This window comes from Bufo bufo, chromosome 3, assembly GCF_905171765.1.
Source record: "Bufo bufo chromosome 3, aBufBuf1.1, whole genome shotgun sequence".
Lineage (NCBI taxonomy): Eukaryota > Metazoa > Chordata > Amphibia > Anura > Bufonidae > Bufo > Bufo bufo.
In genome coordinates this window covers 569038099-569110187 of record NC_053391.1, presented here as the reverse complement: position 1 = coordinate 569110187, position 72089 = coordinate 569038099, and the positions used below count along the sequence as shown (strand labels likewise).

The 72089-nt window shown below is 43.9% G+C and overlaps 1 protein-coding gene across 1 annotated transcript; it reads left to right on the top strand.

Moving 5' to 3' along the window:
* Positions 1–17954: 17954 nt before the first annotated feature.
* Positions 17955–68507, top strand: LOC120996028 (retinol dehydrogenase 16-like). The gene is made up of 5 exons (XM_040425683.1): positions 17955–18055; positions 50015–50351; positions 58494–58752; positions 65491–65654; positions 68155–68507. The coding sequence occupies exons 2-5, from the start codon at positions 50039–50041 to the stop codon at positions 68370–68372; spliced, it is 954 nt and encodes a 317-aa protein (XP_040281617.1). The 5' UTR covers positions 17955–18055; positions 50015–50038; the 3' UTR covers positions 68373–68507.
* The last annotated feature ends 3582 nt before the right edge of the window (positions 68508–72089 follow it).

The window sequence follows — 72089 nt, the reverse complement described above, 5'->3', positions numbered from 1 at the left end:
GCCCTGACGTCACTCTGGAGCGCCCGGGGAGCCGCACGGACGGTAAGTACACTGCTCCCCCGCTCCCCACTACACTTACCATGGCTGTCAGGACTTTAGCGTCCCGGCAGCCATGGTAACCACTCAGAAAAAGCTAAATGTCGGCTCCGGCAATGCGCCGAAACGACGTTTAGCTTAAGGCCGGATCCGGATCAATGCCTTCCAATGGGCATTAATTCCGGATCCGGCCTTGCGGCAAGTGTTCCGGATTTTTGGCCGGAGCAAAAAGCGCAGCATGCTGCGGTATTTTCTCCGGCCAACAAACGTTCCGTACCGGAACTGAAGACATCCTGATGCATCCTGAACGGATTACTCTCCATTCAGAATGCATTAGGATAATCCTGATCAGGATTCTTCCGGCATAGAGCCCCGACGACGGAACTCTATGCCGGAAGAAAAGAACGCAGGTGTGAAAGAGCCCTAATAAAACTGGGGAACTGGAATTAGTGATGTGTGAGGAGGACTATGACATAGTGGGAATACCTGAGACATGGCTGGATGATAGCTATGACTGGGCGGTTAATGTACAAGGTTACAGTCTGTTTAGAAAGGATCGTCAAAACCGGAGAGAGGGAGGGGTCTGCCTTTATGTAAAGTCCTGGCTATAGCCCACAGTCCAAGAAGATATAAGTGAGGGACATGAACATGTGGAGTCACTGTGGGTAGAAATACATGGAGGCAAAAACAATAATACATTTCTAATAGGAGTTGATTATAAACCACCTAATATACCAGAGTCCACAGAAAATCTACTAATATACGAGATAGACAAGGCGGCAAATCATAATGAGGTGGTTATTATGGGGGACTTCAACTACCCAGCTATAGACAGGGAAACAGAAAGCTGTACATCTCATAAAGGAAACAGGTTCTTGGCAATAACCAAAGACAATTACCTTTCCCAATTGGTTCATAAACTGACTAGAGGGACGGCCATACTGGACTTAGTATTAACCAATAGACCTGACAGAACAACAGATGTGCAGGTTGGGGGACACCTGGGAAATAGTGACCATAAAGTAATAACCTTCCAATTATCCTTCAAACAAGCGTTTCTATAGGTATGAACAAAAATACCAAACTTTAAAAAAGCAAAATTTAGCCAACTAAGAGTGGCCATAGGCGTAACTAACGGGGATAAAGTCCTCAGAAATAAAAATACCGCCACAAAATAGGATTTTTTTAAAAGCATCCTAAAATCTATCGTAATTGTGAGAGGTACATACCTTGTGGGAATAAAAGGTTAGGGAACAAGAAGAATCCAATGTGGATAAATAGAACTGTAAAGAAGGCAAGAAAAGACAAAAAGAAAGCATTTGAATCACAAAATAAACTACAAGGAAAAAAATAGAATATGTAAAAAACAAATAAAAGCTGCCAAACTAAAGATCGAGAGATTAATTGCCAAAGAGAGCAAAACTAACCCTAAAATGTTCTTCAATTATATAAATGGTAAAAAGTATAAATCTGAAGGTTTTGGCCCTCTACAGAGCAATGAGGGGGAAGTTGCAGAGAGTGACGAGGAGAAAGCAAAGCTATTAAATATTTTTTTCTCCACTGTATTCACTGAGGAAAATAAACTGTCAGATGAAATGCAGAATGTGAAAGTAAATTCCCCATTAAAAGTGCCCTGTCTGACCAAGGAAAAAGTACAAAAGTGATTTAAAAAGAATAAAATACTCAAATCGCCAGGACCAGATGGCATACACCCCCGTATCCTAAGAGAAATAAGTAATGTCATAGCCAGACCCTTATTTCTGATATTTACAGACTCTATACTGGCAGGGAGTGTTCCACAGGATTGGCGAAATTGCAAATGTGGTGCCAATATTCAAAAAGGGTGCAAAAACAGACCATGGAAACTATAGGCCGGTAAGTTGAACATCTGTTGTGGGTAAACTGTTTGAAAGTTTTCTAAGAGATGCTATCTTGGAGGATCTCAATTAAAACAAGCAAATAATATCATATCAGCATGGCTTCATGAGGAATAGGTCATGTCAAACTAATTTAATCAGTTTCTATGAGGAGGTAAGTTCTAGACTTGACAGCGGTGAATCAATGGATGTCGTATATCTGGACTTCTTCAAAGCATTTGACACTGTACCACATAAAAGGTTAGTATATAAAATGAGAATGCTCGGACTGGGAGAAAATGTCTGTATGTGGGTAAGTAATTGGCTCAATGATAGAAAACAGAGGGCGGTTATTAATGGTACACACTCAGATTGGGTCACTGTCACTTGCGGAGTACCTCAGGGGTCAATATTGGGCCCTATTCTCTTCAATATATTTATTAATGATCTTTTAGAAGGCTTGCACAGTAAAATCGAAATTTTTGCAGATGACACTAAATTGTGTAAAGTAATTAATACAGCTACAGATGGATCTGGATTGATTAGAGGCTTGGGCAGAGAAGTGGCAGATGAGGTTTAACACTGACAAATGTAAGGGTATGTACATGGGAAGGAATAATGCAAATGACCTGTACATACTAAATGGTAAAACACTGGGTAACACGGACATGGAAAAGGACCTAGAAATTTTAATAAACAGCAAATTAAGCAGTAAAACCAGTGTCAGGCAGCTGCTGCCAAGGCCAAAAAGATAATGGGTTGCATCAAAAGGGGCATAGATGCCCGTGATGAGAACATAGTCCTACCACTTTACAAATCACTAGTCAGACCACACATGGAGTACTATGTACAGTTCTGGGCTCGTGTGAACAAGGCAGACATAGCAGAGCTGGAGAGGGTTCAGAGGAGGGCAACTAAAGTAATAACTGGAATGGGGCAACTACAGTACCCTGAAAGATTATCAACATTGGGGTTATTCACTTTAGAAAAAAGACGACTGAGGGGAGATCTAATTACTAAGTATAAATATATTAGGGGACAGTACAGAGATCTCGCCCATCATCTATTTATCCCTAGGACCGTGACTGTGATGAGGGGACACCCTCTGCGTCTGGAAAGAAGATTTGTACAGAAACATAGAAAAGGATTCTTTACGGTAAGAGCAGTGAGACTATGGAACTCTCTGCCTGAGGAGGTGGTGATGGTGAGTACAATAAAGGAATTGAAGAGGGGCCTGGATGTATTTCTGGAGTGCAATAATATTACAGGCTATAGCTACTAGAGAGGGGTCGTTCAGGGAGTTATTCTGATTGCTTGATAGGAGTCAGGAAGGAATTTTTCCCCCTTAAGCGGGGAAAATTGGCTTGTACTTCACAGTTTTTTTTTTTTTTTGCCTTCCTCTGGATCAACTTGCAGGATAACAGGCCGAATTGGATGATGAAATGTCTTTTTTCGGCATTATATACTATGTTACTATAATGTTTGGAGCTTTCATGATGGAGCAGTCTGTGAGTAAGCTGCAAACCAGTCTGTGAACATCCTCCCCCAGTTTATCACCAGGTGTTTCCTGGCAAGCCACAGAGCTATACCACAGGCTTCCACCAAAAGGCAATCTCTATCGTACGAGTTTCTCCTGTGGATTACAAAGTTGCGCCACACATAGTGAAGTTCAACCAATCTTTATCTCTCAAATACTTTATATTATACTCACAAGAGTCGTTAAAATTCAGGCATTTAAACAATAAAATCTGTAGCACCACCCCGGGCAGTGCTCGCCCCTTTAACAGTAACCTCTACAGTGGCCGTCCCTTTAACATTGACCTCCACAGTGGCCACCCCTTTAACAGTGACCTCCACAGTGCCCGCCCCTTAACAAGAGACCTCCACAGTGACCACCCCTTTAACAGTGACCTCCACAGTGCCGCCGTTTGATAGTGGCCCCTTCCTCCATGCATGTAGCAGTGTAGTTGTGACATCATACGTCATATGACTGAATATTTAAGGAGCTACGAACTGCTAAAACCTGTAATCACTTGTTATGGCAACCTGGAGTAGGACCTGCAAGCTTCTATTGGCTAATAAGGGACATGTAAATGTCAGTTCGGATTTAAGTGAAAGGCTTGTTGGCTTCTATTGGCTAATGCAGGTAATTTTTGGGAATATCTCAGGAACGGTAAGTCCTAGAGAGCTGAGACCCGGTCTAAAACCTTCCCGGACACCCGATGTACATGTGTGAAAATTTGGTGAAGATCTGTCCAGTCGTTTGGTCGCGCATAAAGAACGTCCAGACAGACAAACGTCTAGACAGACATAAACTCATTTTTATATATATAAAATACTAGCAGAAGGATCTATTTAATTTTATATTTACGTGTGTCGTAAAAAGATATCAACAGTTTTCCCCATAACAGTGACCTCTACAGTTACCGCCCCTTTATCATTGACCTCCACAGTGCCTGCCCCTTTAACACTGACCTCCACAGTGCCGACCCCTTTAACAGTGACCACATCTGTAACAGTGACCTGCACAGTGCCTGCCCCTTTAACAGTGACCTCCACAGTGCTCATCCCTTTAACAGTGCCTGACCCTTTAACAGTGACCTCCACAGTGCCTGCCCCTTTAACTCCCTAAGGACTAAGGACCAGGCCATTTTTTGAAAATATGACCAGTGTCAGTTTATGTGGTGATAACTTTAAAACGCTTTGACTTATCCAAGGCATTCTGAGATAGTTTTTTCGTCACATATTGTACTTCATGACACTGGTAAAATGGAGTAAAAAAAAAATCATTTTTATTTATTAAAAAAATACCAAATTTTCCAAAAATTTGGAAAAATTAGCAAATTTCCAAGTTTCAATATCTCTACTTCTATAATACATAGTAATACCTACGGAACTAGTTATTAATTTACATTCCCCATATGTCTACTTCATGTTTGGATCATTTTGGGAATGAAATTAAATTTTTTGGGGATGTTACAATGCTTAGAAGTTTAGAAGCAAATCTTGAAATATTTCTGAAATTTTCAAAAAAATGTTTTTGTAAAGGACCAGTTCAGATATGAAGTCACTTTGTGAAGCTTACATAATAGAAACCACCCAAAAATGACCCCATTCTAGAAACTACACCCCTCAAGGTATTCAAAACTGATTTTACAAACTTTGTTAACCCTTTAGGTGTTCAACAAGAATTAATGGAAAATACAGATAAAATTTCAAAATTTCACTTTTTTGGCAGATAAAATATGTTCAAATAACTAACACAATAACAATACTGACAATAAAATGGCAATAAAATATCACTCTGGAAGATGGTGCAAGGAAATGTTCCTGCCGGAATGAATGTATATTCCAAATTGTGTCCTTGTTAACGCATCTAATATTACCGCTGATTTTGTAACAGCCTGTATATAGCAGCTCATGCACACTGTGATCTAGCGTTGTAGCTTGTCTGCGGGTTATGTCGGAACCGCGAGCTGGGAAAATTTGTAACCGCAGTAAAGTGTCAAAGTGCGGATAGTAAAATCTTGCTCACTGAGCACTCACCCCACCTGGCATAGGATCTTCGCACTGGCTGGTTTGCGCTCATGTGTGCGCACTTGGAGCGGATCGATAACTTGTGGTGGGGTCCGACTTTCATGCAGTTGTTCGAACTGCTCTGTGTATGGCTCCGTGTGTACAGAAGTTCTCGTGGGAACTTGAGTACGAAGTCATGGGCCGGGTTTCTTCTCGCGTTGTATTCTAATGTGGCTGAAAGATCGTCTCACAGATCGCTGGATTCGTTCGTAGAGTTTTTAAATCGCATGGCCATGCTTAATTGAATCTTTCAAAGCATCAGTTTACAGCACCAGATGCGTTTTGAGGTCTTGCTGACCTCTTCCTCAGTGGTTATACTCCATATGCTAAGACTCCATTATTTATACTCTACTCAGTGAAAGGCAAAACCTGGAGGAACGAATCTCAAAGCAGACACAAAGGCAAAAAGTAAATCCTGGAACAGCGGATTTCAAAAAAACAAATTAGATCTAATGCGATATTGATGTGTTTTTTTAATGCGATTTTTTTCAGCAGATGCGTTTTTAAAACTCAATATTTATGGCTCTGACTCTGTAGTTTACAGAAACACCTCATATGTGGTCGTAAACTGCTGTGCGGGCACACGACAGGGCGCAGAAGGTAAGGAATGCCATACGGTTTTTGGAAGGCAGATTTTGCTGGACTGGTTTTTTGACACCATGTCCCATTTGAAGCCCCCCTGATGCACCTCTAGAGTAGAAACTCCAAAAAAGTGACCCAATTTTAGAAACTACACCCCTCAAGGTATTCAAAACTGATTTTACAAACTTTGTTAACACTTTAGGTGTTCCACAAGAATTAATCGAAAATACAGATAAAATATCAAAATTTCACTTTTTTGGCAGATTTTCCATTTTAATAATTCTTTTCCGGTTACAAAGCAAGGGTTAACAGCCAAACAAAACTCAATATTTATGGCTCTGATTCTGTAGTTTACAGAAACACCCCATATGTGGTCGTAAACTGCTGTACGGGCACATGGCAGGGGGCAGAGGGAAAGAAATGCCATCCGGTAAACTGCTGTATGGGCACAAGGCAGGGCACAGAAGAAAGGAAATGCCATATGGTTTTTGGAAGGCAGATTTAGCTGGACAGTTTTTTTGATACCATGTCCCATTTGAGACCCCCTGATGCACCCCTAGAGTAGAAACTCCAAAAAAGTAACCCCATTTTAGAAACTACGGGATAGGGTGTCAGTTTTGTTGGTACTATTATAGGGTACATATGATTTTTAGTTGCTCTATATTAGACTTTTTGTGAGGCAAGGTAACAAGAAATAGCTGTTTTGGCACGGTTTTTATTTTTTGTTATTTACAACATTCATCTGACAGGTTAGATCATGTGTTTTTTTTATAGAGCAGGTTGTCACGGATGCGACAATACCAAATATGACTACTTTTTTGGGTTGTTTGTTTCAGTTTTACATAACAAAGCATTTTTTTTTTTTATGATTCTTTAGTGTCTCCACATTCTGAAAGTCAAAGTTTTATTTATTTTTTAGGCGACTGTCTTATGTAGGGGCTCATTTTTTTCGGGATGAGATGACGGTTTGATTGGCCTTATTTTGGGGTGCGTATGACTTTTTGATCGCTTGCTATTACACTTTTTGTGATGTAAGGTTACAAAAAATTGCTTTTTTTACACTTTTTTTTTTTTTTTACGGTATTCACCGGAGGGGTTAGGTCATGTGATATTTTTATAGAGAAGGGCATTACGGATGCGTCAATACCTAATATGTTTACTTTTTTTTTATTTATGTAAGTTTTACACAATGATTTCATTTTTGAAACAAAATAAATCATGTTTTAGTGTCTCCATAGTCTGAGAGCAATAGTTTTTTCAGTTTTTGGGCGATTATCTTGGGTAGGGTATGTTTTTTTGCGGGATGAGACGACGGTTTGATTGGCACTATTTTGGGTTGCGTATGACTTTTTGATCGCTTGCTACTACACTTTTTGTGATGTAAGGTGACAAAAAATGCCTTTTTTTACACCGTTTTTATTTTTATTTTTTACGGTATTCACCTGAGGGGTTAGGTCATGTGATATTTTTATAGAGCAGGTTATTACGGATGCGGCGATACCTAATATGTATACTTTTTTTAATTTACTTAAGTTTTACACAATAACAGCAGTCTCTATATTCTGAGCCATAGTTTGTGTCCTTGTTAACGCATCTAATATTACCGCTGATTTTGTAACAGCCTGTATATAGCAGCTCATGCACGCTCTGATCTAGCATTGTAGCTTGTCTGCGGGTTATGTCGGAACTGCGAGCTGGGAAAATTTGTAACCGCAGTAAAGTGTCAAAGTGCGGATAGTAAAATCTTGCTCACTGAGCACTCACCCCACCTGGCATAGGATCTTCACACTGGCTGGTGTGCGCTCATGTGTGCGCACTTGGAGCGGATCGATAACTTGTGGTGGGGTCCGACTTTCATGCAGTTGTTTGAACTGCTCTGTGTATGGCTCCGTGTGTACAGTAGTTCTCGTGGGAACTTGAGTACGAAGTCACGGGCCGGGTTTCTTCTCGCGTTGTATTCTAATGTGGCTGAAAGATCGTCTCACAGATCGCTGGATTCGTTCGTAGAGTTTTTAAATCGCATGGCCATGCTTAATTGAATCTTTCAAAGCATCAGTTTACAGCACATATGACTGAATATTTAACCACCCCAGGACCGCCTAATGCAGGATTGCGTCCTGGCGGCGGAGGTGTTATTCCTCCTAGACGCGCCGACGCGTCATCTCGTGAGAGGCGAGATTTCCTGTGAACGCGCGCACACAGGAGCGCGGGTTCACAGGAACTGGAGGTAAACGAGTGGATCTACAGCCTGCCAGCAGCGATCATTCGCTGGTAGGCTGTAGATGCGATTTTTTTAACCCCAAAAAGGTATATTAGACGCTGTTTTGATAACAGCGTCTAATATACCTGCTACCTGGTCCTCTGGTGGTCCCTTTTGCTTGGATCGACCACCAGAGGACACAGGCAGCTCTGTAATTAGCACCAAACACCACTACACTACACCCCCTCCTGTCACTTATTAACCCCTGATCACCCCATATAGACTCCCTGATCACCCCCCTGTCATTGATCACCCCCCTGTAAGGCTCCATTCAGACGTCCGTATGTGTTTTGCGGATCCGCGAATCCACGGATCCGCGGATCCGCAAAACACATACGGACGTCTGAATGGAGCCTTACAGGGGGGTGATCAATGACAGGGGGGTGATCACCCCATATAGACTCCCTGATCACCCCCCTGTCATTGATAACCCCCCTGTAAGTCTCCATTCAGACGTCCGTATGTGTTTTACAGATCCACGGATCCGCAAAACACATACGGACATCTGAATGGAGCCTTAAAGGGTGGTGATCACCCCATATAGACTCCCTGATCACCCCCCTGTCATTGATCACCCCCCTGTAAGGCTCCATTCAGACGTCCGTATGTGTTTTGCGGATCCGAGGATCCACAAAACACGGACACCGCAGATCCGCAAAACACGGACACCGGCAATGTGCTTTCCGCATTTTGTGGATCCGCACATTGCCAGAACTATATAGAAAATGCCTTTTCTTGTCCGCAATTGCGGACATGAATAGGACATGTTCTATAGGCTCTACAAAAAACGCAGTGTTCGCCCGATCAGGCCTGATCTTGTGTGCACACTTGCGTTCAGTCCGCCCCACCGCAGTGACAGAATTTTTTTTTTATGATCACTGCCAAAACACCGTAGAATCGCTGCGGCGCTATAAAAAGATCACTTTTGAGGGGCATGGCGAGTTCATAGAAGATTTATTTTTTTGGCACAAGTTAGCGGAAATTGCTTCTTTTTTTTTTTTCTTACAAAGTCTCATAGTCCACTAACTTGTGACAAAAAATAAAATCTCACATGAACTCACCATACCCCTCACGGAATCCAAATGCGTAAATTTTTTTAGACATTTATATTCCAGACTTCTTCTCACGCTTTAGGGCCCCTAAAATGCCAGGGCAGTATAAATACCCCACATGTGACCCCATTTTGGAAAGTAGACACCCCAAGTTATTCCCTGAGGGGCATATTGAGTCTATGAAAGATTGAACTTTTTGTCACAAGTTAGCGGAAAGGGAGACTTTGAGAAAAAAAATAAATAAATCAATTTCCGCTAACTTGTGCCAAAAAAAAAAACTTCTATGAACTCGCCATGCCCCTCATGGAATACCTTGTGGTGTCTTCTTTCCAAAATGGGGTCACATGTGGGGTATTTATACTGCCCTGGCATTTTAGGGGCCCTAAAGCGTGAGAAGAAGTCTGGAATCCAAATGTCAAAAAATGCCCTCCTAAAAGGAATTTGGGCCCCTTTGCGCACCTAGGCTGCAAAAATGTGTCACACATGTGGTATCGCCGTACTCAGGAGAAGTAGGGCAATGTGTTTTGGGGTGTCTTTTTACATATACCCATGCTGGGTGAGAGAAATATCTCTCTAAAATGACAACTTTGTATAAAAAAAAATGGGAAAAGTTGACTTTTACAGAGATATTTCTCTCACCCAGCATGGGTATATGTAAAAATACACCCCAAATACACCCCAAAACACATTGAGTACGGCGATACCACATGTGTGACACTTTTTTGCAGCCTAGGTGTGCAAAGGGGCCCAAATTCCAAAGAGTATCTTTACGATTTCACAGGGCATTTTTTACGCATTTGGATTCCAGACTTCTTCTCACGCTTTAGGGCCCCTAAAATGCCAGGGCAGTATAAATACCCCACAAGTGACCCCATTTTGGAAATAAGACACCCCAAGGTATTCCCTGAGGGGTATGGTGAGTTCATGTAAAATTTTATTTTTTGTCACAAGTTAGTGGAATATGAGACTTTGTAAGAAAAAAATAAATAAATCATTTTCCGCTAACTTGTGACAAAAAAAAAAAAACTTACATGAACTCACTATGCCCATCAGCGAATAACTTATGGTGTCTACTTTCCGAAATGGGGTCATTTGTGGGGTGTTTCTACTGTCTGGGCATTGTAGAACCTCAGGAAACATGACAGGTGCTCAGAAAGTCAGAGCTGCTTCAAAATGCGGAAATTCACATTTTTGTACCATAGTTTGTAAACGCTATAAATTTTACCCAAACCAACAAATATACACTTATTGCATTTTTTTTATTATCAAAGACATGTAGAACAATAAATTTAGAGAAAAATCTAGAAATGTAGTTTTATTTGAAAAATTTTATAACCGAAAGTGAAAAATTTCATTTTTTTGCAAAAATTTCTGTAAATTTCGATTAATATCAAAAAAAGTAAAAATGTCAGCAGCAATGAAATACCACCAAATGAAAGCTCTATTAGTGAGAAGAAAAGGAGGTAAAATTCATTTGGGTGGTAAATTGTATGACCGAGCAATAAACCGTGAAAATAGTGTAGTGCAGAATTGTAAAAAGTGGTCTGGTCATTAAGGGGGTTTAAGCTAGGGGGGCTGAAGTGGTTAAGGACCTGCAAACTGCTAAAACCTGTGATCAGTTGTTATAGCAACCTGGAATAGGACTTGCGAGTTCTATTGGCTAATAAGGGACATGTGACCGTGTAAATGGCAGTTTGGATTTAAGTGAAAGGCTTGCTGGCTTCTATTGGCTAATGCAGGTAATTTTTTGGGAATATCTCAGGAACGATACGTCCTAGAGAGCTGAGACCCGGTTTAAAACCTTCCCGGACACCTGATGTACCTGTGTGCCAAATTTTGTGAAGATCTGTCTAGTCGTTTGGTCGTGCATAAAGAAAGTCCAGACAGACAGATGTCTAGACAGACAGAAACTCATTTTTATATATATATAAGATACTAGCAGAAGGACCCGGCTTCGCACGGGTATATTTCATCTATTTCATTTTATGTTTCCATGTGTCTTAAAAAGATATCAACAGTTTATCCCATAACAGTGACCTCTACAGTACACGCCCCTTTAACAATGACCTCCACAGTGCACGCCCTTTTAACAGTGACCTCCATAGTGGCCACCCCTTTAACATTGACCTTCACAGTAGCCGCCCCTTTAAGATTGACCTCCACACTGCCTGCCTCTTTAACAGTGACCTCCACAGTGCCCGCCCCTTTATTAGTGACCTCTACAGTACCTGCCCCTTTAACAGTGACCTCCAAAGTTCCCGCCCATTTTACATTAACCACCTCTTTAATAGTGACCTCCACAGTGCCCACCCCTTTAACATTGACCACCCCTTTAACAGTGACTTTCATAATGGCTGCCCCTTTAACAGTGACCTTCACAGTGCCCACCACTTTAACAGTGACTTCCACAGTGCCTGCCCCTTTAACATTGACCACCCCTTTAACAGTGACCTTCATAGTGGCTGCCCTTTTAACAGTGACCTCAACAGTACCCACCCCTTTAACAGTGACTTACACAGTGCCTGCCCCTTTACCAGTGACCTCCACAATGCCCGCCCCTTTAACAGTGAACTCCACAGCGCCTGTCCATTTAATACTGCCCCCTTCCCCCCATACATGTAGCAGTGTAGTTGTGCCGTCATACATCATATGAATATTTAAGGACCTGCGAATTGCTAAAACCTGTAATCAGTTGTTATGGCAACCTGGAGTAGGACCTGCGAGCTTCTATTGGCTAATAAGGGACATGTGACTGTGTAAATGGCAGTTCGGATTTAAGTGAAAGGCTTGCTGGCTTCCATTGGCTAATGTAGGTCATTTTTTGGGAATATCTCAGGAATGGTAAGTCCTAGAGAGCTTAGACCCAGTATAAAACCTTCCCGGACACCTGATGTACCTGTGTGCCAAATTTGGTTAAGATTTGTCTAGTCGTTTGGTCGCACATAAAGAACGTCCAGACAGACAGACGTCTAGACAGACAGAAACTCATTTTTATATATATAAGATATATATATATATATACACTGCTCAAAAAAATAAAGGGAACACAAAAATAACACATCCTAGATCTGAATTAATTCAATATTCTACTGAAATACTTTGTTCTTTACATAGTTGAATGTGCTGACAACAAAATCACACAACAAAAAAAAATGGAAATCAAATTTTTTAACCCATGGAGGTCTGGATTTGGAGTCACCCTCAAAATTAAAGTGGAAAAACACACTACAGGCTGATCCAACTTTGATGTAATGTCCTTAAAACAAGTCAAAATGAGGCTCAGTAGTGTGTGTGGCCTCCACGTGCCTGTATGACCTCCCTACAACGCCTGTGCATGCTCCTGATGAGGTGGCGGACGGTCTCCTGAGGGATTTCCTCCCAGACCTGGACTAAAGCATCTGCCAACTCCTGGACAGTCTGTGGTGCAACGTGACGTTGGTGGATAGAGCGAGACGTGATGTCCCAGATGTGCTCAATTGGATTCAGGTCTGGGGAACGGTCCATAGCATCAATGCATCAATGCCTTCGTCTTGCCTTCGTCTTGCAGGAACTGCTGAACTGCTGACACACTCCAGCCACATGAGGTCTAGCATTGTCTTGCATTAGGAGGAACCCAGGGCCAACCGCACCAGCCTATGGTCTCACAAGGGGTCTGAGGATCTCATCTCGGTACCTAATGGCAGTCAGGCTACCTCTGGCGAGCACATGGAGGGCTGTGCGGCCCTCCAAAGAAATGCCACCCCACACCATTACTGACCTAATGCCAAACCGGTCATGCTGGAGGATGTTGCAGGCAGCAGAACGTTCTCCACGGCGTCTCCAGACTCTGTCACGTCTGTCACATGTGCTCAGTGTGAACCTGCTTTCATCTGTGAAGAGCACAGGGCGCCAGTGGCGAATTTGCCAATCTTGGTGTTTTCTGGCAAATGCCAAACGTCCTGCATGGTGTTGGGCTGTATCACCCTCATGGAGTCTGTTTCTGACCGTTTGAGCAGACACATGCACATTTTTGGTCTGCTGGAGGTCATTTTGCAGGGCTCTGGCAGTGCTCCTCCTGTTCCTCCTTGCACAAAGGCAGAGGTAGCGGTCCTGCTGCTGGGTTGTTGCCCTCCTACGGCCTCCTCCACGTCTCCTGATGTACTGGCCTGTCTCCTGGTAGTGCCTCCATGCTCTGGACACTACGCTGACAGACACAGCAAACCTTCTTGCCACAACTCGCATTGATGTGCCATCCTGGATAAGCTGCACTACCTGGGCCACTTGTGTGGGTTGTAGACTCCGTCTCATGCTACCACTAGAGTGAAAGCACCGGCAGCATTCAAAAGTGACCAAAACATCAGCCAGGAAGCATAGGAACTGAGAAGTGGTCAGGTCACCACCTGCAGAACCACTCCTTTATTGGGGGTGTCTTGCTAATTGCCTATAATTTCCACCTGTTGTCTATCCCATTTGCACAACAGCATGTGTAATTGATTGTCACTCAGTGTTGCTTCCTAAGTGGACAGTTTGATTTCACAGAAGTGTGATTGACTTGGAGTTACATTGTGTTGTTTAAGTGTTCCCTTTATTTTTTTGAGCAGTGTATACAGTAAGGTCCATAAATATTGGGACAGCGACACAATTCTAACATTTTTGGCTCTATACACCACCACAATTGATTTGAAATGAACCAAACAAAATGTCCTTTAACTGCAGACTGTCAGCTTTAATTTGAGGGTATTTACATCCAAATCAGGTGAACGGTGCAGGAATTACAACAGTTTGCATATGTGCCTCCCACTTGTTAAGGAACCAGAAGTAATGGGACAATTGGCTTCTCAGCTGTTCCATGGCCAGGTGTCTGTTATTCCCTCATTATTGCAAGATATAAAACAACATGGGTTTACTTCAGGGAGATCATGTCAAACAAATCTTATAGATTTTTTTGACTGGGTGAATAAAATAATAGACGGTGGAGGTGCAGTAGACATCGCATATCTAGATTTTAGTAAGGCTTTTGACACTGTCCCACATAGAAGACTTATCAATAAACTGCAGTCATTGAGCATGGACTCCCATATTGTTGAGTGGATTAGGCAGTGGCTGAGTGACAGACAACAGAGGGTGGTAGTCAATGGAGAACATTCAAAACAAGGTCATGTTACCAGTGGGGTTCCACAGGGATCTGTACTTGGACCGATTTTGTTTAATATCTTCATAAGTGATATTGCAAAAGGCCTCGATGGTAAGGTTTGTCTTTTTGCTGATGACACAAAGATAGGTAACAGGGTTGATGTTCCTGGAGGGAAACGCCAAATGGAAAAGGATTTAGGAAAACTAGAAGAATGGTCAGAACTCTGGAAACTGAAATTTAATGTGGATAAGTGCAAGATAATGCACCTGGGGCGTAAAAACCCAAGGGCAGAATATAGAATATTTGACACAGTCCTGACCTCAGTATCTGAGGAAAGGGATTTAGGAGTAATTATTTCAGAAGACTTAAAGGTGGGAAGACAATGTAATAGAGCAGCACGAAATGCCAGCAGAATGCTTGGATGTATAGGGAGAGGTATAAGCAGTAGAAAGAGTGAAGTGCTTATGCCGCTGTACAGAACACTGGTGAGACTTCACTTGGAGTATTGTACGCAGTACTGGAGGCCATATCTCCAGAAGGATATAGATACTCTAGAGAGAGTTCAGAGAAGAGCTACTAAACTAGTACATGGATTGCAGGATAAAACTTACCAGGAAAGGTTAAAGGACCTTAATATGTATAGCTTGGAAGAAAGAAGAGACAGAGGGGATATGATAGAAACTTTTAAATACATAAAGGGAATCAACTCGGTAAAGGAAGAGAGCATATTTAAAAGAAGAAAAACTACCACAAGAGGACACAGTTTTAAATTAGAGGGGCAAAGGTTTAAAAGTAATATAAGGAAGTATTACTTTACTGAGAGAGTAGTGGATGCATGGAATAGCCTTCCTGCAGAAGTGGTAGCTGCAAATACAGTGAAGGGGTTTAAGCATGCATGGGATAGGCATAAGGCCATCCTTCATATAAGATAGGGCCGGGGGCTATCCATAGTATTCAGTATATTGGGCAGACTAGATGGGCCAAATGGTTCTTATCTGCCGACACATTCTATGTTTCTATGTTTCTATGTTTCTATCCCAATTACAATGAGCAGATAAAAGGTCCAGAGTTCATTTCAAGTGTGCTATTTGCATTTGGAATCTATTGCTGTCAACACTCAAGATGAGATCCAAAGAGCTGTCACTATCAGTGAAGCAAGTCATCATTAGGCTGAAAAAACAAAACAAACCCATCAGAGAGATAGCAAAAACATTAGGCGTGGCCAAAACAACTGTTTGGAACATTCTTAAAAAGAAGGAACGCACCGGTGAGCTCAGCAACACCAAAAGACCCAGAAGACCACGGAAAACAACTGTGGTGGATGACCGAATAATTATTTCCATGGTGAAGAAAACACCCTTCAAAACAGTTGGCCAGATCAGGAACACTCTCCAGGAGGTAGGTGTATGTGTGTCAAAATCAACAATCAAGAGAAGACTTCACCAGAGTGAATACAGAGGGTTCACCACAAGATGTAAACCATTGGTGAGCCTCAAAAACAGGAAGGCCAGATTAGAGTTTGCCAAACGACATCTAAAAAAGCCTTCACAGTTCTGGAACAACATCCTATGGACAGATGAGACCAAGATCAACTTGTACCAGAGTGATGGGAAGAAAAGGGTATGGAGAAGGAAAGGAACTGCTCATTATCCTAAGCATACCACCTCATCAGTAAAGCATGGTGGTGGTAGTTTCCTGGCGTGGGCATGTATGGCTGCCAATGGAACTGGTTCTCTTGTATTTATTGATGATGTGACTGCTGACAAAAGCAGCAGGATGAATTATGAGGTGTTTCGGGCAATATTATCTGCTCATATTCAGTCAAATGCTTCAAAACTCATTGGAAGGCGCTTCACAGTGCAGATGGACAATGACCGAAAGCATACTGCAAAAGCAACCAAAGAGTTTTTTAAGGGAAAGAAGTGGAATGTTATGCAGTGGCCAAGTCAATCACCTGACCTGAATCCGATTGAGCATGCATTTCACTTGCTGAAGACAAAACTGAAGGGAAAATGCCCCAAGAACAAGCAGGAACTGAAGACAGTTGCAGTAGAGGCCTGGCAGAGCATCACCAGGGATGAAACACAGCGTCTGGTGATGTCTATGCGGTCCAGACTTCAGGCTGTAATTGACTGCAAAGGATTTGCAACCAAGTATTAAAAAGTGAAAGTTTGATTTATGATTATTATTCTGTCCCATTACTTTTGGTCCCTTAACAAGTGGGAGGCACATATGCAAACTGTTGTAATTCCTACACCGTTCACCTGATTTGGATGTAAATACCCTCAAATTAAAGATGACAGTCTGCAGTTAAAGCACATCTTGTTCGTTTCATTTCAAATCCATTGTGGTGGTGTATACAGCCAAAAATGTTACAATTGTGTCGATGTCCCAATATTAATGGACCTGACTGTATATGTATATATATATATATATATATATATATATATATATATATATATAAATCTTTTTATATATATCCAAAAACATCCAAGAATGGCATTGGAGTCTGGCATTGGAGTCTGGAGCATCTGGAGAAGGCAACCTTCAAACCTGAAACATCTGGAGCCAGGAGCATACATAGAGGACTGGGCCCCATAGCACCATAGCAAGAATGCTATAAGGTAAGATAGATGCAGCGTGTACAGACATATGTAGCCAGTTATATATTATGGTCACTGTGTGAGGTACATGAGGTAATAGTGATTGTAACTGTATGCAGTACTATATGTATGTATAGATTATGCGTACAAATAGGGAATGGGGTGCAAATAAAGATAAAGGTGGAGGACTTTCTCTTACCACTCTATTCTAGTCTGAGTGGAGAGCTCATCCTGCAGTTCTTCTCTATGCTGTTGGGGGTTGAAGGACCTGTGATGATGCTCTGCTGTGAAGTTCCTTTACTAGATGTACAGGACCTGTGATGATGATGTCATCACATGTCCTGGAAGATGCTTCTATCTAACCAGTGAACTACACCATGTTCTTTGCAGTTCCCTTACTAGATGTTCAAGACATCATCACAGGTCCTAGAGCTTTCTCAACTAGTGATAGGGATACTATACTGGAGTTAGACATAATGAGTGTAATTAGGGGGCAGGGCCTATCCTCCACTGTGGGCCCTTTTTCCCCACGGGCGCCATAGTAGCTGCATGGTCTGCAGTATTGGAGTATGCCAGTGAGCAGTTTGCTCATGAGGAGTGGGCCAAAATACCTGTGGACAGGAGCAGAAGTCTCATTGAGAGTTACAGAAATTACTTGATTGCAGTGATTGCCTCAAAAGGCTATTATACATTATACTGCATTATACATATAGTATACTACCAGTGCCTATGAATTCAGCTTGAAAAAAGTCATGTTCCTGGATTCACTGGTCATTAGACAACACCGCTTATACAAATTCCTCAGGGAGGTTGTATCCTGAGTGCAGCAAGTAACCATGAGACCAGAATCCTTGAAAAGAAGGGGGCGGAGGATTTGTTATCTCATGTTACTTCTAGGCAGTAAGCATAGTTTTCAAAGCGACAGCAGTTAAAGTCTTGGATTGCAGAGGCTTCGGGTGAAGAGGGAAGCTTGTAAGGTAAGCTGTAATCATTTTTTAGGGTTTGAGGAATTTAATGCAACAAAACCCATAGGTGCGGATTTGACAAAGTTGTGGTTTTTATTGCAGTTTATGCTGCAGATTTTGTTGCAGATTTTTCTGAAGCAGATAAGGATAGGAATTTAGTTTGTGAGTTTTGTTGCAATGTTCTGTGCGGATTGCATCTCCATTAAAAAAAAAATGGAGACATTCATCTACAGGAAATTCGCAACCAAAAACCACTGCGGAATTAATATTCTGCAACAGAAGAGAATGCAAGTATTGACACTGGATGTAGTGTCAATGGTCAGTATTTGTAAGGCAAAACCAGAGTAGAACCTACAGAGAAAAAGTATGCTAGAAATATTTGTGCCTCTTCTGTGTTTTGGATCCACTCCTGGTTGGCTTGCAAATACTCATGCAAAACTACTGACCAAACACTGATGGCGTGAAAGAGGCCTTTGGCAGTATGTAGTCTGTCATAGGAATTGGCCTATTCTAACAGTGATTCATACATGCCAAGTATTAAAAGATTAAACATACTGCATTTACTTAACTTTTCAAAAATCTTGTTGTGTCATTTATCCCTGCAATGTGTGTAACTCCTGTACTTCCTGCTGCTTGGGCCCAGAAACCCTCTCTTACCAAATAGCAGGATTCTACTAAAGGACAAAAAACAAAACAAAGAAATACCTCATACCAGCATATACCTCACAGGTTATAATGGGAGACAAAGCAAACAACCAGTATCCTAGGAATGTCACTGAACTCGTCCTAATGGGTTCATTTATTAAGACCAGCATTTTAGACGTCGGTCTTAATAACCCTGCGCCGTCCTCTACATAACTGCCGGCACCTAACAGCCTTAAAAAGCAGAGTTAATAGCCAAGGAAATACTCTCTACTCTGAAACTATCAATCAAGCTATCTGGAGCACTGTTAAGAGTCGGGCCACACATCGACATGTGTAAAGCGGCAAAAAAGGCTAAAGCAATGTCTCGCGATACTTTGTGTAATGATAGTCAACGGTGTATGACATGCTGCGACTGCCACACAAAAATATCTGACTTGGATGCGTAGCAGTTGCAGCATGTCACATGTGATGTCACAGGCAATGTCATTATCATTACACAAAGTGTCACGCAACACTGTCCTAACATAAATGTCGCGTGACACGTGATCTTGTAGCCGGACCCTAGAGGGGTTGTGTCACTTCAGGAAATGGTATTTATCACGTAGACAAAGTTAACACAAGGCACTTACTAATGTATTGTGATTGTCCATATTGCCTCCTTTACTGGCTTGATGCATTTTTCCAGCACATTATACCCTGTTTGTATCCAGGGGTTATGACCACCCTGCAATCCAGCAGTGGAGGCCGTGCTTGCACACTATAGGAAAAGGCGCCAGCCTCTCTGGTGGCCAGGACCATGCATAAGTACACATGTACAGCAGCTCCCGTCCTGGCCACCTTGTATCTGCGAGGAAAAGAGCAGTGTATAATGTGATGGAAAAATGAAGCAAGCCAGCAAAAGAGGCAATAGGGATAAACTCAATACTTTAGTGCCTTACTGTCACGGCTGAGGATGGGGGAAATCCTCAGCCGTGTGAAGCCCGGTGATGTTACGGCTGCTTGGCCATGAAGACAGGATTAGGGAGCAGGTCACCTCCTAAACGCATCCCTAACCTGACCCTGGCTCCTAGCTACATGAGCCAACCTTGATGGTAGGAGGGCCCATGCTCCGGAACCTAAAAGTCCCTGCTAGCCCTCAAGATGACCCTCACCTAGGAGCTGAGTAAGACAAGCCCACTCCTCCTAGACACGGAGGAGCAGGAGTCTCAACGGCCAAGCTGCAGGAAAAGGGGAGACATAAACAGCTCTATGGATATGGCAGGTGAACAAAGAGTTCCACCTACCTGCCACAGCCTTGCTGACTGGATCCCTGTGTTAGCAGGGTGTAGATCACAAACGCATCCCCACACAGGGACCCAGATCCATAGCTGCACAAAATCACATATAAAACATCACACGGACATCACACATAACTAGAAATAACTTAATGAGACATTATGGTTATGACCACAGGGGTGGCTCTTACTGGCAGGTAATAAAGACATGAGGCTGCTCTCAGCTAAGCATGGCTGAAGCAACCTGCAGGCCTGCAAAAGCAGTGAGGCTTTATAGGCCAAGAAGCCACACCCCACAGTCGGACACACCCCACAGTCGGACACACACACTAGGAAGGAGATTAACCCTTCCAACACCAGGGAAGGGAAAACACCACTTAAAGGAGACGTGCACACAATAACATAAAAAGGAAGTGCACACATACACACATAACTCAAAACCGCATGCACAACGTAGCGAGCTGCAATGGCACAGCTCAGCCTGCTACGCTGCCACATACACACTGTTGCCAGCGGCAACCACAGGTGAGGCAAATACCACAGCCCTCACCTGTGATTGAACACCAAAGAAAACCGCTGACAACCGCATGCGGTTCAGGAGTCACGGTCATAGCCATGGCCGTGACACTCCCACCCCTCAAAGCCCCCCCACCAAAAAAAAGACACGTGAGGGACTCACACAAGGGGATGAGAGAAGGGGACGTCCACTCTCAGGACATGGTTCCCAGAAAGTCGCTGTCAGCTGCATCCTCTCCCAGCACACAACACAGCCAGTCCGACGAGGCCTGCAGCCCGCACCAGCGACACGGAAATGGAACCACTGAGAGTGGACGAGGGGACTCTCCACTCACGTCCCCACTCCAGTCGCTGCCAGCAGACACTCCTAACCAGCACGCAGCCGGACCACTTACGGAGTGCTGCCAGCAGACGACCAGAGATAAGAACATGGAGAGGGACGAGGGATCCCCAACACGGACACGGAAGGTAAGGTGGCGGGGAATAAGCCACCAACCGTGCCGTTAACGGAGAACCCCCAGGAACGCTCTCCCTCCGGAGAACGCGCATGCAGGCCACAAGGATATGGCACTGCATGCTGCACCCTCTTTCGAAGGTATGCATACCGCATACCAGACACACACCACGTGTAGTAAAATCAGGGGGACGCCACACGAGGCAACGGTGAAGGGATGGCGGGGAAACGCCACTCACCGCGCTATCAGAGGCGAAACCCCCAGAACGCTCTCCCTCCGAAGAGCGCGCATGTACCCCTTCACAGACGGCGGTACATGCTACACCCTCTTTCGAGGGATGCATACTCCCACCCCTCAAAGCCCCTCCCAACAACAAAAGGGGAAAGTTGGTGAGGCATAAGAAACAATGGGAGGGGGGGAGGGGAAAGACAAACAAAAAGGGGACACCAACACGGACAACGGTGAGCTGGGAATGCCACTCACCGCAAATGGTGAAAGCCCCATAACGCTCTCCCTCCGGAGAACGCGCATGCACCCCATCCGTAGACAGCAGTGCATGCTTTACCCTCTTTCGAGGGAGCGCCACGTAAGAAGCGACTGTGGTCATACTGTCACGGCTGAGGATGGGGGAAATCCTCAGCCGTGTGAAGCCCGGTGATGTTACGGCTGCTTGGCCATGAAGACAGGATTAGGGAGCAGGTCACCTCCTAAACGCATCCCTAACCTGACCCTGGCTCCTAGCTACATGAGCCAACCTTGATGGTAGGAGGGCCCATGCTCCGGAACCTAAAAGTCCCTGCTAGCCCTCAAGATGACCCTCACCTAGGAGCTGAGTAAGACAAGCCCACTCCTCCTAGACACGGAGGAGCAGGAGTCTCAACGGCCAAGCTGCAGGAAAAGGGGAGACATAAACAGCTCTATGGATATGGCAGGTGAACAAAGAGTTCCACCTACCTGCCACAGCCTTGCTGACTGGATCCCTGTGTTAGCAGGGTGTAGATCACAAACGCATCCCCACACAGGGACCCAGATCCATAGCTGCACAAAATCACATATAAAACATCACACGGACATCACACATAACTAGAAATAACTTAAAGCGACATTATGGTTATGACCACAGGGGTGGCTCTTACTGGCAGGTAATAAAGACATGAGGCTGCTCTCAGCTAAGCATGGCTGAAGCAACCTGCAGGCCTGCAAAAGCAGTGAGGCTTTATAGGCCAAGAAGCCACACCCCACAGTCGGACACACCCCACAGTCGGACACACACACTAGGAAGGAGATTAACCCTTCCAACACCAGGGAAGGGAAAACACCACTTAAAGGAGACGTGCACACAATAACATAAAAAGGAAGTGCACACATACACACATAACTCAAAACCGCATGCACAACGTAGCGAGCTGCAATGGCACAGCTCAGCCTGCTACGCTGCCACATACACACTGTTGCCAGCGGCAACCACAGGTGAGGCAAATACCACAGCCCTCACCTGTGATTGAACACCAAAGAAAACCGCTGACAACCGCATGCGGTTCAGGAGTCACGGTCATAGCCATGGCCGTGACACTTACATTAACTGTCTGCATGATAAATGCCATTTAACGATGGAAGATGGACTGGAGGACTTGCACATCAAATGTAGGGACTTGTGAGAGAGAATGAAAAGCCTACAGAGAAACTATGTGACTTGAAAAAATAAAGAAATAAAATACATTTACTTGGAATACTAAATCTGTACAGCTCCATTTAATTCACAATTATGTTCTTGAAAAGGTGCCTACAAAATTGGGTCTTCCAGGTCCACTGGCTAGGCCCACAAAAAAATTCAAGGGGAAAAAAATACCCACTGATGGTAATCAAAAGAATTCTTGATTACAATAACAAAATATTTTTTGTTCCATATAATTTATGAATTTTCCTAGAAAAAAATAACCAATAAAAATGCCAGGTGCTGAAACACGCTTCATAGGCAAATGAGCTCTTAACAAGCTCTACCTCTGATGCCATCAGATATAAGGTACATAAAGATCCTATAAGTCAATGTTCAACTTTTTAATTAGGCCTTGAGACATGACTTGGATAATAATTAAGCCAGCATCTCATCTGCAGACAGCTGTTTCAGGGTGATTGCCCCTCATCAGTACAGAGCAGAGAGTACTGGCTTAACCAGGTGAGAGGCCTAGGTCAGGATTTGGGTGGGGGTACTATATCACATTATGGAGAGTGCTTTAATCGGCTTGTGGAATCTTATAGGCCATGCATGCTTCTCTGAAATTCTGGGAAGAAGATATGCAAATGAGTTCTTAACAAGCTCTGACTCTGATGCCACCAGATGTAAGACAGCTTTCCAATAAGTCATAGAAACATAGAAACATAGAATGTGTCGGCAGATAAGAACCATTTGGCCCATCTAGTCTGCCCAATATACTAAATACTATGGATAGCCCCTGGCTTTATCTTATATGAAGGATGGCCTTATGCCTATCCCATGCATGCTTAAACTCCTCCACCTTATTTGCAGCTGCCACTTCTGCAGGAAGGCTATTCCATGCATCCACTACGCTCTCAGTAAAGTAATACTTCCTGATATTACTTTTAAACCTTCGCCCCTCTAATTTAACACTATGTCCTCTTGTAGCAGTTTTTCTTCTTTTAAATATTCTTTCCTCTTTTATCTTGTTGATTCCCTTTATGTATTTAAAAGTTTCTATCATATCCCCTCGTCTTTCTTCCAAGCTATACATGTTAAGGTCCTTTATTCTTTCCTGGTAAGTTTTATCCTGCAATCCATGTACCAGTTTAGTAGCTCTTCTCTGAACTCTCTCCAAGGTATCAATATCCTTCTGGAGATATGGTCTCCAGTACTGAGCACAATACTCCAAATGAGGTCTCACTAGTGCTCTGTAGAGCGGCATGAGCACCTCCCTCTTTCTACTGGTAATTCCTCTTGCTATACACCCAAGCATTCTGCTAGCATTTCCTGCTGCTCTGTGACATTGTCTGCCTACCTTTAAGTCTTCTGAAATAATGATCCCTAAATCCCTTTCCTCAGATACTGAGGTTAGGACTGTATCACTGATTTTATATTCTGCTCTTGGGTTTTTACGTCCCAGGTGCATTATCTTGCACTTATCAACATTAAATTTTAGTTGCCAGATTTTTGACCATTCCTCTAGTTTTCCTAAGTCCTTTTCCATTTGATGTATTCCTCCAGGAACATCAACCCTGTTACAAATCTTTGTGTCATCAGCAAAAAGACACACCTTACCATTGAGGCCTTCTGCAATTTCGCTGACAAAGATATTAAACAATATGGGTCCCAGAACAGATCCCTGAGGTACCCCACTGGTAACAAGACCTTGGTCTGAATATACTCCATTGACTACAACCCTCTGTTGCCTGTCCCTCAGCCACTGCCTAATCCATTCAACAATATGGGAGTCCAAGCCCAATGACTGCACTTTATTGATAAGCCTTCTATGTGGGACAGTATCAAAAGCCTTACTAAAGTCTAGATAAGCGATGTCTACTGCACCTCCTCCATCTATTATTTTAGTCACCCAATCAAAAAAATCAATAAGATTAGTTTGACATGATCTCCCTGAAGTAAACCCATGCTGTTTTTCATCTTTCAATCCATGGGATTTTAGATGTTCCACAATCCTCTCCTTAAGTATGGTTTCCATTAATTTCCCCACTATTGATGTCAGGCTTACTGGCCTATAGTTGCCCGATTCCTCCCTACTACCTTTCTTGTGAATGGGCACAACATTTGCTAATTTCCAATCTTCTGGGACGACTCCTGTTGCCAGTGATTGGTTAAATAAATCTGTTAATGGTTTTGCTAGTTCACCGCTGAGCTCTTTTAATAGCTTTGGGTGTATCCGATCAGGCCCCTGTGACTTATTTGTATTAATTTTAGACAGCTGACTTAGAACCTCTTCCTCTGTAAAGAGACATGCGTCAGAAGATTCATTAGTCTTCTTTCCCAACTGAGGTCCTTCTCCTTCATTTTCCTTTGTAAAAACTGAACAGAAGTAGTCATTGAGGCAGTCAGCTAGTTCTTTATCTTCTTCCATATACCTTCCTTCTTTAGTTTTTAATTTGGTAATTCCTTGTTTTAGTTTCCTTTTTTCATTTATGTATCTGAAGAATACCTTATCGCCTTTTTTCCCTGACTGAGCTAATTTCTCTTCTGCCTGTGCTTTAGAAGCTCTTATAACTTGTTTGGCCTCTCTCTGCCTAATCTTATAAATTTGTCTGTCATCCTCGTTTTGATTTTTTTTATAATTCCTAAATGCTATCTTTTTGTTTTTAATGATTTTGGCCACTTCTGCTGAGTACCACAGTGGTCTCTTCCTTTTTTTGCTTTTACTGACAAGCCTAATGCAATCTTCTGTTGCCTTCAATAGTGCCACTTTTAAGTAGTCCCATTTCTCCTGGACTCCAATGAAACTGTGACAGTCTGATAGGGACTCGTATACCACTAATCTAATTTTAGAAAAGTCAGTTTTTCTAAAATCTAAAACTTTTGTTTTTGTGTGGTGTAACTCAGTCACTGTGCTTATAGTAAACCACACTGACTGGTGATCAGTAGATCCCAAGCTTTCCCCTATAGTAATATCAGATACCAAATTCCCATTTGTGAATACTAAATCTAAAATGGCCTCCTTCCGAGTTGGCTCATCCACTACTTGCTGTAGAGATAATCCCAGTAGGGAATTTAGAATATCTGTACTCTTGGCAGAACTAGCTATTTTGGTTTTCCAGTTTACATCTGGAAGATTGAAGTCTCCCATAATGATAACTTCCCCCTTCAATGTCATTTTAGCTATTTCCTCAACTAGTAGATCATCTAATTCTTTGACTTGGGTAGGTGGTCTATATATAACACCTACACGAGTTACTTTATGATTATCAAGCTGCAAGGTAACCCAAACTGACTCTAAATTGTTCTCGCTAACTAGTATCAAATTCGATTTTATGCTATCTTTCACATACAGGGCCACCCCTCCCCCCTTCTTGCCTTCTCTGTCTTTCCTGTATAGAGAGAACCCTGGTATTGATATATCCCAGTCATTACTCCCCTTGAACCACGTCTCAGTAACAGCCACTACATCTATATTCTCAGATGCCATTATAGCCTCAAGCTCATTGATCTTATTCCCTAGACTGCGAGCATTTGTAGACAAGACTCTGAGCTTGTCATTTCTTAACCTTTGTGCTACTGGCCTCTTCTGGCATTGTTCCGGGGGGCAGTCGGACTGCTGGACTCTTTTGCCCCCCTTTCCTAGTTTAAATGCGTCTTAGCAAATACTTGGAACTGTTCACCGAGGACATTCGTTCCCTTGAGAGAAAGATGCAAAACATCTTTCTTGTACAGTTCTTTTCCATTCCAACAAGAGCTATCATGAGACACAAAGCCAAACCCTTGGTTCAGACACCATTCACCAAGCCATACATTGAATTCCTTAATGCGCATCTTCCTGTCATGCTGAAGGTTATGCACAGGCAAAACTGCAGAGAATGAAACAGTTGATGCAACCTCCCGTATATCCTTTCCAAGTGTATGAAAAGCTTCTTTCACCTTTGAAACCTCATTGCAAGCCAGATTGTTTGTCCCAAGATGGAGAATAACATCCACTTCCCTTTCCTGCTTTGCTTGCCTAACTATATTTAGGATCCGTCGTCTATCCCTGCTAGCGGTAGCACCAGGGAGACATCTCACAACACCATTCTCCTCAAACTTCACACCTCTTATGATGGAATCGCCCACCAACAGCTGCTTACTATCAATCCTCACCTTCACCTTTTTGTCTGAATCCAAGGCATGGGAAATGATTGTTTCTCACCCACTGTGCTTCAGCCATCCTCCTTGTTGCTCTTGCACTCTGAAAGTGCTGCAAATGAATTATGGAGAGCCACAGACTGTGGGACATGCCTTCTATCCACAACTCTCAGTCTACCTGAACCTACAGTAAACCACCTTCCATTTCTAGGGGGCCTCTGTGGCAGTGGCATTGCAATGTTCTCAGCCTGAGTTTGTTTAGTGGTTAATTTAAAAATCTCATATTTCAAAAAGGTAATTTCCTGCTGCATTATGGAGAGCTGTCTACAGATCAGACAGTATCCAAACCTTTGAAGAGTGGAACCTGAAATAAAAGCACAACAATTCCTGCACAGAACCAGATCTGCCATTGTAAAGAGGGGAAAGATTTTAAACAAACAAATCTTACTTGTTTAGATTGTATCCACCTCCAGATTACCTCCTGAGTATCTCCTGAATATCTCCAATGCACTTCTACAGCAGCACTTGAACTAGCAGCCTCTTGAAACACAGTGTCTGAGTATTCACCAGAAACACCACTGAAGATCTGCTACAGTGAAAAAAACTCTGAGTTAGACTGTTAGTCTCCTGAATATCTCCAATGCACTTCTACAGCAGCACTTGAACTAGCAGCCTTGGAAAAGCAGCAAGCTATATGATATATGAAGTCAACGTTCAACCTTTTAAATAGGCCTTTAGTTGAGATAATAATTAAGCCAAAACGTCATCGGCAGATAGCTGTATACTGTGATGTAGCGCAGACTGGGACACAGTACAATAAATACTACACATAAACCTAGTGCATGGGAGCAATGTACAGCATAGGCACGGATTCTGTACTATACACTATGCACAGCACCACACTGACATTTTAATAAAACGTCACACTACAATCAACAAGAGTCAGACAAGTGATAGGGTAAGGGAGGACAGGGAAGTGGGAAGAGGGAGGAGAGTCGCAGGCCTGAAGCATTTATGAAAGACAGACAGACCGAAGGGAGAGGAGGGAAGGAGAGGGGTTTTAATCCTCTTCTTCATCGATGTCCAGACTGTTCATGATGGAGTAGTCTGTAAGCAAACTGCAAACCAGTCTGTGGCAGTCCTGGATGGACATCCTCTCCCAGTTCATCATCAGGTATTTCCTGGCAAGCCACAGAGCATCCTGAAAACAGAGTCAGCAAAGCACGGAACTGAACATCAGGCTGCTTCTCTGAGTTCAATTTTCAGGGCATCCAACAGGGCCTAAGCAAACTGGCACTCCCAAAAGAGGAGCAAGGGTATTCCTCCTCGAATGGGAACCTAGGGAAGTACCTGATGCTGCATAGTGCGCGGGCATGCATGAAAGTTCTGAGGGGCAGGCCCCCCTGAATGGCCATCCATGCCAGGACTTTGTGCCCTGGTTAACCTTCTTCCTAACAGTCTCAGCAGTGGTGGCAAGGAGCCCTGGAATAGAGTAGTGTTGATCGAGAATATTCTAATCGCAAATTTTTATCGCTAATATCGGCAATTTTAGAATTAGCGAAGATGTAGAATATAGTGCTATTGTCACTACCAGAGCTTTGAGACGTTCTCACAGCTCTGTTTCTCCACCCCTGTGATGATGTCACTACTAGAGCTTGGAGGAGTTCCCTCTGCTCTGTTTCTCCGCCCCTGTGTTGAGGTCTTTACTTCCTCCCAGCTGTCCCTCCTGTGTTTGATTTCTCTGCCTTTAAATCACCCCTCCTCCTTTGTAGGGTGTGGATTATACTTTTCATTTGAGCTGTATCTCTCGCTTGAGTATCTTCACTTGTGTGTTATATTTCTATGGACCTGAGTTCTGCTGAAGCAAGTACTTCGGATAGTGTCTGCTGACTTTTGATCTGTCTTCACTGCTGCTGCAGCTCCTTCAGTTAAGTGTGCAGACATTGTGTGTTTCTGTTTGTTTTCTGACTGGATACGAGGCGACCCCGGTTCCGTCCATATTCTGAGCAGGGCACCGGTGGCCGTGCCCCTTCCACTATTGTAGGGGTTACAGTGGTCATCAGCCTTAGGTACGCGGGCATGTCTCGATCCACCATTTGGATCTGGACATGTGCTTAGCAGCATAGGGAGAGCTTTTAGGGTCTGACAGGGGTCACCCTTTATCCTCCCTAGTTTGGGTCCAGTCAGTAGCTTATTCACTGTGTATGCTCTTGTTGCTCACATACAGACGTGACATTATAATCCACCATAACCGTCCTTTTTGACATGGATCCGCTTTCTAACCTGGTTGACCATATGCAGGGTCTTTCTTTGGAGGTAGCGGATCTCCGTCAATCTATGACTCAGCTTCATGCATTGGGCTATGCTCCGGCCCATGGAGTCTGTTGCGAGCCAAAGGTCTCACTTCCGGAAACGTTCTCCGGGGGCAGTGAGAATTTTGTTCGCTTCAGAGAGGCATGCAAACTCCATTTTTGCTTGTGTCCCCATTCCTCTGGTAATGAGGAGCAGAGGGTGAGGATTGTAATCTCCCTGCTCAGGGGTAATGCTCAGACTTGGGCTTTTTCGCTGCCATCGGGGGATCCCTCCCTTCGATCCGTGGAAAGATTTTTTGTGGCCCTGGGGCAGATATATGATGACCCGGATCGTGTTGCTCTGGCTGAATCCAACTTACGTTTTTTATGCCAGAACAAACTGTCTGCGGAGCTTTATTGTTCTGAATTTCGGAGATGGGCAGCTGATTCAGGTTGGAATGATGCTGCACTCCGGAGTCAGTTCTGTCATGGTCTCTCAGAGAGATTGAAAGATGCGTTTGCTTTCCATGAGAGACCAACGTCCTTAGAGTCTGCCATGTCATTGGCGGTACGCCTTGACAGGCGTCTAAGAGAAAGAAACGAGACCTCTCTGTCCAGCCATTGTCAGTCTAGGGGCAGTGGTGCAGACTCATTCAGTGTGCAGGGGCCTCATCCTGTCTCGGTCCCCTCTGAGGAGGAGCCCATGCAGCTAGGTCGACTTGCCCCTGATAAAGGAGGATTTAATCCTCAGAGAATGGTGTGTTTTTGTTGTGGGGGCATAGGTCATTTGGCAAATGTTTGTCCGTCTAGGAAATTCATGAACTGTACTAAGAGTGATAATAAGAGAAAAACCTCAAAAGGTAAATCATCAAGCTCTGCTTCATCTGCTACTTTGGGCAAAGTTGATGTAGGAATTGATGCTTTTCCTCTGACCTGCAGTTCCCGTTTTCTCCTTTCTGCCAAGGTGGCGCTAGAGAGCAAAGTCATTTATTGTGAAATTTTTGTCGATAGTGGAGCGGCCGTCAATCTTATTGACACTCAATTTGTAGCCATGCATGGTTTTCAGGTTTGCACATTAGAAAAGGATATACCTGTTTTTGCTATTGACTCTGCTCCACTCTCACAGAGATCCCTGAAGGGCATTGTTCACAATATCCAGTTAGCTGTAGGTGACACTCATGTGGAGGATATTTCTTGTTTTGTCCTTAACGGATTGCCTTCTCCTCTAGTTTTGGGGTTACCCTGGCTCACTAGACATAACCCCACTATTGATTGGCAAGGAAGGCAAATAAATGAGTGGAGTGACTTTTGTAGAGAGAATTGTCTCACAGCGACTTTGGCAGAGGTGTCTACTAAAACTGTGCCATTATTTCTCTCTGATTTCTCGGACGTGTTTTCCGAGAGCGGTGTTCAGGAGCTACCTCCTCACCGGGAGTTTGACTGTCCCATTAACCTCATTCCCGGCACCAAGCTGCCAAAAGCACACCTCTACAATCTCTCACAACCAGAAAGAATCGCAATGCGAACCTATATCTCTGAGAGTCTCGATAAGGGGCATATTCGTCCCTCAAAATCACCTATTGCCGCTGGGTTTATTTTTGTTAAAAAAAAAGATGGCTCTCTGAGACCTTGCCTAGATTTTAGGGAGCTGAACCGTATCACGATTCGCGATCCCTATCCCCCTTCCTCTGATCCCGGACCTCTTCAACCAAATTGTTGGGGCCAAGGTTTTTTCCAAATTGGATTTGAGAGGCACGTACAACCTAGTCAGGGTCAGAGAGGGGGATGAATGGAAAACGGCCTTTAATACCCCTAACGGGCATTTTGAGAATCTCGTTATGCCTTTCGGCCTGATTAATGCTCCGGCCGTCTTTCAGCATTTTGTTAACAGTATTTTTTCCCATTTAATGGGGAAATTTAATGGGGTGCATATGGGTTCCATCCGCAGTTTGGGACATTCTCGGGAGGGGCTCCTTCTGGTTTGCCCGAGGAGGAGAGATTTTCCTCGTCTTTGTCTACCATTTGGCAAAAGATTCAGAGTAATCTTAGAAAGATGAGTGAGAAATATAAGCGTGTGGCTGATAAGAGACGTGTGCCTGGTCCGGACCTGAATGTGGGTGATCTGGTGTGGTTGTCTACAAGAAATATTAAACTGAAGGTTCCCTCCTGGAAATTGGGTGCCAAGTTTATTGGGCCTTATAAAATCTTGTCAGTCGTCAATCCTGTTGCCTTCCGTCTTGATCTTCCACGGGTTTGGAAGATACATAATGTATTTCACAGATCTCTCTTAAAACCATATGTCCAGCCCACGGTACCCTCCTCTTTGCCTCCTCCTCCGATTTTGGTTGATGGCAATCTGGAGTTTGAGGTTTCCAGAATTGTGGACTCTCGCATTGTCCGCGATTCTCTTCAGTACCTCGTTCATTGGAAGGGTTATGGTCCTGAGGAGAGGATGTGGGTCCCGTTGTCGGACATTAAAGCCACTCGCCTCATCAGGGCATTTCATAGGGCTCATCCTGAGAAGGTGGGTCCTGGGTGTCCGGAGTCCACCCGTAGAGGGGGGGGGGGGTACTGTCACTACCAGAGCTTTGAGACGTTCTCACAGCTCTGTTTCTCCACCCCTGTGATGATGTCACTACTAGAGCTTGGAGGAGTTCCCTCTGCTCTGTTTCTCCGCCCCTGTGTTGATGTCTTTACTTCCTCCCAGCTGTCCCTCCTGTGTTTGATTTCTCTGCCTTTAAATCACCCCTCCTCCTTTGTAGGGTGTGGATTATACTTTTCATTTGAGCTGTATCTCTCGCTTGAGTATCTTCACTTGTGTGTTATCTTTCTATGAACCTGAGTTCTGCTGAAGCAAGTACTTTGGATAGTGTCTGCTGACTTTGGATTTGTCTTCACTGCTGCTGCAGCTCCTTCAGTTAAGTGTGCAGACATTGTGTGTTTCTGTTTGTTTTCTGACTGGATCCGAGGCGACCCCGGTTCCGTCCATATTCTGAGCAGGGCACCGGTGGCCGTGCCCCTTCCACTATTGTAGGGGTTACAGTGGTCATCAGCCTTAGGTACGCGGGCATGTCTCGATCCACCATTTGGATCTGGACATGTGCTTAGCAGCATAGGGAGAGCTTTTAGGGTCTGACAGGGGTCACCTTTTATCCTCCCTAGTTTGGGTCCGGTCAGTAGCTTATTCACTGTGTATGCTCTTGTTGCTCACATACAGACGTGACAGCTATATATTTGTAATCGAGAATATTCTAGATTTTTTTTTCCAGCAGTAGCCTCCCTTCTTACTTGTGGGCCAATCAGAAGGCTGCAATATCTTTGTCAAAGCTTAGCAACATCCCTAGCAACCAATAGGAAAGTTGCCTACCCCTTATATAGGAAACTCCCCAGTAGCCATTTTCTGCAGTTTTTTTTCAGTTCTGAGAGAGAGCAGTGACATTGCTGTGCTATGTGCTTTCATCTGGATCCTATTCCTTATCCAATTACATTAGATAGTTAGTTAGTTAGTTAGCTCATATATATATATATATATATATATATATATATATATATATATATAATACAGATAGTTAGTGGGAGATAGTCAGTGTAGGTTAGATAGTGATATAGTGTAGCTGATAGGTTCCAGTGCAGGGTGTTAGGTAGTGTGATAGGAATTAGTTTCTCAGCTGTCCATACATACAGTACAGACCAAAAGTTTGGACACACCTTCTTATTCAAAGAGTTTTCTTTATTTTCATGACTATGAAGGCATCAAAACTATGAATTAACACATGTGGAATTATATACATAACAAACAAGTGTGAAACAACTGAAAATATGTCATATTCTAGGTTCTTCAAAGTAGCCACCTTTTGCTTTGATTACTGCTTTGCACACTCTTGATGAGCTTCAAGAGGTAGTCCCAGCCACCATCTTTCTTGACCACTTTAACACCTGGCTACTACACTTTCTTTCTGCCGACATCCCCACTATCATCATGGGTGACTTCAACATCCCTATTGACACCTGCCACTCAGCCGCCTCTAAACTCCTATCGCTCTCTTCCTCCTTCGGCCTATCACAGTGGTCTTCAGTTCCCACCCACAGAGATGGTCACACTTTGGATCTTATCTTTACCCGCCTCTGCTCCCTATCTAACCTTTCTAATTTGCCTCTCCCCCTATCCGACCACAACCTACTCACCTTCTCTTCATTGGTCTCTTCTGCTGCTCCCCCGGTCCACACACTAGCACACCCTCGCAGGAACCTTAAACATCTAGACTTTTGCTTGCTTTCTGACTCTCTTCTCCCACTCTCTACCATCTGTTCCCTCCAAGATCCAGATGCTGCTACCACCCTATATAACACCACAATAAGTACAGCTCTGGACACTGTTGCCCCCCTCACACACAACAAAACCCAAAAAATTAACAGACAACCCTGGCACACCAACCTGACCAAAAAACTCAGACAAGCTTCCAGGGCTGCTGAGCGGCGATGGAAGAAATTCCATTCAAAAGATCATTTCACCGCATACAAGCAATCCCTCCTCATATTCAAATCCTCACTCGCTGATGCAAAACAGGCCTACTTCTCATCTCTCATATCTTCCCTGGACCACAGCCCTAAACAACTTTTTAGCACTTTTAACTCCCTTCTCCGTCCCCCACCCTCTCCTCTCTTCTCAGCTGAGGACTTTGCCAAATATTTCAAACAAAAGATAGTCAACATCAGAGAAAGCTTCACTACACAGTCCCCACAGACCCTCTACACAACTGCTCGGTCCTCTTCTCCCAAAACCCGCTTCTCCACCATTACAGAAGAAAAACTCTCCACTCTACTCTCCGGATCACATCTCACCACCTGTGCACTTGACCCAATCCCATCCCACCTCATCCCTAACCTCACCACAGTGTTTATCCCAGCCCTAACTCATCTCTTCAACCTATCACTAACCTCTGGTGTCTTCCCCTCTGCTTTTAAACACGCTACCATTACACCCATCCTCAAAAATTCTTTGTCCAGTTATCGCCCTATATCACTGCTTCTGTATGCCTCAAAGCTACTTGAACAACATGTCCATTCTGAACTGTCCTTTCACCTTTCCTCCTGCTCCCTCTTTGACAGCCTACAATCTGGCTTCCGACCCCACCATTCGACTGAGACTGCCCTCATCAAAGTCACCAATGACCTACTGACAGCCAAAACCAAGAAACAATACTCTGTCCTCCTTCTCCTTGACCTGTCCTCTGCCTTCGACACTGTTGACCACTCCCTTCTGTTGCAAACTTTCTCATCTCTTGGCATCACTGACCTGGCCCTCTCCTGGATCACATCATACCTCACAGACCGGACGTTTAGCGTCTCCCACTCCCGCACCAACTCCTCGTCTCATTCCCTCTGTTGGTGTCCCGCAAGGCTCTGTCCTAGGACCCCTCCTCTCTATCTACACTTTTGGCCTGGGACAGCTCATAGAGTCCAATGGCTTTCAGTATCACTCCTTGTCATGGTCTTACCTGCTTGCTGCTCTCCTTCGTTTGACATGTGCTGGCGGCCATCTTAGGTTTCTGGGTTTCTTGTAGCCTTCCACCCTGCGGCTCCTCCTTCCCCTGGGAGGAGCTGGATGCCTAGCTCATATATATAGGAGGTCTGTGGCTTCAGTTCCTTGCTTGGTCCTCTTGTGTTCACATGCTTCTAAGACTGCTGCTGCTTCTGGTTCCTGATCCTGGCTTCGTCTGACTACCCTGCTGGTTCCTGATCCTGGCTTCGTCTGACTACCCTGCTGGTTCCTGATCCTGGCTTCGTCTGACTACCCTGCTGGTTCCTGATCCTGGCTTCGTCTGACTACCCTTCTGGTTCCTGACCTCTGGCTTCGCAAAGACTCTGCTCGGTTTCACCATCCGTTTGGACTTTTGCTTTACAGCTTTATTTTCAATAAAGCCTTCTTATTTTCACTTATCTCCTGTTGTACGTCTGGTTCATGGTTCCGTGACATTAGGACCAAGCCATGAATTCTGACGGTACAGGGCCATCCTCGCTACCCACGCTGGTTGCCAGACTTGATCAGCAGGATCACCTGTTGGGTCGGTTCGCTGTGGCGTTGCAAACCCTGCTTAAACGCACGGCTCATTTCGCTCCCGTTGCCGATGGGTCGGTTGTCGCTCCTGGGCTCGCTCCTACTGCCGCTCCGGTTGTTGCGCCAGAGTCTACCCCGACACCTGTTGTTGCGCCTGCGGTGTTTCGGGGTATGACCGGTTCTGCCCCTCTTCCACAGCGCTTTGGGGGAGAGCCAACTCAGTGCCGAGGTTTCCTTAACCAGGTGGGCATTTATTTCGAGTTGCTGCCACATGCTCCGAGCCTTCCACGCACGCTTCCCTCAGAAACCGTTTTGTGCTCCGCGGAGGAGGGGCCCTTGAGGGGGAGGTACTGTCATGGTCTTACCTGCTTGCTGCTCTCCTTCGTTTGACATGTGCTGGCGGCCATCTTAGGTTTCTGGGTTTCTTGTAGCCTTCCACCCTGCGGCTCCTCCTTCCCCTGGGAGGAGCTGGATGCCTAGCTCATATATATAGGAGGTCTGTGGCTTCAGTTCCTTGCTTGGTCCTCTTGTGTTCACATGCTTCTAAGACTGCTGCTGCTTCTGGTTCCTGATCCTGGCTTCGTCTGACTACCCTGCTGGTTCCTGATCCTGGCTTCGTCTGACTACCCTGCTGGTTCCTGATCCTGGCTTCGTCTGACTACCCTGCTGGTTCCTGATCCTGGCTTCGTCTGACTACCCTTCTGGTTCCTGACCTCTGGCTTCGCAAAGACTCTGCTCGGTTTCACCATCCGTTTGGACTTTTGCTTTACAGCTTTATTTTCAATAAAGCCTTCTTATTTTCACTTATCTCCTGTTGTACGTCTGGTTCATGGTTCCGTGACACTCCTACGCTGACGACACACAAATCTACCTCTCTGGTCCAGACATCACCACCTTACTATCCAGAATCCCACAATGTCTATCTTCTCCTCTCCTTCTTCTCCTCTCGTTTCTAAAACTTAACATGGATAAAACAGAATTCATCCTCTTTCCCCCATCTTGCTCAACTCACCCAACAGACCTATCTATCACGATCAATGGCTGCACACCCTCCCCGGTCAACCAAGTCCGCTGCCTTGGAGTGACCTTGGATTCTGCCCTCTCCTTCAGACCGCACATCCAAGCACTTTCCACCACCTGCCGCCTCCAACTCAAAAACATCTCCCGCATCCGTGCTTTCCTTAACTTAGAATCTGCGAAAATGCTTGTACATGCCCTCATCATCTCCCGCCTAGATTACTGCAACACTCTCCTCTGTGGCCTTCCATCTAGCACTCTCGCACCCCTCCAATCTATCCTCAATTCTGCTGCCCGACTAAAAACCACCTCTCATCCTATTACTCCTCTGCCTCTCCCCTCTGCCAATCTCTTCACTGCCTCCCCATTGCCAAGCGAATTCACTTCAAAGTACTAACAAATACATACAAGGCCGTCCATAGCCTGTCCCCTCCCTACATCTCTGAGCTACTTTCCCGATACACCCCCACACGCACTCTCCGATCCTCACAAGACCTCCTTCTCTCCTCTCCTCTTATCGCCTCTTCCCACAATCGCCTCCAAGATTTCTCCCGTGCATCCCCCATACACTCGCTACCCCAACATATCACCTACAGTGGAATACTTCAAAAGAAACCTGAAAACCCACCTCTTCAGACAAGCCTACAACCAGTGACCCTGCTGCCTCCATACTGCCATGACCAACTTCACCCACACCTACTGTGTCCTTCTCCCATACCATGTAGATTGTAAGCCCTCGCGGGCAGGGGCCTCTCTCCTTCTGTACCAGTTTGTAACTCGTCTTGTTTATGATTAGTGCAATTGTCTGTATTATGTATGTGAACCCCTTTTCATATGTACAGCGCTATGGAATGAATGGTGCTTTAATAATAATAAATAATAATAATAATAATAATAATAATAATAATAATAATAATAAAAGAACATAGGGATTAGAATAGTCCCGGCGTTGAGCTACACGCACAGTCAATGCTACAATTGATCACTGGCGTACACAGCACTGTGAACTAACAATGCAAGTCTATCCTATAGGACAATTAGCAGTCAATCGATAGGCACCGCTGATAGTTTTATAATAGACTTTAGATCTTTTCTATGCTGTTGGGGGTTGAAGGACCTGTGATGATGCTCTGCTGTGCATTTCCTTTACTGGATGTACAACCCCCAACCTCTGGGCCACATAGCAAGTGCTTGCAAATGTATATTATACATATATACTACATTATGCATATACTATACTAACAGGGCCTATGAATTCAAGGTGAAAAAGTAATGTTCCTGGAATAATTGGTCATTAGACAACGCCTATAGAAATTCTACAGGGAGGTTGTATCCTGAGTGCAGCAAGAAACCATGGAATCCTTGAAAATAAGAAGGGGGCGGAGGATTTGCTCTCATGTTACAGTACTTCTAGGAAGTAAGCATAGTCTTCAAAGAGACAGCAGTTAAAGTCTTGAATAGAGTTGAGCGAACACCTGGATGTTCGGGTTCGAGAAGTTCGGCCGAACTTCCCGAAAATGTTCGGGTTCGGGATCCGAACTCGACCCGAACTTCGCCCCGAACCCCATTGAAGTCAAAGGGGACCCGAACATTTCGGCACTAAAAAGGCTGTAAAATAGCCCAGGAAAGGGCTAGAGGGCTGCAAAAGGCATCAAAATGTAGGTAAATCCCCTGCAAACAAATGTGGATAGGGAAATGAATTAAAATAAAAGAAAATAAATAAAAATTAACCAATATCAATTGGAGAGAGGTCCCATAGCAGAAAATCAGGCTTCATGTCACCCACCACTGGAACAGGCCACTGTCAGATATTTTTAGGCCCCGGCACCCAGACAGAGGAGAGAGGTCCCATAGCAGAGAATCAGGCTTCATGTCACCCACCACTGGAACAGGCCACTGTCAGATATTTTTAGGCCCCAACACCCAGACAGAAGAGAGAGGTCCCATAGCAGAGAATCAGGCTTCATGTCATAGCAGAGAATCAGGCTTCATGTCACCCACCACTGGAACAGGCCACTGTCAGATATTTTTAGGCCCCAGCACCCAGGCAGAGGAGAGGTTCATTCAACTTTCGGTTGCCCCGCAATATAATGGTAAAATTAAAAAAATAGGATTGAATGAAGAAGTGCCCTGGAGTACAAGAATATATGGTTAAGGGGAGGTAGTTATAAATGTCTAATCTGCACAAGGGATGGACAGGTCCTGTGGGATCCATGCTTGGTTCATTTTTATGAACGTCAGCTTGTCCACATTGACTGTAGACAGGCGTTTGTCTGTAATGACGCCCCCTGCCGTGCTGAATACGCGTTCAGACAAAACGCTGGCCGCCGGACAGGCCAGCACCTCCAAGTCATAAAAGGCTAGCTCTGGCCACGTGGACAATTTGGAGACCCAGAAGTTGAATGGGGCCAAACCATCAGTCAGTACGTGGAGGGGTGTGCACACGTACTGTTCCACCATGTTAGTGAAATGTTGCCTCCTGCTAACACGTTCTGTATCAGGTGGTGGTGCAGTTACCTGTGGCGTGGTGAAAAAACTTGCTAACCCTGCCCTCAGAGGAGCTGGCCGTGACACAGCTGCGTTGGCGACCTCTTGCTCCTCCTCTGCCTTTGCCTTGGGCTTCCACTTGTTCCCCTGTGACATTTGGGAATGCTCTCAGTAGCGCGTCTACCAACGTGCGCTTGTACTCGCGCATCTTCCTATTACGCTCCAGTGCAGGAAGTAAGGTGGGCACATTGTCTTTGTACCGGGGATCCAGTAGGGTGGCAACCCAGTAGTCCGCACACGTTAAAATGTGGGCAACTCTGCTGTCGTTGCGCAGGCACTGCAGCATGTAGTCGCTCATGTGTGCCTGCCCAGAGGTAAGGACAAGCTGTCCTCTTTGGGAGGCGTATCGTCATCGTCCTCTGTTTCCCCCCAGCCACGCACCAGTGATGGGCCTGAGCTGCGTTGGGTGCCGCCCCGCTGTGAACATGCTTCATCCTCATCCTCCTCCACCTCCTCCTCATCCTCGTCCTCCAGTAGTGGGCCCTGTCTGGCCACATTTGTACCTGGCCTCTGCTGTTGCAAAAAACCTCCCTCTGAGTCACTTCTAAGAGACTGGCCTGAAAGTGCTAAAAATGACCCCTCTTCCTCCTCCTCCTCCTCCTCCTGGGCCACCTCCTCTTCCATCATCGCCCTAAGTGTTTTCTCAAGTAGACATAGAAGTGGTATTGTAACGCTGATAACGGCGTCATCGCCACTGGCCATGTTGGGGGAGTACTCGAAACAGTGCAACAGGGCACACAGGTCTTGCATGGAGGCCCAGTCATTGGTGGTGAAGTGGTGCTGTTCCGCAGTGCGACTGACCTGTGCGTGCTGCAGCTGAAACTCCACTATGGCCTGCTGCTGTTCGCACAGTCTGTCCAGCATGTGCAAGGTGGAGTTCCACCTGGTGGGCACATCGCATATGAGGCGGTGAGCGGGAAGGCCGAAGTTACGCTGTAGCGCAGACAGGAGAGCAGCGGCAGGATGTGAACGCCGGAAGCACGCACAGACGGCCCGCACTTTATGCAGCAGCTCTGACATGTCAAGGTAGTTCTGAATGAACTTCTGCACCACCAAATTCAGCACATGTGCCAGGCAAGGGATGTGCGTCAAACCGGCTAGTCCCAGAGCTGCGACGAGATTTCGCCCATTATCGCACACCACCAGGCCGGGCTTGAGGCTCACCGGCAGCAACCACTCGTCGGTCTGTTGTTCAATACCCCGCCACAACTCCTGCGCGGTGTGGGGCCTGTCCCCCAAACATATGAGTTTCAGAATGGCCTGCTGACGTTTACCCCGGGCTGTGCTGAAGTTGGTGGTGAAGGTGTGTGGCTGACTGGATGAGCAGGTGGAAGAAGAGGAGGAGGAAGCAGAGTAGGAGGAGGAGGCTACAGGAGGCAAAGAATGTTGCCCTGCGATCCTTGGCGGCGGAAGGACGTGTGCCAAAGAGCTCTCCGCCTGGGGTGGAGCCGCCACTACATTTACCCAGTGTGCAGTTAGGGAGATATAGCGTCCCTGGCCGTGCTTACTGGTCCACGTATCTGTGGTTAGGTGGACCTTGCCACAGATGGCGTTGCGCAGTGCACACTTGATTTTATCGGATACTTGGTTGTGCAGGGAAAGCTTGGCTCTCTTGGAGAAGTAGTGGCGGCTGGGAACAACATACTGTGGGACAGCAAGCAACATGAGCTGTTTGAAGCTGTCTGTGTCCACCAGCCTGAATGACAGCATTTCATAGGCCAGTAGTTTAGAAATGCTGGCATTCAGGGCCAGGGATTGAGGGTGGCTAGGTGGGAATTTACGCTTTCTCTCAAATGTTTGTGAGATGGAGAGCTGAACGCTGCCGTGTGACATGGTGGAGATGCTTGGTGACGGAGGTGGTGGTGTTGGTGGTACATCCTCTGTTTGCTGGGCGGCAAGTGCCAACGTAAGTCCAGAGGTGGAGGAAAAGGCCGAGGCAGCAGCAGAAGAGGTAGCAGGGGGAGTCTGAGTGAGTTCCTTGTTTTTAAGGTGTTTACTCCACTGCAGTTCATGCTTTGCATGCAGATGCCTGGTCATGCAGGTTGTGCTAAGGTTCAGAACGTTAATGCCTCGCTTCAGGCTCTGATGGCACAGCGTGCAAACCACTCGGGTCTTGTCGTCAGCACATTGTTTGAAGAACTGCCATGCCAGGGAACTCCTTGAAGCTGCCTTTGGGATGCTCGGTCCCAGGTGGCGGTGGCCAGTAGCAGGCGAACTCTCTTGGCGGCGGGTGTTCTGCTTTTGCCCACTGCTCCCTCTTTTGCTACGCTGTTGGCTCGGTCTCACCACTGCCTCTTCCTCTGAACTCTGAAAGTCAGTGGCACGACCTTCATTCCATGTGGGGTCTAGGACCTCATCGTCCCCTGTATCGTCTTCACCCAGTCTTCCTCCCTGACCTCCTGTTCAGTCTGCACACTGCAGAAAGACGCAGCAGTTGGCACCTGTGTTTCATCATCAGAGACGTGCTGAGGTGGTATTCCCATGTCCTCATCATCAGGAAACATAAGTGGTTGTGCGTCAGTGCATTCTATGTCTTCCACCGCTTGGGAAGGGCTAGGTGGATGCCCTTGGGAAACCCTGGCAGCAGAGTCTTCAAACAGCATAAGAGACTGCTGCATAACTTGAGGCTCAGACAGTTTCCCTGATATGCATGGGGGTGATGTGACAGACTGATGGACTTGGTTTTCAGGCGCCATCTGTGCGCTTTCTGCAGAAGACTGGGTGGGAGATAATGTGAACGTGCTGGATCCACTGTCGGCCACCCAATTGACTAATGCCTGTACCTGCTCAGGCCTTACCATCCTTAGAACGGCATTGGGCCCCACCAAATATCGCTGTAAATTCTGGCGGCTACTGGGACCTGAGGTAGTTGGTTCACTAGGACGTGTGGATGTGGCAGAACGGCCACGTCCTCTCCCAGCACCAGAAGGTCCACTAACACCACCATGACCATGTCCGCGTCCGCGTCCCTTACTAAATGTTTTCCTAATTTTTACCTTTCACCACAATAAGAAAAAAATTATTTGGCCCAATGTATTGAATTCAAATTCAGGCCTTTTTTAACAGGCACCTAACACTCTCTGGCTATCTATTTATGTACCGTATTACACTAATACAGACACAGCAGTAACCACAGATTTAGCTGAATATAAATTGTAGGCCTAGTATTTAGGCCCTGGATGAAAGGTTTCCTTTTACGGACAGAATTACACTTGGAGATGCACGGTAGCGTGTGAAGTTGTTGAGGATGACCCTGTCAGCACTTGTATTTGCACCTTGAGTGTAATATACCCTTTTACGGACAGAAATACACTATGAGATGCACAATAGTGCGTGCAAATTTAAAGGCTTATGCTATCAGCAATTGCAATTTAACACTTTGTGTAATATACCCTTTTACGTAAAAAAATACACTTGGAGATGCACGCTGAGTGTGATATCCCCTTTTACGGACAGATTTACACTCGGCCTGCAACAGCAGAAACCACTGATTTAGGGTATTGCTATTTTGGAAATTGAATTTCACCCCAGAAAAAAATATATCCTTTGCCAGACAGCAGACAGTATTACACTTGGCTAGCCACAGCTGGAACACCAGATTTAGGGGATTGCTATTTTTGCAAGTGAATTTCACCCCTCAATAAAATATAGAAAATTTTATCCTGAGTTTCTAGGGGTGACAATAAGCACAGCCAAGCCCCTGATGTCGGATATAGCAAAGAAAAAAAAAAATACTATTGATGGTTAAATTGACTTGGTGGCAGCTTGTGCTGGCGCACCACAAGACACAAAATGGCCGCCGATCACCCCAGAAAAAAGTGACAGAAAAACGCTCTGGGCAACCTAAAAACAGTGAGCAATTAACTAGCAGAAGTTGAATGATTCACAGCTGTAGATCGATCACTTCATTAAGTGTTTTTGCTGAGTTAATCCCTGCCTAATCTCGCCCTAACAGCAGCTGCATTCTCTCCCTACACTGATCAGAGCAGAGTGACGGGCGGCGCTACGTGACTCCAGCTTAAATAGAGGCTGGGTCACATGCTGCACTGGCCAATCACAGCCATGCCAATAGTAGGCATAGCTGTGATGGCCTCTTGGGGCAAGTAGTATGACGCTTGTTGATTGGCTGCTTTGCAGCCTTTCAAAAAGTGGCAAGAAAGCGCTGAACACTGAACTCGAATTTTTACGTAGATGTTCGGGTTCGTGTCACGAACACCCCAAAATTCGGTACGAACCCGAACTATACAGTTCGGGTTCGCTCATCCCTAGTCTTGAAGTCTTGAATTGCAGAGGCTTTGGGTGGAGAGAAGCTTGTAAGGTAAGGAGCTGTAATCATTTTTTAAGGTGCCCTCACACTTCCGCAACAAAACACACAGGTGCGAATTTGACAAAGTTGCGGTTTTTATTGCAGATTATGCTGCGGATTTTGTTGCAGATTTTTCTGAAGCAGATTAGGATGGGTATTTAGTTTGTGAATTATGTTGCAGAGTTCTGTGCGGATTACATCTTCATTGAAATGAATGGAGACATCCATCTACAGGAAACAAAACACTATTTGCTTTCTGTCCTACTGTGGAATTAATATTCTGCAACAGAACAGAATGCAAGTTTTGACACTGGATGTATTTATGTGGCGGATTTCATTGCGGAAAATTTCACAACATGTGAGGACACCCTTGTACAGAAAATAAAATCACGTTTGTGAAAAAGGAGATTCGGCAGGAAAGGTTTTCCATATTTCTCCTGCTGGGAATGTTTGGATCACTAGAGATGAACAAACTAAGAAGACAGGTTGGCATTAGCAGGAGGTGCTTCAAACCCACATGCAGTTGTGCATATATATAGGGGAGCAGATCCTGCATTTGTGGCCCGTTGCTAATGGCAATCCCCAGCAAAATGCATACAATGGAGGATGCCCGCAGCGAACCACAAGTACCACAATAGACATCCTACACAAGGTAACAAGTGCGGATGTAATAATTAATATAACAATATAACAAAACAATAACGAACACAGGTGCACTCTGCAGTAATACTAAATCCTCAAACTGATTTTAAAATTGAGAGATTAGTCAACATGTCCCACGGTGTAGAACATGTCTAAGCCCGGACACCGCGACAAGGTTTCTCAAGTAGCCCGGGACCCTACACTCTCCAACCTGAGCCATATGGGCAATACCAGGAGCCAGTGGGCAAATTACAGGAGCATTGGGCCGACTCACAAACAACTCACCAGTTACCTCCAGCATGTGGCCATGCCTGCAATGGGAGGAGGGAGGAGTCTGTGAGTCCCACTCAAGACTTGCTGATATGTCCCAGGCCTCACAGGTGCACCTTAATGTGACCTGTAGATGGAAAACAGGCACATTTAAATAGGAGTTTATACACCTCCAGAAATCTATATATACAAACTAAGAAGACAGGTTGGCATTAGCAGGAGGTGCTTCAAACCCACATGCAGTTGTGCATATATATAGGGGAGCAGATCCTGCATTTGTGGCCCGTTGCTAATGGCAATCCCCAGCAAAATGCATACAATGGAGGATGCCCGCAGCGAACCACAAGTACCACAATAGACATCCTACACAAGGTAACAAGTGCGGATGTAATAATTAATATAACAATATAACAAAACAATAACGAACACAGGTGCACTCTGCAGTAATACTAAATCCTCAAACTGATTTTAAAATTGAGAGATTAGTCAACATGTCCCACGGTGTAGAACATGTCTAAGCCCGGACACCGCGACAAGGTTTCTCAAGTAGCCCGGGACCCTACACTCTCCAACCTGAGCCATATGGGCAATACCAGGAGCCAGTGGGCAAATTACAGGAGCATTGGGCCGACTCACAAACAACTCACCAGTTACCTCCAGCATGTGGCCATGCCTGCAATGGGAGGAGGGAGGAGTCTGCGAGTCCCACTCAAGACTTGCTGATATGTCCCAGGCCTCACAGGTGCACCTTAATGTGACCTGTAGATGGAAAACAGGCACATTTAAATAGGAGTTTATACACCTCCAGAAATCTATATATACAAACTAAGAAGACAGGTTGGCATTAGCAGGAGGTGCTTCAAACCCACATGCAGTTGTGCATATATATAGGGGAGCAGATCCTGCATTTGTGGCCCGTTGCTAATGGCAATCCCCAGCAAAATGCATACAATGGAGGATGCCCGCAGCGAACCACAAGTACCACAATAGACATCCTACACAAGGTAACAAGTGCGGATGTAATAATTAATATAACAATATAACAAAACAATAACGAACACAGGTGCACTCTGCAGTAATACTAAATCCTCAAACTGATTTTAAAATTGAGAGATTAGTCAACATGTCCCACGGTGTAGAACATGTCTAAGCCCGGACACCGCGACAAGGTTTCTCAAGTAGCCCACTGGCTCCTGGTATTGCCCATATGGCTCAGGTTGGAGAGTGTAGGGTCCCGGGCTACTTGAGAAACCTTGTCGCGGTGTCCGGGCTTAGACATGTTCTACACCGTGGGACATGTTGACTAATCTCTCAATTTTAAAATCAGGTTGAGGATTTAGTATTACTGCAGAGTGCACCTGTGTTCGTTATTGTTTTGTTATATTGTTATATTAATTATTACATCCGCACTTGTTACCTTGTGTAGGATGTCTATTGTGGTACTTGTGGTTCGCTGCGGGCATCCTCCATTGTATGCATTTTGCTGGGGATTGCCATTAGCAACGGGCCACAAATGCAGGATCTGCTCCCCTATATATATGCACAACTGCATGTGGGTTTGAAGCACCTCCTGCTAATGCCAACCTGTCTTCTTAGTTTGTATATATAGATTTCTGGAGGTGTATAAACTCCTATTTAAATGTGCCTGTTTTCCATCTACAGGTCACATTAAGGTGCACCTGTGAGGCCTGGGACATATCAGCAAGTCTTGAGTGGGACTCACAGACTCCTCCCTCCTCCCATTGCAGGCATGGCCACATGCTGGAGGTAACTGGTGAGTTGTTTGTGAGTCGGCCCAATGCTCCTGTAATTTGCCCACTGGCTCCTGGTATTGCCCATATGGCTCAGGTTGGAGAGTGTAGGGTCCCGGGCTACTTGAGAAACCTTGTCGCGGTGTCCGGGCTTAGACATGTTCTACACCGTGGGACATGTTGACTAATCTCTCAATTTTAAAATCAGTTTGAGGATTTAGTATTACTGGAGAGTGCACCTGTGTTCGTTATTGTTTTGTTATATTGTTATATTAATTATTACATCCGCACTTGTTACCTTGTGTAGGATGTCTATTGTGGTACTTGTGGTTCGCTGCGGGCATCCTCCATTGTATGCATTTTGCTGGGGATTGCCATTAGCAACGGGCCACAAATGCAGGATCTGCTCCCCTATATATATGCACAACTGCATGTGGGTTTGAAGCACCTCCTGCTAATGCCAACCTGTCTTCTTAGTTTGTATATATAGATTTCTGGAGGTGTATAAACTCCTATTTAAATGTGCCTGTTTTCCATCTACAGGTCACATTAAGGTGCACCTGTGAGGCCTGGGACATATCAGCAAGTCTTGAGTGGGACTCACAGACTCCTCCCTCCTCCCATTGCAAGCATGGCCACATGCTGGAGGTAACTGGTGAGTTGTTTGTGAGTCGGCCCAATGCTCCTGTAATTTGCCCACTGGCTCCTGGTATTGCCCATATGGCTCAGGTTGGAGAGTGTAGGGTCCCGGGCTACTTGAGAAACCTTGTCGCGGTGTCCGGGCTTAGACATGTTCTACACCGTGGGACATGTTGACTAATCTCTCAATTTTAAAATCAGTTTGAGGATTTAGTATTACTGCAGAGTGCACCTGTGTTCGTTATTGTTTTGTTATATTGTTATATTAATTATTACATCCGCACTTGTTACCTTGTGTAGGATGTCTATTGTGGTACTTGTGGTTCGCTGCGGGCATCCTCCATTGTATGCATTTTGCTGGGGATTGCCATTAGCAACGGGCCACAAATGCAGGATCTGCTCCCCTATATATATGCACAACTGCATGTGGGTTTGAAGCACCTCCTGCTAATGCCAACCTGTCTTCTTAGTTTGTATATATAGATTTCTGGAGGTGTATAAACTCCTATTTAAATGTGCCTGTTTTCCATCTACAGGTCACATTAAGGTGCACCTGTGAGGCCTGGGACATATCAGCAAGTCTTGAGTGGGACTCACAGACTCCTCCCTCCTCCCATTGCAGGCATGGCCACATGCTGGAGGTAACTGGTGAGTTGTTTGTGAGTCGGCCCAATGCTCCTGTAATTTGCCCACTGGCTCCTGGTATTGCCCATATGGCTCAGGTTGGAGAGTGTAGGGTCCCGGGCTACTTGAGAAACCTTGTCGCGGTGTCCGGGCTTAGACATGTTCTACACCGTGGGACATGTTGACTAATCTCTCAATTTTAAAATCAGTTTGAGGATTTAGTATTACTGCAGAGTGCACCTGTGTTCGTTATTGTTTTGTTATATTGTCACTAGAGATGAAATCAACAAATAAACCCAGAAAGAAATGAAATTTGTGGGTAACTTTTCTTTGTTCCTGACAGTCCAGCAGTGAAAATGACAATTTATTGGAAATAAGTTAAAATTCATTATAACTAAGGATGAGCGAATCCTAAGTCGATTCGCATAAAGCTTCGTTCTAACACTGTACGGAGCAGGAGCTCTGTACATTATTAGAATGTATTGGCTCTGATGAGCTGAAGTTATTGCTTCGGGTAATAACTTCATAAATTAATTTGTACTGTAAAAAAACATTTCCCGAACTCGGGTTTGGTTCCAAGTGGCAGCCTGTGAGTCCCAGCCCCCAGGCAAACTGTTAGCGTAAAACTGACAGTTCCAGTGCTGTACAATACAGCATGTATTGTTCTACATTATCAAAAGGATCAGACCCCCAAAAGTCTCTTAGGGTGTAAAAAAAAAAAAGTAAAAAACAAACAAACAGTTTTACTAAAAAAAAAAAAAAAAAAGTGCCTCTTTCCCCTTCAAACCACTTACTAGCATGACTAGCTGTATATAAATATCACATGATCCATCCTATCCTCAGGATAGGTCATCAATATTAGATCGGCAGGGGTTCTGGGTCTCTGACCCCTGCCGATCTGACATTGATGACCTATTCTGAGGATAGGCCATCATTATTAAAAACCTGGACAACCCCTTTAAAGAAAATGTCACCTCACCCTGCAAAAAACAAGACCTAACACAAGATCATTGCCAGAAGAAAATAGAAAATATATAGCTTTCACAAAATGGTGACACAAAAACACACATTTTTTTGTTTTTTTAAAATACTTTGTGTTAAAAAAAGATAAAAAAAAACAACAAAAAGCAATGACAGAAAAGCTGCCTTTTCTTTATCCTGTTTCCCCGAAAGCAAAATAAAAAGCGATAAAAATTCATTTATACCCCAAAATAGAGCCAATTATAATGACAACTCAACCCTCAAAGAAATAGGCCCTCACTGCTCAGTTGAGGAAAAAATAAAAAAAAGTATGGTTGTCAAAAAATGTCTGTATACTACTTCAGATGTTGTGCGAAAGCAACACTAAGCCTGTAAATCAACCCATCAAAATCTGCACTGCAAAAGCTAAATAGTACTCTTTCCCTCCTGAACCCTGCAGGGTACCCGAGCAGCAGTTTATTTCCGCATTTATGATTTTTCGGTACCCAGTAAAACAAGCCTAACAATTTAAAGGGCATGGTGTGTCCCAGATGGCAAATGCTGGGCACAACTTATTGGAAAACTTGCCTGTGCCTATGCATTAATTTCTGCAAAATACCTGTGTTGTCAAAATGCTCACTTTATACCTTGATGGAGTTTCCAAAATGGGGTCTCTTCTTGCGGGTTCCATTTATTATTTCACCCTACAGCCTTTACAGTTGTCAGGTTGTCAGCACAAGTGGTGTAAATCACCACATTGGGCGTCAAATGCACTTCTACTCTCTCATATGTTAAGCAAAAGATTAGGGTCACATGTAGTGTGTTTCTAAAACCATCAAACACAGCATAATAATAATAGGGCTCACTTTTCACACTGGCACACAATGGCACAACATGGTGGAACTGAAACTGCATAACTGTGGAAAAATTGCAATTTTCACTTTGCACCATCTGCTGTGCATTCATTTTTGCAAAACACCTATAGGGGTCAAAATGCTCACTATACCTTAATAAATACCTTGAGGTAGTTTCCAAAATGGGGCCACTTTTTTTAATTTTTTTAATAGTGCTTTAGTTCATGTGTTTACAAGCCATGCACTTTTAAACAGGAAAGCATGCACCCCCCTCTCATGTCACTTATGTAGATCTTTATATAGAGGATGTCATTGACGGAAGAACTCTATAGTCAGAGTGTGCTATGATTTTAAAAAAAAGCAAACGACCCTCCCCCCCCCAAAAAACAAGGCAAGTGAAAAAAAATACAGTATATTTGTGTAGTGTTTTTAAATTGAGGCATGATGCTAGAGTGAACAGAACTTAAAGGGGTTGTCCCAAGAAAAATAAAAAATATTCTACCGTTTTCAAACCAGCACCTGGATCTGAATATGTTTGTAATTGCATGTAATTAATGTAATTTAGTATAGCAACTGAGTTATTCAATAAAATGTATCTGAATAGCGCCACCTGCTGTTTGTTTTATTCTTATTTCTTTGTCCTGCTCACTGAGAAGGCCGCACATGCTCAGTTTCATCCTTCAACTGAATCCTGAGCTGTGATAGGGAGAACTGAGACACGCCCTCTGAGCTGCAGAAGAAAAGACACGCCCCTTGAGCTGTCAGCTTGATATAAATCTAGTAGAGCAATGAATGGGGAGATTTATGGATCCATAAGGTACAGGGCAGGTTCTAGCTTTGTTAGAAAGAGCTTGTTATGCGCTGTATGAGGTCTGATTTTTATTTTTTGCATTAATCGTGGGATAACCCCTTTTATATAAGAAGTATTTTCAACCTTTCTGAATTTGTACTAGGTTTCTTTCACACTGCCAGCAGGAGTTCAGGCAGGCTTTTCCAGCAGAAAACACCATGCTGGAGATCTCCGGCTCCGGCATTGCCAGACCTTACCGGAAAGCCCACTGGCCCTATTGACCAGCCGCTGCGTTCATCAGTATTTGCCCATCCGAATACAGTATATTTGCGGCCGGCTCTCCCCAGACTCCATTATAGAAAATGGAGCGGGCGAGCATTGCGGTAACGTCTGGCAATGCCAGATCCAGAGAGCTCTGGCAGGCTCTCTGAAACTAGCCCTAAGCACATTGTTCCTGAGGTAACTTGGTAATGTTGAATAAATGGGTATGTAAGAGAAATTATATTAACTTTCCTTCTCTGTGTTCTATCTATTGTAGTCGCGCATTACTACTTCATCCATTATGTGGCTCCCTCTGCTGGTGCTGTTGGGTTTGATCTTCCTATACAGACGATACAGATATGGTTTGATCCTGGAGAATCTCACAGGAAAATATGTCTTCATCACTGGATGTGATTCTGGATTTGGAAATCTGTTGGCAAGACAGCTGGACAAGCGTGGAATAAAGGTTCTGGCGGGTTGTCTGACCGAGAAAGGAGCTGAAGACCTAAAGAAGGCGACGTCAAGCAGAGTGCAGACAGTCACTTTGGATGTTACCAACACTCAGAGTGTTAGTGATGCTGCCAAGTGGGCAACTGCTATTGTTGGCGACAAAGGTTAGTTTGCAGTAATCTTTTTCAGTTTAAAATATGACTAGTACATTAATATAATAATTTAGAGGGGTTGTATTATGAAAGACATTGGTGGAACTGACTATAAAGCCCATCAAAGTGGCGGAGTGCTTTCCCAACGCCAGACGTTACCACTTCATTCTATTGATGGTCAAGGGTCACAAGTGTCAGACTCCTCGACAATTGGACATTGATGGCTTATCATACTGTATTTCATAAGACAACCTCTTAATTATTATAAAAAATAGGGCTGGTCTCACATGTAATGTTTTTCTTTACAATTTTTTTTAAACTTTGCCACTAGATGTCACTTTACAGTCTAAATGAAAATATTGCACAGCCTACATGCACAGGGTTTGGGTTTGTGGCACTTTTGCAGCATTTTTGGGGTCAGTGGTATTTTTATCAAAACAAGCCAAATGTCACATTTTTTTTTTTTTCTCCATGGGATTGTCAATAAAACTTCAAAATGGCCAGGAAAATCGCATGTGCAAAATATAAAAAAAATGCCACCAAAACTGCATGTAAAATAATTATAAAAATCACTTGAAATGTGTTAAAAAGCACATGAATCATGTGTGAAGGTAGCCTAGTCCTGTAACTTGTGTAATAAGCTGATTAAAATATTAAAGGGGTGGGACACTTTTTGGCTACTGTTGACAAGTGTGTTAGTGAGGTGATTATAGGCACTTACTAATATAGTCTTTGTTGAAATTCTGCACCATTTTCTATATTTTATAAGGTATGCCCCGTTTACAGTCTTTTGTGCTGTCCACACAGAGGTCTTGTTCATAAGATGGCCACTGATGGAGGGTCTTGTGACCAGGTAAATCACCTCCATGCAATGCCCCCTCCATTCAGATACACTGCACCTTTATCCCCTCTAACTCTTTATAATTGTAATTGAGACACTCTTGCAGTCGTTTCGGCAACACTCCGACATAGTGGGCGTGAAAATTGGCTCCACGACACATCAGACTGCAGCTTTTGCGGATGATGTACTGTTACTCATCACCAACCCGGAGAGAGCCTTTCCGGCTATTATGTCGACACTTCAGACCTTTCATGATATTTACAACTTCTCAGCAAATTTAGCGAAATCCACAGTTCTAAACGTGTCTCTCCCTCCCTCTGTCATGGCCACATTACAAAAGACAACCCCCTTTCAATGGACTACAACTTACGTCCCCTTTCTCGGTATTAATCACCCCATCCTTTTCTCAACTATATACCAAAAACTTTCTGCCCTTGCCGAAACGTCTGGAGGATCTCATTAATTCCTGGGACATCCCTTTTGTCTCATGGTTTGGACAACGAACTTTAATAAAAACCATACTTTTACCCACAATTTTATATTACATCCAAGCATTGCCAATACCCATCACTAAACCGTATTTTAGTAGGGTTCAAGGCATTTTTACTAAATTTCTTTGGGGCGGGAAAAGGCCTAGATTGCCGCTTAAGCAGGTTGTGCAACGCCCACATTTTGGCGGGCTTGGAGTCCCGGACCTATATAGCTACCACAAGGCAGTCATCTGTCTACGATGTTTAGAATAGCTACGGACATATTCACACGCTTGCCATACTTTTTCACTACTTATGCGTTGCGTATATGGTAACATTTTCATTGGCTGACTCTACTAACACCAAATTATCCTATCTTAATGCAAGTTAGAGATTTATTTTATCAGGCTTCTAAACATTTCTGAGACACCCTTACTGATAAAATGAAAACGTGCACAACCCCGGTCTTATTGTTGTGTCCGAATGAAGATATCCCCTCCTGCGACGAACTCCGTGAACGGTTGGATAGGGCTCCACTCTCCACCTTCCATTGTGCTTTCCTCACACACAGACTGAAAGCACTTCTAAAGAACCTGTTGTCTATCTCAGGTCATTCCCCCTTTGAGAAATTGGTCCTGCAAGTGAAAGAACCGAAAGGGAAAATTTCCAAACTATATGATATCTTATTGTCGTTTGTGCGAAATGATACCCCCTCGTTTCTACTCCAGTGGGAGAAAGATTCAAACATCAAGTTTACCCCCTTCAAGGTAAAACTTGCAACTTTGAGTCCGCTGAAGGTGTCCAGGTGTGTCAGGGTACAGGAGAACAGCTATAAAGTCTTAACAAGATGGTACTACACTCCACAACACCTTCACCACATATTTCCAGAATGTAGCTCATTATGTTGGAGATGTGATAACGAGCTCGGTACTCACACACATATTTGGTGGCAATGTACAAAAATTATACCCTTCTGGCAGGCAGTAGGTAATATCTTATTGGAAATAACGAAAATAGATATCCCGTTGTCGCCTAAACTTTGTTTGTTTGGGCTATACACGGGAATCAGATGTTCTAAACATACACGATCATTATGTAATATCCTCATAGCAACCGCCAGGCTAAAGATAGCTAGTCAGTGGAAAAAGCAAGACCCCCCTACCATTCCAAATTGGATTCTAAAATGTGATCAACTCTACAGACTAGAACAGATAGCGCATTGGGACACTAGAACCCCACTTTTGTTCGAGGCTATTTGGACCCCCTGGAAGGCATTAAAAAAAATTTCCGTTGGGTAACTTGTTAAGAGCTCTATACTGGAGCCAGGGATCATTACACTGTGCATATTGTGTCCTCGGCACACCTCAAAGTGATCTCTCTCTTCAAAGTCATAGCCATAAGGCGCATCGGCTGAGGTACGACTATACCTGAGCATGGAACCATGTAGCCTTTTTATAGATCACATTTGATGTTCCTTCACCATGAAAACGTTTTGCATACAGCTAGGGTGCCGCAGGATCGACCAGTCGTCCCCCCTCACTTTCCTTCTTCCCCCCCCCCCTCCTCCGTTTGCGTACGTGTTTTTTGTGTTTATTTGTTCTTACCTGTTTTGGGTACTCCTTATTGAGCAAAGAAACTCTCTCTTTAAGACGCGCCATATGTGAACTGTGTACAGCTATGTATAAGCCTTTATTTGAGTGAACTTGTATTCATTCTCAATATATCTGTGACAGCTCTGTATCATATGTCATCTATATATACTTTCCTTGTGAATGGAAAACCCAATAAAAACTAATTTTAAACAAAACAGCACCTGTCATCTGTTCTTGTACTGTTGGGAGTTTAGTGCAGGTGCAGTGTGCTTAAATGAAGAAGGCATCACATGGTGGTTATTTGCCTGATCACATGACCCTTCATCAGCGGCCATCTTATGGACAAGACCTCTGTGTGAACAGCACAAAAGATTTTGTAAACAAGGGGACATATCAAATGAAATGTAGAAAATGGTGCAGAATTTCAATAAATACTATATTAGTAAGTACCATATCATCATCTCACAAACACATTGGTCAACGATAATCAGAAAATGGCCAACCCCTTTAACATTTTGGCTACCTGGAGACTGATATATTGTTTGCAGATTTACATGGAAATTTTATTGGGCCGATTATCGAGAACGAATTGTTGAGTCTCGTTTATTCAGAACATTAAATCATTGTTTCTAGGCAGCAGATTATGTTGTATAAACAGTGATCTGCTGCCCAAAAACAATGAATTTGTAAGAGAACGAGCGATAGTAGTAGCCACCGCTTGTCCAAATAAAGTGGAGGAGATTGTTGCATGTAAATCCAGCTCTTACCTCCACTGGCGAGCCGGAAGTTGTAAGAAACAGTCCCTCCTGATCATTGCCTGCTCAGTTGGCGCACGTAAATGTGCCTTAAAATACATCTGTCAGCAGATTTGTACCTATGAAACTGGCTGACCTGTTACATATACAATTGGCAGATGAAGGCACCTGTGTTTGTCCCATGTCCATACGTGCCCGCATTGCTGAGAAAAATTAAGTTTTAGTATAAGCAAATGAGCCTCTAGGCGCAATGGGGGTGTTGCCTTTACTCCTCGAAGCTCTGCTCTCTGCAACTTCCTTGCCCTCTGCACTTTGATTGACAGAGTCAGGCATCATAAATCTGATCATGTCTGGCCCTGTCAATCAAGTGCAGAAGGTGCAGTGAAGGTGAAGCCTTATCCTCAGGATAGGACATTAATATCTGATCAGCGGGGGCTCGACTCCTGGCACCACAACCGATCAACTGTTTGAGCACTGCCCCCTCTTCCTAGGCTAATGACGTCACGTTCATCAGTCACATGGCCTGAGCTGCAATACAGTAACCATACAAAGTACAGCACTGGGCTTGGTGCTTCAATCAGCTTATAAGTGGGGGTGCCAGGAGTCATGCCCCACCAATCAGAAATTGATGACGTATTCTGAGGGAAGGTCATCAATAAAAAAAAATATTTGTATTGCCATATTCTAACACCCATAACTTCTTTTTTTATAGTTCTATCTACTTTTTTTTTTTTTTGGGAGCGGGACAGGGTGACCAAAGAAACGGTGATTTGACCAATTCGATTTTTTTTTTAACGGCCTTCATCATGCAGGTTAAATAATTTAATATTTTTATAGTTCAGACATTTTCGGACACGGCGATACCAATTGTGTTTTGTTATTGTTTATTTATGTTTAGATGTAAAATTAGACAACAGAGTGATTTGATTTTTTAATACTTAAATTTTTAACTTTAGCACCCCTAGAAGACTTGAACATGATGCGATCTTTAACCATAGACTGCAGTAGTTTACTGTAGTCTATAGGGATTCTGCTGCAATCAGCGCTAAATAGGTAGATCACAATGGCAGAACTGGGAGCCTTTAAAGGGCCCAGGCTGCCATACAACCTACTGAAACCCTGTGATTTCACCAGAAGCCCCTGATGCTGAGCCTGCTCCATACTCCTCTCAAAACAAATGTTGCCAAGGGGTTAAAGTCTGTGTCTATCTCTATCTCTTGGTATGGCGGCTCCTGGTGGTCTTTCATTTCCCTCACAAAATGTCCACGTCATATGTCCAGTGCTGGATATGAGATGCTGCTGCTAGTGCACTGATTTATGTTAGCTGGATTCAGATGATGGATCTGAGCTACTGGGCATGTGCCCCCAACACTGTACACATAAACTGGATGTTCTGAGAATCAGCAGGGAGCGCCATAAAAAGTAGTTGGCAGCAATATCCGCCAGAGGAGCATTTTTGAATGGAAAACTTGTAATTTATTCATGGGCAATTTCTCTCTGGGTCAATAAAGAGTATTGTCTGGTAAAGAGGACCTGTCACTGACAGTTGTCTAAGTATACACATTTGTACAGAAAATGCTATAATAAAAAAGAATATATACAAACTTTGTAAAACAAATTATTTTTGTGCCATATTCTGACTCCCATAACTTTTTTATATTTATGTCTATAATGCTGGGAATGACCACAAGGAACAAAAACCTCCCCCGATCGCTGCGCCCCCCCTGAGCAGCACAACCAGGGAAAGCCACCTCAGATGCCGTGGTCACAGCTGACCACGGCATCTAAGGGGTTAAACGTCTGTGTGAAAATGGCAGCTATCTTTAAAGTGCAGACATCTGCCGTATATGTACGGTGGATGTCCTGTAGGGGTTAATAATGCGATTTTTTAATTAACCCTTATCCAGCATGCACTTTTTTTAAAAGATTATGTAGTAGTAGACAATGGTGGAGGAGGCAATATATCCATTTGGCGCTCAACTCTATTGACTAAACTTATGAATTTCATTTAGTACATCTCTTTGATTTCACATCCTGTGCTATCAGGAAAGATTTTATCGTGCATGCTCCATTTTCCTGCAGTAGTAACTGATTTGGGGGTCTCAAAGTCAAAATCCTCATGAGCAAAGTTGAAAGGGAAACCTGCATTCTACAAAGGGTTCTCCAAAAATGATGAAGGACATTTACAGTTGCAAGAAAAAGTATGTGAACCCCTTGGAATGATATGGATTTCTGCACAAATTGGTCATAAAATGTGATCTGATCTTCTTCTAAGTCACAACAATAGACAATCACAGTCTGCTTAAACTAATAACACACAAATAATTAAATGTTACCATGTTTTTATTAAACACACCATGTAAACATTCACAATGCAGGTGAAAACAGTATGTGAACCCTTGGATTTAATAACTGGTTGAACCTCATTTGGCAGCAATAACTTCAACCAAACGTTTCCTGTAGTTGCAGATCAGACATACACAACTGTCAGGAGTAATTCTTGACCATTCCTCTTTACAGAACTGTTTCAGTTCAGCAATATTCTTGGGATGTCTGGTGTGAATCGCTTTCTTGAGGTCATGCCACAGCATCTCAATCGGGTTGAGGTCAGGACTCTGATTGTGCCACCCCAGAAGGCGTATTTTCTTCTGTTTAAGCCATTCTGTTGTTGATTTACTTCTATGCTTTGGGTCGTTGTCCTATTCCAACACCTATCTTCTGTTGAGCTTCAGCTGGTGGACAGATGGCCTTAAGTTCTCCTGCAAAATGTCTTGATAAACTTGGAAATTCATTTTTCCTTCGATGATAGCAATTCGTCCAGGCCCTGACGCAGCAAAGCAGCCCCAAACCATGATGCCCCCACAAACATACTTCACAGTTGGGATGAGGTTTTGATGTTGGCGTGCTGTGCCTCTTTTTCTCCACGCATAGTGTTGTGTGTTTTTTCCAAACAACTCAACTTTGGTTTCATCTGTCCACAGAATATTTTGCCAGTACTGCTGTGGAACATCCAGGTGCTCTTGTGCAAACTGTAAACGTGCAGCAATGTTTTTTTGGACAGCAGTGGCTTCCTCTGTGGTATCCTCCCATGAAATCCATTCTTGTTTAGTGTTTTATGTATCGTAGATTCACTAACAGGGATGTTAGCATATACCAGAGGCTTTTGTAAGTCTTTAGCTGACACTCTAGGATTCTTCTTCACCTCATTGAGCAGTCTGCGCTGTGCTCTTTCTGTCATCTTTACAGGACGGCAACTCCTAGGGAGAGTAGCGGCAGTGCTGAACTTTCTCCATTTATAGACAATTTGTCTTACCGTGGACTGATGAACAGCAAGGCTTTTGGAGATACTTTTATAACCCTTTCCAGCTTTACGCAACAATTCTTAATCATAGGTCTTCTGAGAGCTCTTTTGTGCGAGGCATCATTCACATCAGGCAATGCTTCTTGTGAAAAGCAAACCCAGAACTGGTGTTTTTTTTTATAGGGCAGGGCAGCTGTAACCAACACCTCCAATCTCATCTCATTGATTGGACTCCAGTTGGCTGACACCTCACTCCAATTAGCTTTTGGAGATGTCATTAGTCTAGGGGTTCACAATTTTTACATGGTGTGTTCAATCAAAACATGGTAACATTTAATTCTTTGTGTGTTATTAGTTTAAGCTGACTGTGATTATCTATTGTTGTGACTTAGAAGAAGATCAGAACAAATTTTATGACCAATTTGTGCAGAAATCCATATCAATCCAAAGGGTTCACATACTTTTTCTTGCAACTGTATATACACCACAATAGTCAGTTTTTTCACATGGCAAAATGCGGCAAATCTTCGGCTTTTCCCTGCTTACTCCACTTTACAGAAGTGGCGAGTAAAGGGGGCATGGCATAGGCAGGGAAGCGGTGAGTCGGAAGGCCATGATCATTTATCATTTTCCACACCACTTTTTGCCATGGAAAATGTCTTACATCTATGCCAGCAAGGGAGCTGGTGTACATTTAAATCATGTGATGTGATGATTTATATCAATGAATTTATCGACTATAGACTAGTATTGAATATTTTATTATCATATATTTTAGCATTCAATACAATATCGACTATACTATTATATCTACTATGTGATTGTAGTTTTTGTATGTCATTGCTATAATACACTGTTTTTATTATTTTTATTACTTGAATTTTATGGGGATTTAATAATAAATATTTTCTGCATATGTCAATTTGGTTGGCAAGTGTATGAGTGCGCGCCCATTTTTCCATTGTTACATTTAAAGTCTGTCGCATGGCCTGCTGGGGGAAGCGCCAAACTTATGTAGAAGCCTGCGCCTCTACATAACTTTGGCGCCTCCTCCAGCAGCGCAGAGAGACTTAAGACCGGCATGGAAAACGCTGGTCTTCATAAATGTCCCCCAGTGTTTTCTGAAACAGGAGCACCTATTATGAAAAGGCAGGGAAGTTCATGCACTGCTAAAATCATATTTTCTCATCTGCAGGAATCTGGGGCTTAGTAAACAATGCAGGAATTAGTATCCCGAGTAACACTACTGAATGCATGACAAAAGAAGATTTCTTCAAAATCATAAATGTTAACCTCCTGGGGGTTGTTGATGTGACCATCCATTTCTTACCCTTGATTCGGAAAGCTCGAGGACGAGTGGTAAATGTAGCCAGTATAGCAGGAAGACTGACTATGTGTCCCGGAGGATACTGCATGTCCAAGTATGGAGTGGAATCATTTTCCGACACTCTGAGGTTAGTACTGTTAAAAGGGTTGTCTATGTTTTATTAAGTAAGCCTATACTCAAAATAGGCCATCACTAGCTGATAGGCGGGGTCTGATAGCCTGCACCGCCCCCCAATAAGCTGTTCGCCAATAGCTCCGGTGCCGGAAGCGGACAGTTCTGTCTATTTTGTATAGGGCGTAGTTGATAACTGCACAGGAAGGCCCTGCTTCAAAGCCGCAGCCAGATAGCAGAAAACTCCTAGCAGGCCACATTTGGTTACATTTCACACCTCCATTCAGACAGCACGGATCCTGCAGGAAAACCTCCCTGCAGGGGGTCTAAGCCATTCTCCAGTTCAATCAAATCTAGCAGACAGCATGGAACCGGCGATTTATAAGGAATTATGAATCGTCCGTCCATCCCAGGCATAATTCGGTTATCTTTTTGTGGTCCTGGTGCAAAGCCAAGCATCCACGTGGTCCTGGCTTGATGCTAGGATGCCCGGGAGGGGAGATATACATAACTCCCCACAGAAACCACATAGCGCACCATGTTTGTACTCTAGTTGTAGCCGGAACCCAGGCGGATCAATTGGGCCCGAAACCACCTCCCTACGACATTCTGGTCTGGAGCTATGAACCCTAAAGGGTTTTGTGGGTAATTTAATGCCAGCCCAGAAGAGGAGGGAATGGACCCTCCCCAGAGGAGGGGCCGACAACAGTTTAAAAGGCTTGTGCCAGCAAGCGGGCGTGTCTTTTTCTGAAAGGGGGTCACATAATGAAAATGTGTTTAGAGAGACCTGGAAACCAGCTCACATCACTGCCCTCCATGTGAATACAGCAAAGGAACATTCATCTACCCGGTAACTGACTTGTGCTCTGTGTAATCCTGTTTGTACCATATTACCTGTATCTGTAACCTCAGACCACTGTATATATTCGGTGTGTATAGTGTCATTTATAGTGTGCCCTTAAGGCGATTAAATATATTATTTAATCTTGTGCTGTTTGTATCTCGATCACGAATCCCCACGTCCGTGTTTCGGCCTAGTTATAAGTTACCGCGGGTTGGTTTCTCACCCTATATAATCCCGTTAGCGGACCGGCTTATATCAAACGAAAAGCTGGTGGCAGATTAACCGGGCTGAGACAGCTCTGTTTTCACTGCGGCAGTGAAAAGGCTCTCTCAGCTTGTTGCCTTTCTGGGCACGTGTGGACAGGAGGTGTCTGTGTAAACTGTACCAAGCTGACCTTACATGCTCCTCCAGGAGGGTGTGATATCACGTCTTGATAACCAGGGACCATACTGCGTCTTGTGAGCTCAATGTAAGTTGAGGTGACCATCCATGTAAGTTGTTTCCTGGTTTTCAGTCAGGCACACAGTGTTCATAATACATGAAGGACATAAATGGCTGACTAGGAACAAGATGGAGACTGAGCTTATTCACTCAAAATCATCATATATAAATAAACAGAAACACGGGCACATATTATCATACCTACTCCACTAGATTGGTGACATAGTGTAGTACCCCAGACCTGGGAATATTACAATAGTATAACGTTTTGTGTTATATATTGTTATGCATTTTTGTATGTCTCTCCCCATTTTTCTAGTCAGGATATGGTTGGAAAAGGTTGGCAAGAAACAGGGCTAACCACCCTGTTCCTCCGCTCTTGGTATGAGTGGGCTGGTCCTGCTTCCTGCCAGGAAAGGGAGTTCCTGCCAAGACTTAGAGTGGAGAGGAGGCATACGCCTGAGCTCCTGCTCCTAAAGAGGTTCATCAGTGAAATTAACTTGATCATGCCTCAAGTGAATCCATGAGATCTCTTCAAATACACTACCTGGTACCTGGTCTATGAAATACAGGGTGACTCCCCCCTGATTTGATTCACTTTGCACATTACACAGCACTATTTATCATGGGATCCCCCCCCCCCTCCTTTTCCTCCTGTTTTTTTCCTGTTTTCTTTGTACCATTGCTTTTTTCTGTAGTAATATGAATAAACAGGGCACTGTTGCTTGATGTGTTGGATCACTGTTGTCCAAGCCTCCGGTTATCTGTGCCATCTTCTTTAGGTTTCTTCTACTGACATGTTGCCATTGCTTTTATCCACAATCCTAGTCTTAACCTACTTCAACTTTTAACATCTGTCTTTCCCAAGACAGCTTACTAAGGGTCCATTGACACGTCCGCAAATGGGTCCGCATCCGTTCCGCAATTTTGCGGAACGAGTGCGGACCCATTCATTTTCTATGGGGACGGAATGGATGCGTACAGCACACAGTGTCTTCGGGTCCGCAGCTCCGCAAAAGATAGAACATGTCCTATTCTTGTCCGCAGCTTCAGACAAGAAAAGGCGTTGCTATAGGGGTGCCGGGCGAGTGTGTTGCGGATCCGCAATTTTCGGGTCCACAACACACCACGGACGTGTGAATGGAGCCTTAAAGGGGTTCTCCATGAATTAAGAAAATGAAAATACTTCAATATTACTTTATTATAAATATATTCCCAAATACCTTTTATTAGTTATAATGGCTCGTTTTGTCTGGTAGCAATTATTAGGAGAAATAAAATGGCCACTGTCCTATTAGTACACACAAAACCTGTCCTAATCACAAAGCAGGGCAAGTTACTTTAAAGCACTGAGCTAAAGAGTCACCTTATCCTCGTCTCTGCTCTACTTGTCAGGGATTATGATCCTGAATACAGCTGGTAAGATTTTAAGCTGAATCTCTGTGAGAATGGAGATCATGAGGAGACATGAAGTACAGAGAAGATGGACAGAACAGACTGTGGTAATGGATTATTATCCACATCCCCTCTGTCCTTCATGTCTCCTCATGAACTCCATTGCCACAGAGATTCAGCTGAAGATCTTATCAGCTGTATTTAGGATGATAATCCCTGACAAGTAGAGCAGAGAGGAAGATGAGGCAGCTCTTTAGATCAGTGCTCTGAAGTAACTTGTCCTGTGTGTGATTAGGACAGGTTTAGTATGTACTAATAGGACAGTGGCCATTTTATTTCTCCTAATGATTGCTCCCTAGACAAAATGAGCCATTATAACCAATGAAAGGTATTTGGGAATATTTTTATAATAAAGTAATATTTAAGTATTTTCATTTTCTTAATTCCCGGAGAACCTCTTTAATTTTGGCTAGTAGATCAGACCCTGGGACCGGTTAAAATTATGTTGTCTTTTTGATGGTTTAGTTTGGAACATATTGTTAAAAATATTGAATAAATACATGAAAAAACAGGGACACACCTTGAATATAAATAAATACATGTCCAGCACTTTTAATTGATTTTAAAGGGGTTGTCCCATCTGGGACATTGAGAGCATATCACTAGGATATACCCCGAAAGTGAATGAAGCGCAGCCACCTTCTGTTTACTGCTATGGAAGTTCTGAAAATAGCCAAGTGCTGGCTCGGCCAATTCTGTCAGTCTCATAGTGGTGAATGCCGTGGCTGGACTTGAGCAGTGTGCTCTCTATTCACTGTTATGGGACTTCAGAAAAAAGCCAAACATGGTTCGTTCACCTATTTTCAGAAATCTCAGCAGTGCAGTGTGCTCTTCTTCACTTCACAGGTGCCTTTCTGGAGATAGGAGCTGGACCTATCTGACATTGTTGGGATATACTTGTGATATGCCATCAATGTCCCAGATAGTCCATTCCCTGTTACTGTTGACTGACAATTTCATTGCATACAAGTACATTTATTGATTGGATTGAAGCTGTAGCTCAAAAGGTAAAATTAATTAAAAGTGCTAAAAAAAGACCAGGCATAGCTTCAGCCTTAGCTGTTTCCTGTCACATGTTAATGACCGGTTGTAGAACTGCCAGGCACCAGCTACAGTTTTTAAGGGTTTCTACCACCAGATTTTCACCTATTTAGCTGTCTGACACTAGCGATCTGCTAGTGTCTGCTGTACCTAACCGTGTTCTTGTATTACCTTTGTCTGGAGCGGTTAAGCTTAAAAACGTAGTTTTATTGATATGCAAATGAGCTAGGTGTTATGGGGGCGGCTTTTCAGCACCTAGAGGCTCCGTCTACTCACTATTTCTGCCGCCCAGCGCGCTCCAGCCCGCCCCTCTCCCCTAGATTGACAGCCTACTTCTCTCCATCTCGGCCGAATTCTCGCGCCTGCGCCGTGTGCTTCTGTATAAATAGGTTAAAATCTGGTGGTAGAAACCCTTTAAGATGCCTCATGGATACTGGAGGTTGGTATGGTAGCAACTGCTGAATGTTACAACCTTCGCTCAGCAGCTGCAGAACAGGAGGAAACAAGAAGACAGCAGTTTAAATGAGAACAGCTACTGAGGAGTAGGGGTAGGCAGGAAGACAGCAGCTATAGAACTGGTTGCTGTATTATGTCATAGATTTTTATTAGGTACTGTAAAATAAGGTCTATAGGCTTACAAAGTATAGTTTGTAATTGGGTTGAATACTGGCAGAAGGACTATGTCCAGAGAATTGTGACCAATGATTCCTATTGAATGGTCTCCAGTTATAAGTGAGTTAACCCAAGGTTCAGTGTTAGGCCCCTTATTATTTATTGTAATTATTAATTAGATCAATAAATGGATTAATAGCAATTTTTCTATTTTTGAAGCTGACACCAATCTATGTAGTACTGTGCAGTCTATGGAAGATGTTCATAAACTACAAGCTGACTTGGACAGTCTGAGTTATCGGGCATCAGCTTGGTAAATGAGGTTCAATGTGAATAAATGTAAAGTTATGCGTCTGGGTAGTAATAGTCTCCTTGCATCATACGTCCTAGGGGAGGTAACACTGGGAGAGTCAATTGTAGAGAAGGAATTAGGCATATTTGTAGATCATAGATTACATGACAGCATAGATTGTCAATCAGCTGCTTCTAAGGCCACTAGGATATTGCTATGCATTAAACGAGGCATGGACTCGCAGGGCAGAGATGTAATATTACCACTTTACAAAGCGTTGGTGCGGCCTCATCTGGAATATGCAGTTCAGTTCTGGGCACCATTCCATAGAATGGATGCCTTGGAACTGAAAAAAGGAGAGCAACTAAACTGATGAGGGGCATGGAGGGTAGTAGTTATGAGGAAAGATTAAAAGAATGACATTTATTTAGTCTTGAGAAGAGACGTCTAAGGGGGGACATGATTAACCTATACAAATATATAAATGGGCAGCACAAAAAATATGGTAAAATACTGTCCCATGGAAAATCTTCTCAAAAGACAAGGGGACACTGCCTCTGACTGGAGAAGAAAAAGTTAAGTCTCCAGAGGTGTCAAGGCTTCTTTACTTTAAGAACTTAAGATCTATGGAATAGAGCGAGCTCCCTTGGGAGCCAGTGTAGAGGATGGGAGTGGTAGTGGCCCTGATGTAGTATAGTTGTGTCATGGAGTCCTATCTCAGGCTGTCATTCCCTGAGGTCCGTTGCAGGGAAAGTTGTAGCACTGAAGAATAAGGCCAGAGTTGAACGTAGCAACTTTTTACAAATTGCAATGTAAAACTTGAAAATACATACAGCAGCAGCAGGCTTTAGAGCAATTCTTCTCCGGCATCAGCAAGGACATTGAGGCAGGTTGGTTTGTGGCAATCCAGCACTTAGGTGATACTGGCCTTGTGGTAGTTTGGTGATGAGGGTGTATTTAGCTGTAGTCCCTCACTTCACAGCAGTGTCTGTAGCAGCTGCCTTTATCTTCTCGAGGATTTACTTGAGGAAATCTAGTAATTGTTCTCTCTGGAGAATCCTCTGTAGGAGCAGGAGCACTGCAGTCTGTGTCCTTCTCCCTCTGTCTCTAGGCAGGAACTTCCCCTCCTGGTAGGAAGCAGGACCGGCCTACTCCTACCGAGCGGGGAGGAACAGGGTGGTTAACCCTGTTCCTGCCAACCTTTGCTATATCTTATTTGCCGATAATAATAGCCAGGAAACAAACAGTAAAATGTAATGCATAAGAATAAACAATTTGTAGTATCCTAAGTCTGGGGTACTACAGTCACAGCAGGAACAGTGGACATTTAAAAAAAGACTTAGATGAATTCTTGAAATTAAATAACATTAATGCTTATGAAAATGTGTACAAGTCTGGGTCTCACTCCACTTTTCTAAAATTCCTATCCCCATGGTTGAACATGATGAATTTATGTATTTTTTTCCACCGTATGAATTATGTAAGTCCTCATTAATAGCTCACATTTGACATGTCACTGTCAGCCTATCCAGTCCTTCAGCATGTTAGAACTTATCATCTGCCTTTAAAACAGAGAAAGGAGGAGGAGAGCAGAGAGAGATGACATGTCCTCGAGCAGTGTGCTGTCAGAATTATGTTAGAAGTAGCAGGGCAGCCAGATATGAGGAGATGCTTCAAATCTAAATTCACACTAACGCTATACATCCAGCATGGAACAGCCTGCCGAGTCTCTTTGCATTCTGGCATTGCCAGAAGTTTGTAAATCTCTGTCCGGCCCCAATAACTAAAAAGCTGAGAATCATCCAGAAAACCACTGCATGCATAGCGCTAGTGTAAAACTAGCTTAAAACTTTTTTTTTATGAAGACCATTTGAAAATTTTTGTAATTTTGCATTTATGAGCAACCCAGCTGGTGTTGGATTCCATTGCTTGTTCAACCTGTTAGTTAATAAGTGACCTTTAATACCCGTAATATTTGCCACCCTGGTGGTGTCTGACGCTTAGTAGGATTTGCAAGATTTAAATAATTTTTCATGAACACTGTTCCCTGTATTATGTGTATTTTACAGACGTGAAATGAAGGCATTTGGGGTCAAGGTATGCATCATTGAACCTGGCTTTTTTAACACACAAATTACAAGTGTAGAGGTGTTAACAAAAAGTGCACAAACCTGTTGGGACAACACTTCAGAGGAAGTCAGAAAAAGCTATGGAGAGGCATTTTTTCAACAATGTGAGTATTTAACATTAAATATATACATGAAGAATGTAATGCACTGTGTCTAATGCTAAATCATAAAAATATATTATTAAGCATGTGTCCTTTCACAAGGGCGTAGATAATGGCTCATGGGCCCTGGTGCAAGAGTTCAGCTTGAGCCCCCCTTCCCTCTTTGCTTTGTGGCAAGGGACAGGGGTGCTCCTAGAGTTTTTTCTGCCTGACGCAAAAATTTTAACGGTTCCCACCCTCCCCCACGCCAAATTTTCAACCTTACCCCTTCCCTTCAGCCCTACTGTTAAGTTCATACTTGGAAAACATTACATACAGCGCTACAAAACATACAGGCTAATACAGTTCCACATACCTCTTACATCCAGTGACGTCTCCTCTGATGTTGATATTCTCTTTCCTCATCTTCTCCATTCGTTTCAGCCATCTCTTGTCTCTGTAGAATTTGACAGAGATCTTAGTTTCCTACTTTTCCATCATACTCTCCACCTTCTGAACGCCCCATCCTGCCACACCCAATACAGTGCCTACTGTGTTCCCCAATACTATACTGTGGAAACAGTCCACATGAAAATACTAGTACCACATAGATAATGCCCCCTTCAATAATTATTGGCACACAGTGCCCTAAAAATACCAGAGCCTGGAAACTATAGGCCGTAAAATTTAACATCTGTCGTGGGTAAACTGTTTAAAGGTTTTCTAAGAGATGCTATCTTGGAGCACCTCATGAAAATAAGTAAATAACGCCATATCAGCATGGCTTCACGAGGGATCGGTCATGTCAAACTAATTTAATCAGTTTCTATGAGGAGGTAAGTTCTAGACTTGACAGCGGTGAATCAATGGATGTCGTATATCTGGACTTCTCCAAAAGGTTAGTATATAAAATGAGAATGCTTGGACTGGGAGAAAATGTCTGTATGTGGGTAAGTAACTGGCTCAGTGATAGAAAACAGAGGGTGGTTATTAACGGTACACACTCAGATTGGGTCACTGTCACTAGTGGGGTACCTCAGGGGTCAGTATTGGGCCCTATTCTCTTCAATATTTTTTTATTAATGATCTTGTAGAGGGGCTACACAGTAAAATATAATTTTTTGCAGATGACACTAAAACTGTGTAAAGTAATTAACACAGAAGAGGAAAGTATACTACTACAGATGGATCTGGATAGATTAGAGGCTTGGGCAGATAAGTGGCAGATGAGGTTTAACACTGACAAATGTAAGGTTATGCACATAGGAAGGAATAATGCAAGTCACCAGTACATACTAAATGGTAAAATACTGGGTAACACTGACATGGAAAAGGACTTAAGAATTTTAGTGAACAGCAAACTAAGCTGTAGAAACCAGTGTCAGGCAGCTGCTGCCAAGGCCAACAAGATAATGGGTTGCATCAAAAGGGGCATAGATGCCCGTGATAAGAACATAGTCCTGCCACTTTACAAATCACTAGTCAGACCACACATGGAGTACTGTGTACAGTTCTGGGCTCCTGTGAACAAGGCAGACATAGCAGAGCTGGAGAGGGTCCAGAGGAGTGCAACTACAGTAATAACTGGAATGGGGCAACTACAGTACCCTGAAAGATGATCAAAATTAGGTTTATTTAGTTTAGAAAAAAGACGACTGAGGGGAGATCTAATAACTATGTATAAATGTATCAGGGGTCAGTACAGAGATCTGTCCCATCATCTATTTATACCCAGGATTGTGACTGTGACGAGGGGACATCCTCTGCGTCTGGAGGAAAGAAGGTTTTTACACAAACATAGAAGAGGATTCTTTACGGTAAGAGCAGTGAGACTATGGAACTCTCTGCCTGAGGAGGTAGTGATGGTGAGTTCACTAAAAGAGTTCAGGAGGGGCCTGGATGTATTTCTGGAGTATAATAATATTACAGGCTATAGCTACCAGAGATGAGTTGTTGACCCAGGGAGTTATTCTGATTGCCTGATTGGAGTCGGGAAGGATTTTTTTCCCCTAAAGTGATGAAAATCGCCTTCTACCTCACAAGGTTTTTTTGCCTTCCTCTGGATCTACTTGCGGAATAACAGGCTGAACTGGATGGACAGATGTCTTTTTTCAGCCTTATAAATGTTACTATATGGCCGCCAACCATTTTTCCTGACTATGTGCCTCTTCCATCCCGAAACCTTATAAGACTAATACAAACAAAGATCATCAGCAGCGGCTAATCTAATAGAAAATGGGGTTTCATTATGCGATGTGCAATTTTTGGGCTTTACCAATTATGTTATACCAATGTAGAAAACACTAATTAGCCCTTATTTAAGAAACATGAAAAATATTCTGAGATTAGAACAATCCAAGAAGTGGGACATCATATCAACCATTTTACCATCTATGTTATAACTTTGTGGTGCATGGGATAGGCCCCAGATACACTATAGACATAATATGGTGAAAAAAACAAACAGAATGAACTATGGGCTTTGTCTTTGCTCTAACCCACACTTTTCATATTTTACATACAGGTATAGCGTCTTTGGATAAAATGCCATCCATGTGTAACACAGATCTTTCTCTGGTCACAAACTGCATGGAGCATGCTCTGACTGCCGTTTACCCCTGGACACGTTACTCCGCCGGATGGGATGCCACGCTCTTCTACTTACCACTTTCCTATTTACCTACAGTGATCTCTGACTTTATACTCACCATTGGAATGCCTAGACCAGCAGATGCTATCTGATGATTCTTCTGAAATTCCATCCTCTTAATACTTGAAAGAATTCTGATGCCAAAGGATGGACTTACTGTATGTCTCCAACCCTACAACCTGTGCTTTACACTTTAATAAGTAAAGGAAACAATATTTTGGACTTGTCTTAGTTTCCTCTATTGTCTTAATATTTCTCCTAATTTAATAGATTTTTTGACACTTAAAGGGGTTGTCCTGGTTCAGAGCTGAACCCGGACATACCCATGATTTCACCAAGGCAGCCCCCCTGACTTGACTTACTATAACACAATGCCGGGCGATGGCTTCCGCCCAGCAGTGTGTTCGGCTCTGATGGGCGGGCTTTAGCGCTGCCCTAGTTGTTTTATAGGCTAGGGCAGCGCTAAAGGCCGCCCATCAGTGCCGGTGAGGTCACCGGGTTCACTGCTGGGCGGAAGCCTCCACCTGGCAGGCCTAAGGAGAGCCCGGTACATCACTGGAACTCCACAAAATGCCTTTGCCCTGCGCAGGCCAAAGGAGAGCATTGGCGCATGAACTGCTCCGATGCTCAAGTCAGGGGGGCTGCCGGGGTGAAAATGGGGATTGGGATAACCCCTTTAATTTAGATGCACTTATTAATAGGCTAAACCCATGGTAAACGTTAAAAAAGGAGAAAAACACAATGCTACAAATTCTTTTTATTCAACACCATTCCTGGATATAGATTAAAGGGGTTGTCTGACTGAGATAATAAAAAATCTTAGACAAGAAACCCCTGCAATTGGTTAAAGGGAACCTGTCACCTCCAAAAAACATCCCAAGCCGGTAGCAGTACCTGAGAGTAGCCAGCAGTGTGTTTGTAACGATCCTTTTCTTCCTGCAGGTAGTTGAAGCAAAAGCTGTAAAAACGTTCTTTAATCCCCTGCCGGCGCGCTTCTCTAGTCAGGCTTAAAGTCACGGGGGCAGCGGCCTCCTTGCTTCAAGTCATGGAAACCACGCCCCCTTCCCTACCCCTTCGCTGTGATTGACAGTCGGCAGTTCGGCAAAGCTAGCCGGCTGTCGGGCATAAGTGCTTTCAATCACAGCGAAGGGGTAATGAAAGGGGGAGTGGTTACCGTGACATGAACCAAGGAGGCCGATGCTTCAGTTCCGCAAAAAATAGAACATGTCCTATTCTTGTCCGCAGACACGGACAAGAAAAGGCATTTCTATTAAAGTGCCGGCCATGTGTGGTCCGCAAAATGCGGAACGCACATGGCCAGTGTCCGTGTTTTGCGGATCCACAATTTGCGGACCGCAAAACATTTGCAGACCTGTCACAGGATTTTTTTTCTAAAACGAATACCTTCATCTGTAGCCCACCTTCAGCAGATGTCATTGCGCTTGTTTTTTTTTTATATTGGCCCCTCCATTAGGCTACATGCACACAACAGTGACAAAAAACATCAGTTAAACACGGACATAATGTCAGTTTTTCATGGCCATTTTGCAACAATGTGTGCATCAATTTTCTGGCCGTGTGTCAGTTTTTAATGTCCGTTTTGCATCAGTTTTCCATGTACGTTATTCATGACCACTATGGTGCCCATATTGTTCCCCATAGTGCCCCCAACTATAATAATGTCCCCCACGGTGTACAGTAGTTAATTTTTATATACTGCCCCCAGCTTTAATAATGCCCACCATTTGGCCCCCAGCTAAAATATTGTCCCCCATAATGTAGCTATTTTTTTTACTGCCCTCAGCTTTAATGCCCCCATTTAGGCCCTCAGCTAAAATAATGTCCCACATAGTGTAGCATTTTTCTTTACTGCCCCCAGCTTTAATAATGCCCCCAATGTAGGCCCCAGCTTGAATAATTTACCCCATGGTGTAAATAATGGCCCCTATAGTGGCCTCCAGCTATTTTTTTTGTTGATATGACAAAAAAAAAAAACTTACCTCATCCACTTGCTCAAGCTGCAGCAGTCTCTTCTCACTTCATTGAACAGGACCTGCCGAAGGACCTACGATGTGCATCATAACATTACCACGCACTCCCATGTGGTAATGAGGGTTTTTGTTTTTTTTAACCCCTAAATGGCCATGTTGTAAAGTGTACCTGTTTTTAACAGCTGTTAGATGGCCTAAAAATGTTGTCTGAATAAGCCTTATGCCGCTATGCCCTCCGCTCTGTTTTGGCACCTAATATGCTAATGAATAGCAAATGTACAGGGAGGAGGAGACCTCAGTTCTCCTTGGTGGGCATATAATGCTCCCTGTATGTGAAGCTGTCCAATTACTATGTTCTCGTGAGATTTTGGAAGTCTCAAGAGAATATGCTATAAAGTGAACATAGTACTACCCTGTTCTTGCATGATTATAATACAGGGGGAACTACAGGGAGGAGCATTATAGTACAGGCCGGAGCACTACAGGGGGCGTTATACATACAGGCACTTACAGGGGCACATTATTAAGCCATTTATTTTGAGAAATAAGCACTGGCAACGGCCAAACATACAGAAAAATCACTAAATGTACAGAATTTAACTTTGCTTTGTGTAGCTTTAGATGATGATTAGTGTTGATCGAGCACCAAAGTGCTTGGGTGTTTGGGTGCTCAGGTCGAACACCTCGGGATGCTCGGGTGCTCTACCGAGCACCCGAGCACAATGGTAGTCAATGGGAGAACCAGAAGCATTAAACCAGGCACCCCCTGCTCTGAAGAGGGGAGGGTGTCTGGTTCAAAGGAAAAGGTCAGAAATTGATGGAAACACCACCAAAATGGTTCAGGAACAGCATGGGGAGGATGTCTGGATGCATCTTGGACTCCCAGGTCGCTGCTGGGAACGATGTTGTCCGAGTAGTACGCCACTTTTACAGACTGCCAATAATACGCACAAAACCGAAGATAAAATCGATTTTAGAGGAAAAATTGTTAGGAAACATTCTTTTCTGTATATTTACTTGTATATAAAGTGCAAGTGCTGCCAAAAATTACAAGGAAGAGGCACTCCCATACAACCTGTATATCACATAATGGAGGGCCTCATTCACATTGTGGTACAATTGTTCAGGTAGTGGGACTCCTACACTCATAAAGCCTATGCACTAAGTGTAAGGGCTTCCAACAATTACAAGGAACCGGCACTCCAATACACCCTTTTACACATAAAGGAGGGCATCATACACCCTTGAAAAATCATGATTGATGGCCTGCTGGTGACCCTCAAAAACATTAGGAGCAAGGGCCTGCTGGTGACCCTCTAAAACATTACGGGCGAGGGCCTGCTGCTGAGCTGACCATCTAAAACATTAGGGGTGAGGGTCTGCTGCAGAGCTGACTCTAAAACATTAGGGGCGAGTGCCTGCTGCTGATCTGACCATTGAAAAACTTATGGGCGAGTGCCTGCTGCTTTGCTAACCATTGAAAAAATGATGGGCGAGGGCCTGCTGGTGAGCTGACCCTCTTAAAGATTGTAGGTGAGGGCCTGCTGGTGAGCTGACCCTGTAAAACATTATGGTTGAGGACCTGCTGGTGAGCTGACCCTCAAAAACATTATATGCGAGGGCCTGCAGGTGAGCTGACCCTCTACAACATTAGGAGCGAGGGCAGACTAATAGGCATGTTGATATGATGGAAGAGGAGAAGGACGAAGAAAAAAGGAAGATTGAACCATATACCCTTTTTTGTGGTGGAAGGGGTGCATGGGAATACAGTGTATTCAGTACATTATAAAAAACACATTTAAAGGGAATTTTTGTTCA

Coding starts and splice junctions, on each gene's coding strand:
- LOC120996028 (XM_040425683.1), top strand. CDS start 50,039: ATGTGGCTCCCTCTGCTGGTGCTGTTGGGTTTGATCTTCCTATACAGA. Junction 58,753..65,490: donor TCATTTTCCGACACTCTGAG/GTTAGTACTGTT, acceptor TGTATTTTACAG/ACGTGAAATGAAGGCATTTG. Junction 65,655..68,154: donor AGAGGCATTTTTTCAACAAT/GTGAGTATTTAA, acceptor TTTTACATACAG/GTATAGCGTCTTTGGATAAA.